Below are 64,553 nucleotides of genomic sequence, written 5' to 3'. Positions count from 1 at the left end.
AGTGGTGTAGAGACAACCTGAGAAAACCAGTGGAAAATGCTGATGTGGGTCTTTAAAACATGATCTAATACCTGTCTGCAGGTCATCGTTTTTAAATGAAAGTTTTAGTTTTATTTATATTTTCTGTCAGAATTATAATGAAAAAGTTGTAATAAATTCACTATACATGTGAAGAGACAATAACTTTATAGCATTACTTCCTCCTATGCTTTTTCTATAAACATGAAATATTTTTGTACAACCTCAAACTGTATTTTGATCATATTCTGAATGACTAGTAACCAAAGACTTGTAAAATCTTGTGCTATCTTTATGGCTACTTACACAAAAGGAGGAATCAGACTTACAGCAGCGTTGAGTATGAACAGTTCAAAGGATCAGCCCTGACTCCAGAGGATTAAAAGTCCTTTCTACAATCCCCTAAATTAAACATTTTCGCCCCATGAACAGACATGTGAACAGCATGGTCGTTTTTTCCATGATTCCCACGTCCTTGAATGCAGCATGGGGGATGTGGAAGGCTGGGCACAGCATGTACCCGGGGCTGAGATTAAATCCATGGTTTACAGTGAAGGTGTGTTTGCAGCAGCAGCAGCAGCAGCAGTGGGTGAAAAGGTGTGAGCGACATCAGGTGTGTCGCTCACTCGCAGCTTGTGATTTTATCCTGGTGAAGAAAAACTGGTTGTTGGAGAAGTTCAGAGAGACTGAAGTGAGTTTTCAGACAGTGACGAGTCCATGAGGCTGCGGTTCAGTGTATTGAGCCCTGTCTGAGATGAGAAGCCTAATGATCACTGGGATTAGGCTGTAATTTATCTGCTGAAGGCCTCAGGCTGCTGTGCTAGTTTGCAGGGGCTGGACTCATGGGTCATGAAATGATCATTACTTTTGTCTAATTTTGGATTTTGGTTGTGAAATTCTTTTTCTTTAACGTCCGTGTGTCTGTGAAAATCCTTCAAATCAAAACCAAAGAGTCTGTGAAAGAAAAATCACGTCTCACCTGAACTACTCACAACTGCAGCTCCAATGATGACAACACAAGTAGATCACTGCTGAATTCAGAAGCTGCCACAAGGTTCAGGATCTACAGGACTTTATATCAATGACACTTCTGGAACTGTGACGTGAATCCGACATTTACTCCCACTGTCCAGCAGCAGTGTGGAGGTGAGACAGGAGCCAGGGTTTGAACCTCTGATGGAGCAACCCAACTCTGACCCCAGGCAACATGGCCAATTTATTATCAGGCTCTGGAGAAAGAAGAGATGATGTGACCCTTCACATTATGAATTTATTACTCATTACTCCTTTTGAAAGTCCGAGCTCTACAGCTGCAGCTGGTTACAGATGTTACCTGTCTGTGGGCTGAAGCTGTTGCTGTTCCAGAGCAGCAGGTCTGAGTTCCCCTCTGTATTTGTTCCTTAATGTTTGTGCTTTCACTCTTGTATGTGTTTTGTCCTTTGGGGCCACCGTTGGCTCAGTAAGAACTCTCAAAAAAGATAGATGCAACAAATACAGTTAAGTTATAAAAGCAAGTTTCAGTTTTCCTTTGTAAGTTAAAAGCAATTTTTAGAGTGAAACAAAAAAAAAGGATGTAAACAAAACAAGAAATGTGACTGGGTTAAAGGTCAGAGTGAAGGAAATGAATCACTTCTCCACAAGGTGATCAAAGCATCAGAAGACTCTGCGAGCGTCCTCACCTGCGAAGGCAGAGGATCATTTTAATTCATCACGTCCTGAGTCATCAGCTGCGTCGCCACAGCAGACCGCCATGCTGCAGGCGAAGGAATCAGCCTCAGGGGAGACGACTTGAGAGCCAGGATGCAGGAAAACTAGCAGCAGCGAGGAGGGAAAGATGTTGATTTTTCTCTTTTTTACTATGCAATCACTGCTGAATTCATCCCAGAGTTAATTCTTCAGGTTTCACCACAAACATCTCTGTCTGAAAGCTTCTAGAAACATCTTCAATCATCCTCACAGTTCTGTGTCCGTATCTGATGCAGACAGTTGTTCCCTTGCCGGGTCTGCGGCCGTGTCCTCTCATGCCCGGGATCAGAGCTGCTTGAAACATTGACCAGCTGACAACACCTTAAATCAGACTGGGAGTAAAAATCCCTGAAGGGGGGGGGGGGGTGACTCTGGTGTTTGTGTATTTCTCCAGGGACATGTTTGTCCTCACAGTTGGTAATTATGGGAGAGTGTACGAGGACACAGAGGGACGATGAGGGGACCTTCAGAGATTCAGCTGATGTTCAGGGAAACACCCAGAGTCAGGAGAGAGGGAGTCGCTCGGCATGTTGGGAAATACACTGGTTCTGTTTCTTTAAGAGTTAGATGAGGAGGTTAATACAACTCTCATGCCTGTGTGGTTATCTTAGCTTAGCTTAGCATAAAGACTGGAACAGGAGGACACAGCCTGGCTCTGTCTAAAGGCAACAAAATCTGATATCACTTTCTAATAAGGCAACATGATAAGTTATAATGAATGAATTCATTAATGGACAATAAATAATATACTAATGCTTTATAGATCAGTTAATAATAATTAATAAGAGCAACTTTAGGGCTGCCAGGTCATGGCTCCAATCCTTCCAAGTCCACAATAAAATAACACCAATAAAATGCTGCACAATAATCCATCAACTCTGCACTTGTAAATGTTAATAAGCAGTTTTATGAATGGAGTTTGGTCCAGACGTCCAGCAGCTGTGCTCCAGGAGATACGTTTCAAACTGTCCATTGGAGATGGAATAAAAACACGAGCAATGTGTCTGCTGGAGGAGGATTTTCCAGAACCTGGCAATCCAATAGTTGTTCTTATGAATGGCTTGTTTGTGTTAAGTGTTTAAATGATTTATTAAATATTAATAAAAACATTAATTACAGCTTTAAACCTTTTAAAAACGGTGCCTTATTAGAAAAAGCTAACAACACGTTTTATCTCCTTTAATCCCCTTTAATCAAAAATCTGCCCTGTATTTATTATTATTAATGAACTCACTCAAAATCCTCAAGGGGAAATTTGCATGTTGCAGCAGCATAGAGGTTGTTATGATTACTGATTATTAGTAGTATGGATATTTGAATAATAAAATAAAATAAAGGAGGTGACATTGTGACATTGAATGAAGTCCAGTACTGAAACTCTGGCAGCCATGATGTGTGTACTATATAGTAGTATTGTAGTATAAGTATATACTGTAGGTCAGAATAATAAATACAGTATACATAATAACATAATAAAGTGTTATCATGTTATATATAAAGTGGTTTGACTGAGGTTTTAAGATTTCTGTGTCTTGTTTTTACTGCTGCGATCACACGAACAGCGTGTCCCCCCCAGCTTGAAGCTTATTGATGAGACTCCGTCCTCGTCTGCTGGACGGTAAAACAAGTCGATTTAAAGCTTTCACTGGCTGACGGTGAAGCACAGACCGAGCTGCAGGATCAGCCCCAGAGAATCACAGGAGTTCTCCTGCAGGAGGTGACTGGATGGCTGTTGGCTCGTTCTCATAACGACACGTTTGACTGCATTGTTTGATCAGTTCTCCTCAGGGTTAGGACTCAGAATGAGAGTCCGGTTACACGACATGTGAGACAAACACCATCTGGTCTCAGGTCCTATTTAAAAAAGTCCTAAATTCAATCTACAGATTAATTTATTTAAATATTTTTTCTTGTTATAACTTTGGTCGTCAGGAGACAGTGGTGAAGGAGCTCATCCACTCATAAGATAACAGGCCCCTGGGCATAGAGGCCCCCAGCCCCTCCTGCATGGGACCCCCAGACAGTACAGGAGTCATCTTGTGTCTCTTTGTGGTTTTTAACTGAGCTCTGTGACTTTAAACAAGAAATATTAACAGTCATTCATACAGAAGCTCTGGCCAAGGGCCCCCCAAACCACTTGGCCCCCCAGACCTGTGCCTCATAGGCCTGTTCAGTTATTCATACATTAGTCCAGGTCGTGTTAATTGATTAATTATATACATGAAGCTGAGGAGAGCGGATGAGATCAATAAATGTATGTACCTCATAAATATTTGTAGGTCTTACTGTTCGTTTTCTGTCGATGGTATTAAAAAGTCTTACATTTACTTTGGTTCTGCAGAAATCCTGTAGACAACACACACACACACACACACACACCCCATCAGAAACAGACCTGAGAGCAGTGGATTATGTTTTCCATGTAAAGTGCAGCATTAGTGAGCCCAGAGGGATTTGTGCCTCACGTTTGTCCTCACTCTCACCCACTTTGTTTAGCACCGGACAAAAAAAACCTGAACAGCTGGGACTCCTTCAATCAAGGTTACAGCAGCAATCTCCCAGAATGCTGCTAGCGCCATGAACCCCCCCCCCCGGGTGACATCCAGTGTTTTTAATCTCTCCAGGAGTCAGACTCAGGGGAGCCGGTTACTGCCCGTCAGTTTGGACCACATTCTCAGGTAAACTGACGCAGTTTCCCGCCCTGACGACAAACCCCTGAGAGATCAGGTGAAAGCTTCCTGCTCTTATGTCATCAGGATAAAATGTGGCATTTGCTGCAGCAGTGATTTGCTGTATTGTTGTCATGTTGGGGGGCTTTCTGGAAACCTGTCACACAGGAATCCAGTCCTGATTAAGAGAAACGCCTTGAATTTCACGTGGAGCTGCCTCCACGTCGAGGTCATGAAAGCTCAGTCCTCTCAGCGTAACAGTGAACTGACTGCAATATAAATCTCAATTCTGATGTTGGACATTGAGTTATAATTTCTTTATGTGTATTCTACAGTGATGACATTACCATCAGCCTCAGCTGTGTTTTTAACGTGTTTATAGTAAACAGTTGAAGTTTCTCCAGTATATTTTATATTTGTTATTATCTTACAATAATTATTAAAAGCTCAGACAGACTCTTAGTGCAGGGGAAGAGTGGACACAGACCATGTGGCAGAAGAAAGCTGTTAAAAATCAATATAACCATAATTATTAATATTTATACAGTGGCTTGTGGGATGGCATGCTGACCATCAACCACAATTTACCCAGAGGCCTTTGCTGCACTGCTTTCTCTCCCATCTCTCTACTACTAATGAAGGCATAATGAAAATACTACATATAAAGATTAAATGTACGTTTTTCCAGGTCACAACAGACAAAACGACAGCGAGATGCACTGAGCAGTAATTTATTTTATTCATATTTATGAATATAAATAAATTACCATTGAACTATGTGGTCATGCTACACTTGCTACAGTTATTTCCATAACTGATTTACAGAATCAGACTCATCTCCTGACAGAGGAAACACTGAAGCTTGATAATAACACATATTACTGGCTCTGCCCCCCCCCCCCCCCCCCCCCCCCCGGTCTGTCAGCGGTGCCAGGAAACAGTGGGATTACACAACAAGGCTGGTGAGGACCCTCCAAGCTGGTCCTCGTCTGACTGGGGCTGATGCACATGTTGTGAGTGACAAGAACAAAGGCAGGATCCAGGTGATGTGCAGAGAGCGGCCGCCCCCACACAGGCCTCAGCTCCACCTGCACACGTGCACATGAAGGAGAAGGAACTGCTCCCTGACACGGCTCCTCTCGCCTGCTTGGAGCTCGTTTTTATTTATTTCTTTTCCTCGGCACTTCCTTGACAACAGAGCTGCAGGGAGGATATTTATTTCCATCGCCGTCCACCAATCCTCTCCTGCTCGTCTTTGACCAGAACCGTCCTGTTAACTGAAGCGAGTGGTTTATAATAATCATTAAATTCTCAGAGTACAATGGTATAAATATACCAGCTTGTTCTCGTGTTATAATTTCAAGAGGAACACAGTTAAAATGATTAAATCCCTCTCTTGGCTGCAGCCTAACTCACAGGGACAACAGACAGCAGATTACCCAGCATCCTCTGGCTATAAACAGCAAATTAAACCAGTATCACACGATGAGCTCGCAGCTGCAGAGGGCCGTGATTAATTGATGTAAATCTGCATGGAAGCAGGGACGCTGCTCCTCTGCGCTCTTTGACAGAAGGGCATCTTTTTTATTGGTGTTTTATTCAGTTTGAGATATGAATTGAGTTTAAACAGTATGAAGATGTCTCCAGGAAACAGTCGAACCCTCCTCTCAGCTCATCGCCTCCTGCCTCCTGGTCTTTTATCTGCTACCAGCCAGATTAGTTAAAGTGTATAAAACCCTCTCACCTGAGGGCGGGGGGGGCTGTAGCTGCACATGTTCCCCGCTGACAGTCTCAGCTTTTTAAACTATTTAATGTTCATATTAAGTCTTGCATGTTGCAGTGACAGAGGTTTACATCTAAATGTTGAGAAAATTTAAATCAGATTTCAAAAAAACTGGCAAAAACAAACAAAACAAAAATTTCAAAAAACTATTCGGCTATCAATTTAGTATGGATATCTGGTTATCAGCAGGTGCTGAATCGACAAGTGATCTCTCCCCGTTAAACAACAAATTAAAATCGCACCTCCCCTGTTTTCAGTTCAGTCCTGAAGGTTTAATCAGTATCTTTAAAATAAGCCATTATTTGGCTTCCGTATTGTTCCGGGGTCAGATGTGGGCCAGCATCATTTTTGAGATTTTCAAGTGGGACTTGAGTGGGAAAAGGTGGGAAAAGGGTTAGTGCCATTAAATGGATGCAGAGGAAGAGCTCGCAAACTGTGAAAAGAACATTTCATCATGTTTTAGAAACATGATTTCTTATGGATTAATCTGAGGAATATAACAGTCTCCTCATCATCCCACACAGATCTGTTTTCTTTGCTTTTATTGTCAATTTTTTCACCTTAGCTAAATGTAAAAAGGTGTTTTGTTTTTTTTTTTGTTTTTTTTATAATTTCCTTTTTTTTATTTTTTGTTTTTGTTAATGCCCAAATTAATATTTTTACAAATATGTTCGAAGCATTTATCCACAGTGACAAAAAACATTAAAGCTGCATTAAAAATGTGCAGAGAAACAGGTGGATGTGAATGAGCAGAGACAGAGGGAGGCAGCTCAATCATGACTGAACATCTACCTCTCATATACTTTATAGTCATTAAATTATGTTTGTCTCCATATCTTCTGTTTAAGTTGGAAGAGTTGAATTCAATTCTTACTCTGTTCGTATAATATGTGTTTCTCAAAAGAAAAAGAGCTTTTGAAGTTTGTAAACCGTAAGAACTGAAAAAAATCCCATGGATCTGTGTAACAGCTGCTGGACACGTCTGATAGCTGCTGTGCTCCTCGTGCCACAGACGAGTATAATTCTCCGTCTTCTCCGTCTTTGCATGGCTCAGTGTGTAATTAATGAATGTGTGTGCATGAACAGGCTCATGTGATTTTCCTCCTAAACACGGAGAATCTCAGAAGTTTGGTCACGTGTGCAGAGCAGGATATTCAGGAAGCTCCTCCTGACCCGGCGGAAGCTGCTGAGTCTGACTGTGTCTGACTGTGTCTGACTGTCAACACGCCGTCACAAACGTTCTCTCCTCAGCTCCTGTCATCATGCTCAGCGACTTGCTGTTTAAACCTGACACCCAGAATCTCTTCATCTCATCTGAATCTAAAATGTTCGACAGGTTAAAGTACAAACCTTCATACAGGAGCTGTGTAGTTTGTATCTTCTCACATTAGATTCAACGATGAAACGCTGCTTTGTTAAAAAATATCCTGCAGAGTCTTCACCACTGGCAGAGCGACAGAGCCACAGTTTGTGTCTGTACTGTGTCTGTTGTGTTTGGCAGCTTGTGTGTCAGCGCTGATCGGCTCTCTGCGCTCAGTTCATAAAAGTTCTGTTCTTTGCTCATTTTTGTACATTTGGATAAAAACCTTTACGATTCAGTCAGGAGTTTACAGATTTTTTTAGTCTGGCTGTCAGGAGTTTAAAGGAGCTATTTGCTGCAGAGGTTTGCTATCGCTACATAGCTAACATTAGCATTAACACCTGTCTACATACTTACTTACTGGTTGTGAGTTCAGCGTTAAACTTCTGTAAATTCTTGCTTCTATCTTGTCTTTTCTTTTACTTAAGTTAGCATGCTAACCGACTAGCTCCCAGGACCGTGGACATACTGACGTCCGTTTGACAACAAGGAGAAGAGCATTATAATCTAGCCGAGGTGTAATTAAGACATGGACGAGAGCCTCTGCAACAGCTTTAGACAGAGAGGGCGAAGCCTGGAAATGTTCTTCAGATGTTCTTTTATACTAGTAATTTGTTTTCCCAAAGATATCGTGGTAGGAAATGTAATTACTGCCTGGATTATGTTCTGTTCTATTATGTTCTATTATATTATGCAGAGTGTGCCCCTGGGCCAAAGCCTCTGAAAGTGACTGATTATATTTCTTGCTTGAAATTTGCAGTTTAATAACAAAATGATCAGAAAGAAATGAAAAGATGATGCAAGATGACAACAAAGAGACACAGAACAACCACAAACAACAAAGAGATGGAAGTTATGATTAAGAGCGACAATATGACCTTAAAGAGATATAGAAGGACCACAAAAAACGACCACAAAGACACAAACCAACAGCAAAGAAAGGAGGACAAAAAGATGCACAACAAGCAGGAAGAGACAAAACAACAACAAAGAGACACAACATGGCCAAAAAGAGATGTACATGATGATGAAGAGACACAAAACAACCATAAAGAGACACAGAATGATTTGAAGCTGTTTTGTTTTGGGGCCGATTTTCTCATCATCCATCCAGACACGAAATCATCTCCGTGCACTTTTACAGCTCCACTTGCAGGTGGCTGCCACCTGAGGTCAGGATGCTCCATTACTGTTCGCTGAGCTCCACAGCTCACAGTCAGACGCTGAATATCTCTTCCATCTCCAAGAATCAAAGCCAAAAGATTAAAAGCCGCCGTCTGCCCTTTCTTCAAATTCTTATTTATATATTTCTATCCACACAGAGAGGGAAGCAGTACATGAAATTTCACTTTGATCAAACTTCTGAGGGATGTTTCCACAGCCACCTTTTCCAGACAGCTGTTGGAGGCGATAGATCATTTTCAGTTAATCGTTTTCTGTTAGCTTCAGGTTCATCTCGATATAAATAAAATATTTTATTATTCTTAAAAAAAACTTGATTACTTTTAAAACACTGGGTCTTTAGACAGGTTCTTCATTTCTAGCTGTTCTCCGTCGATTTCAAGTCAACTGTCACTTGCAGATTTTATTACAATTAGCCAAACATCTGCACATGGGCACTGTGGATATTGTGCCTGCATAAGAAAATTACTTCCTTTTTTCCTCAGTATGAAACATTTTCATCTTTTGGTTTTTGACAAAAAAAAAAAAGCAAGATCACATCAACACCTGCGTATTTGGCTTTTTTGCACAAATGAAATTTTGGTGTTGACCATGGCTGCTGATGACAAATCCGTTCCACACAGCAGGCGACAACCTGAGAGGACAAAAAGTCTCCGAACCACATCGCGTCTGTTCAGAGAAAGCTGAACTCTGAGAACAACTGCAGCCTTTCTCGTCCTCTTAGTAAATCTGAATGTGCCAAATGTAATTTTCTGGCATCGAACAAGAGGATTTCTGGGCAGTGAAGGTGACACTTTCCACACAGCGACCTCTCTTTGCCACGTGAGGCTGCCAGCATGCACAGCTGCCACGGCAGCGCTGACATTGTTCCTCCCGTGAAGTTCGGAAGGAACAACAGTTTAAAAGTCTATATGTTACACACTTGATCAGGGGACTGATCATCGCTCTGCAGGAGCTGCTGCCGTCCGAGCCTCGGTAAACAAACAGATGATCCATCTCTGTAAATGAAATTTAGTTATACTGGATTCATAGGGCAAGAAAAATACTGTCATTAGTTGCACTGTCAAGAATAATTCAGCCTTTTGTCTTGGTCCTGCTGCTCTACAGCTGCAGGCAGTAATTTATACACAAACATAATGGCCTCATGAAATACACCGGATGCTCTCGGAGCACCTAAACAACACAGGGAGCACATTTACATCAATTTACATCCCTAGATAAAAGGACCAACATATTCGGCACTTTTCTTTTTTTCTAGTAGATTATTCTGCATAGCAACCGATGAACTCACTGATTCAGTATGCATCATCAGTAATTCACCAGAATAAACAGACACATTTAAATATCCTCAGTCACATCTGCCTGCACATGATAATGTAATAGAGTTTAATAAATGCATCTCTTTTAATTCCCATGAATATTGCATTAGTGCATTAACCAAAAGGTGCAGTTTTGTTAGTTATTTCAATATTAATTTGAAAACAATAGACTTTTATTACAGTTTTGACTCAGAGAAAACATTTGCTATATCTGTGGTGTATTTCTGTCCTGACATTCCCCTCAGGATGAACTGTAATAACCTTGATGACTTATTTTGCTTTATCATCAGGTCAAACTTTGATTTATGAAACTGCCTGTAAAACTGAAGACGTCCCAGTCTCAGGTTTACTCTGTGTTTCGTGCTATTTAGTAAATATTAGCATTTTAACATGCTAAACTGGAGGTGACGTAATACCTGCTAAACTTCAGCATGTTAGCATTCTCATTGTTAGCATGCTAGCATGATGACTTTAGCATTTACCTTTAAGCACCACAGCACTTGCTGCAGCAACATAATGGGAACAACAGTCATTATAATCCCCCCACTAGCATTAGAGCTGCACTATTTCAAGAGTCTGAGATTTGACTGTGTTACATATGATTGTATTTTATATTGATATTTAATTTATATTATATTATCAGCAGTTTGTCAAAAAACCGCCTCCTGGAAAAGGTCTTGTGCAATTGTTTTGGTCCGAACATCAAGTGCGAATATGGTTTTCACAGCTGCCCAAACCAACCACAGGGTGGGAAAATGAACCACAGCTTGATTTAACCACGTTAAAAAGCGCAGGTGTGAAAGCACCCGAAGTCTCTCTGTTAGCTCTGTTTTGTTCTCCACCAACTCCCGAGCGAATGAACCGGCTCTCCTGCTGTGAAATGCTCCACCAACTGGTGTCGAACTGCACAGTGCACAGTGGGTTTTTGCGGGGGAGGGTTGTGAGATTGAACCACGTAGATGAGTAGAAACTCCCTGTAAAACTGCACAGAGCCGAGGGCAGCTGCAGATTCAGGTGATAAACCTCTGTAGGTTCATTACATGCGACTCCTTCCACATTATTCATTCTTTTTATCTCGTCACCTTCAGATTTATATTGCGTCACAGCTCGGTGAGATGGTGAAGGACTGTGCTGTCGACTCACTGGAGATAAGGAGTCTGGCCCTGTGAGGCTGTGGGATGACGATGGCTCTGAGCAGCCTGCTCACCAGTCCAGCCACGCAGGGACGGGAACACCCAGTGAGTCCAGACCAGCCTGGACAACAACACGTCACTGGGTCTACAGCAGAAAACAACAGGAAGGAAAAACTGAACAGAGGAGGAGAATACAAACGAGCTGCAGAGCAGAAGCATTTACTTTGAACAATTTAGAGATTGGAGCTGAATTAAAAAGCCATTTCAAAGCTTTTGCATGTTTTACACCACAAATCATGTCCTGTGATTCATATTTTAGGCTTTTTTAAAGCATGTTGAGCCATCTTTCTGGTTTCCATTTCATTTCAGCAACATACAAGCAGCTTAACTTGCACATTCAAGTAATTCATCAAAGAGAAGAGGAACTTCTGTTATTGCAGCATAAAGTTGTAATTAATACAAAAGAAAATGACATAACCACAAAACTAGCAAAGTGAATTATGTAAAAATATGCAAACATCATTTTCAGCATATGTTAAATCAAAATATATTCGTGGCAGTTATGTAAAAATAAGAAAGTAGGCTAATGGATCACAACTTGGTTTTAATTGCTCTTGCACAACAAGAGCAAACAAAGAAGAAACAGATTCATAATATCATGATCTGTAAGATTACAACAAAAACAACACTAACATGACCTAAAAACAAAATAAAATATACATTTATGTGTGAAAGACAGAGTGTACAGGGATTTCACACAACATATTGATGCGTAAATAGGACAAACATATGATTAGACAGTGACACCGTCCTCCTGGTCTCTATGGCAACCTGAGGATTTATTTCACTTGAAGCAGGTTCTAATCTCCACTAATACATCTGATTCTACTCTGAGCCAAACCCTGGATAGAAATCCACTAGAATTCCATTAAGGCAAAGTGTTGAACAACATATTGCCCCGAAACACTTATGTCAAATATCTTGTCGAATGATTTCAGGTTCATCACAACTGCCCTTTAACTACTAGACCCCATTTAACACGACTGACATCTAGAGGGAATTAGATACAAACCTGTTTTTTTGTTGGAGTTTTTTCATTTATAAGGCCTTGTTATGTAAGTTGTCAAAATATTTCACATCTGTGTTTGAATTACCAGGTTCCCTAAAATAAAATTAAATACAATTAAATTAAATTAAATCTAATTAAATAAAATAAAATAAAAAAAACTATGGGGACTATAAAATAAAGTGTTAACAAAATTTTGACTTACTTGCTGATAATTTTGACCTTTTTCTTTTTTTAAAAATTTGTTTAAATCTAATAATCTTCCAGTCACATTTTGTCTTTTTTATCTCGTATTCTGTGTCTCTTAATTTTTGTAATCAGACTTCCTTTTATTCTTATATCTGCATCTTTTTTCTCGTTTGTCCCTTATATTTCCCCTACAATCTCCATTTTTCATAAACTCATGTATATTTTGATATTTCACAATTTTGGTATTTTAGCATTCATACTTTTTTCATATCTTTTCATCCGTTTTCCTGACGGTAATGAACTTCTGTAGATCAAGGTTTCACGTCCTTTATGTAAAACACGTCTCTGCTCCTCTGAGAAGCAGATTTCCATCAGCGAGGCCGGGCTCTGCTGGAACGCTGCGTCCTCCTGGTTTCATATGCTGTGGCATCAGGGACCAGTCTGCCACCTCGTCCTGTGTCACATCCTGGCAGAGATCAGATCGCTAATCGCAGATGGAAAATGTTTCCAGAGGAAACTGGAACACAAACCTTGCAAATGTTAACAAGACAGATTGTGTTTGGAAAGTGCTCCAGAAATTAAAAACAGAACTGATTCATTTTCAGCAACAAATACCAATACAATGTAAAAATACTACAAAAAAGAGCAAAAGTCCTGCATTGAAAGTCTTATTTACGTTCAGAGGTATTATTAATATTATTATTATAATATCAGCAAAACATACTTATAGTATGAAAAGTCTTGAATGTTTTAACCACTGTATATACAGTTTGGTCCAGTGGTTTCCAACCTGGGGGTTGGGACCCTCCAAAGGGCCAGCAGGTGGGTTACAGGAGGAGGGGTAACCTGGGACAGTTCGTCAGTCTAGCTAAGGCCACTGTGTGTGAGATAATTGTAGTGCTGTAAACAACATTTCTAAAGCTGCAATGCATAATAATAGAAATTCATAAAATATAATTAAACTCACATTTTTTTGTCATCTGCATTTTAAACGTATACGAACAGTTCATGGACAGATTATGAAATAACAGGTTCCTCTCCCTTACACACCCAGACTGAGAGACACTGAATATTTTGTTGACGTTTGGTGAAGCCCGGGGGGCCCTCCAACCTATTGGGCTCCTGTTGTGGCGGTTATTTTTTATTTTTCATGGCTCACAGGCTGCTTCCATGTGTTGCTTTGAGACTGTAATTATTGTGGGTGGAGGATTCTGTCACTCAATCTGCAGAAAGACTTTACTGATCTTCCAGATCTCACACCTCTGTGAAGCAGGTTCTTCTTTCTGTCAGCCACAAAAACAAGACTTTGGACTAGAACAAATGAAGGAAACACCCTGTCATAGCTTTCCACACAGTGATACATTATTTATGAAATAAATTACTTGTGAAACTAGGAACAGACCCTCATTTTTCATTAGGTAGTGATCTTTTTAATTTTCTTTGTAAAATTTGGTATGAAGATTCTTCCTCTCTGCTCTTGAAGTCGTCCATGCTGTCCAAAAATGGACAAATATAAAATATATATATATAATTTTCTTGACCTTTTTAGCTTTAATTATTCTGGAAATATTGTTCCAGTATTGATACAACTGTAAACGATATGTTTGGTGCAGCAGTTTATCTGATCCCAGATCAGCCTGTGAACACTGACACCTACTGGACAAACACGTCCTGCATTTTCTCTGCAGATCTCCAACTGTGAAAACTTTGGTTTGGTTTTGTTGTTGATGACTTAAAATAAAAATCCTTCCTCTGTGAAATCATCAGCTGCTCATCGCTCTGTCCCGTTACCACGACAACCAGCCGACGGTGACTCAGCAGGCTGAGTCAGCAAAGGACACAAAGTTTTCAGAGACTGAACTTAGAAAAAAAAGAGAGAAGTGTGGTGACGAGCTGAGGACGAGTGTGAGTCAGAGGTGATCACACAGTGAGACTGACGCTTGGCATCAAGGCTCAAACATGATGTGATGAATGTGATCAATAACTGAGCTAAACTGAGCTTTGATGTGGCCGATGATTGGATTCACACACGGATATTTAAATTATTATGAATAAATATTTTTAATCCATCACATTTCAGAGGGAAATATTATTCACTTTACTCCACTACGTTTATTTGGAAGCCATAATTACTGTCAACACAGAACATGGTCCGGCTCAGACAGCAGCTTGTCCCTGATGTATCTGCTCAAATTAGGGTCGAATGATTTCCAGCTGGTGAGATAATGTTCGTAGTTGTGAATCAACCTCTCAGATAAATCCGCATGAGAAATTCATGCTTGTGTATCTGAGGACACGGTGCTCGTGTCACAGAGATTTGTATTTGGTTAAAAAAGAGACAGAACCAAAACTGAGTAAATGCTCAGGGGTGAGGTCAAAGACTGAGTGAGAAGAAATGCTGCACAGCTCAATTAATTAATAATTAATAAACTGTGGTCTAATGTAAAATGTCAGAGGAACTTGATATAAACTCAAATCAACTTTATTTTGAACAGAGAAACATATAAGTTAACCTCTCTTTTCTAGACCCAGTATTTATAACAAACTGTAGATATTTTCATGCTGTAATCTCATTTCCCTGCAGGCTGACAGCTCCAGAGGGCAGAACATTTTAGGGTTGAGACTTAATTCAGGTGTTTTTTCCTTCACTGCATGTGTTTATCAGTGTTAATTAAACCCCACTGGCTGATTAAACACACGTCAGCTAATGATCATCTCTTGTGAAACAGTTTTCACACCACACTATAGAGGAATACACCAGGAAAATGACAACAGTTAAGAAATAGAGGATGAAGAAGACGGAGTCTGTGATTTCAGCCAGTCTTTTGAAGCGTCCACACTTTCTCTGGTCTTTGTCTTGTCTTCCAGCTTCCTGTCGAGCCGCCTTCACTTCCTCCAGGATCAGTTTCAGCAGGTCGTGGTCACCGGACCCGTCCAGAGGAACTGGGTTCCCCTGGCCTTTCTCCTCAGCTTCAGCAGGATCTGTGGGGGGGGGGGGGACTATTGTAATAGTCAATTTAAATTTTTTTTTAAATAATACTAATGTATGGAATGACAGTGTGAAAACAACGTGAATGGCGTCTCTGGTAGCTGTTGTGTCTTCGAAGCACATGAGACAAACTGTTAGCCTGCGTTAGCTCGCACAGCTAAACAGCTGCATTCATTGTTAACATTCCCTCATCAACAATGCTGCAGCAGCGTGAGTCTGCAGGTCCCCTCGACTGGATTCACATCTGAGGCCAGGGGGGTCACTGAAGTTCACTGAACTCACTGTTGTGTTCACGACTTTTGCTGCGGACACGGAGCATTAACTAAAGAATACTCAGATGAGGCGTTCAGCCATGATTGACTGATCTTCAGGGGCCCTGAGCTTTTTGCAGAGGTGGGAAACTCTCAGTAGGTGGCACAGGTGACAACTCTCTGTCCTCTTCCTCCTTTAAGGATTGTACTTCTTGTTCTTCATAAATAATCTGGTTCTAGGTCTCAGAGTTACAAACAGAGAGGATCTTCACTTACCCTGGTGGTGACTGGCTTCCAGCTGAAGTTCCTCTTGGGTGTTAACAGAGCTTTGAGCCCTTTTATCACAGTGACCATCCAGCTCTATCAGGAAGCTCACCAGCATGGCCTCCAGGACGCTTAGCCCCACCAGGGTGAAAACGGACAGACAGAATCTGGCTGGAATAAACGTGCAGTGGTCAGTGTAATACTGCGACGCCATTAAAGACGATACTGAACATCACCACACCTAAATCTGAGCAGCGCACCGATCATTGGCAAGTTGTCTTCAGTGGAGGGCAACATGTCCTGGAGAATCAGCAGCAGGACGGAGATGGACAGGAGTATGGTGACTTTGAAGTTCATCTTTTCACCTCTGGCCTCACTGATGAAAAAAGAGGCCAGATCCAGGAGCAGGAAGTAGAACAGGGGGATGATTAAATTTATCACATAAAGCATCGGCTTCCTCATGATACTAACCTGAAAAAAGTAAAAAAAAAAAAGAGTCAAATTAATTAGAAACAAACACACGTGGAGAACGGGGGAAAGAATTGTTGTCAAATTTCATTTCATTTCCCTTTTTTTTTTTTTACCATGTAGACGAGTTTGCTTGGAGTTGTACTGTCATTGGTAGGAGTGTATTTAAAAACATCAATGGTTTTAAGTTCCCATTCTCCGTGTGTGATCATGATCCGCTCAGATATTGAAGAAAGGGTTGTGTCACTGCTTCTTGTTCCCAGTTTTAAAATATCGTCTAAATAGATAACCAAGAAAAAACAATAATCAGATTAAATATACTCCAAGGCCAAATATAAAAATCATCAGGTGAGCCTGGAGTTTACCATTGTGGTTCATGGATGAAAATGTGATCGCACATTTCTGAATATCAAAGGGGAACAGGAAGAGATTCAGCGGACAGGTGAAGGTCAGGCGCTGGTGTCCGTTTGCAAACACTGAACCTCCAGGAAACAAAGTGACGACCGGGCTGTTCTGAACGCTGCCGGTGTCGGAGGCGCTGAAGAGACCGGAGGAAATAACGTTAGACAGAAGCTTCCTTCTCTCTTTAGATTTCAGTGAAGGGATTAATGTTGGTGTTTGCACAAAGAAAAGCACATTTATTTTACCAGTTGTGGTTTTGCTCAAGAAAGAGGTGGAATGATTTATTTCACAGGCTCAATATTTAAAAGTTTCCTGGAAAGAGTCACATAGTTTGGTTCTAATTACAGGAGACTGTTCGTTGATATTAGAACAGAGCAGCAGAGAGAAGGTCGGTGGTTTGATCCCGGCTCCTCCAGCCCACGTGTTGAAGTGTCCTGGGCTCAAACTGCCCCTGACGGCTGCTCCGTCAGTGTGGGAGGGTCTGTGTGAACGTGGGGTTTATTGTAAAGCGTCTGAGACCCGACCCCTGCACCTCTGTGCAAACAGAGCTGCTTCTACTGCTGTCTACGTTCTGTGTGTGTGTGTGTGTGTGTGTGTGTGATCTCTGTGGCTTTGATTGTGTCTTTAACACTTCTCTTCTTCTACATGTTTAATGTGCTGCTCACTGTGTGTAAATGTTTTTGTAAATAATTCAGGATAGAAAATGTAAAATCGCATTTGACCGTTTGGTAGAAAAATAATCATTTAATTGTTTGATTGTGGTTCAGCTGATTAGATGTATTGGGCCCTGTGTGTAATGATTGGTACATACTCCTCCTGGATGGTTATATCTGGGATCCACAGCCTGGATCTGGGAATGGTTATCATGTAATTCCCACAAAAGTCTGATAGATTCCAGGACAGGAATTCATTTTGCCATCGCTGGGAAAAGAAAAACAATTATAAAGTTTTAAAAATGATGTTGACACAGGTTGGTGAGTGTGTGAGAATAAAGTTAAAGCCATGTTGCTGAGTTTGGGAACAGACCACTGCTGTTTGAAATAGCAACAACATGGTCTGTGTGTCCTTCATGTGTCCGTCCAGACTCTTACCATTTGGAACCAGATGTGACTGGTGACGGTCTGAGACTTCTCATCCTGCATTCACAACAAGAAGAACATGTCACTGCAGCCACTGTTCAGCCTTCATTTCCCCCAGTTTGGAGAATAACTGACCAGCGATAAAACCAGTGTTTAAAGTATTTAGTAAAAGTACCAATCTCCCAATGTAAAAATTCTGTTATAATATAATCTGTTATGTAAAAATTCTACTGGTGTAAGAGAAGCAGTGTCAGTAAATGTACTTCAAGTATCAGCAGCTGTAGTAATCATTACACAGTGTTCAGTTGCAGAGCTTCCAAAGTCCTTGTTGCAAAAGATATGAGATAACTGTGTGTTCAGGACTTCAGGAGTTCTGTATCAAATATATGTTTTAACTTCTGTGTTAAAATGTGAGCAGCTGATTTCAGCTGTTTATCAACTCAACTATCCCCACAGGTTTTAACCTAGTTTCCTGATCGGCCCCTTTTTTTCAGGACTGTGTAGACGCCTGTGACTCCGGATGAGCTTCAGTGACCTATGGTCGGTGTGACCCCAGCCTGAGCAGGTCTGCACGGTCACAGGGACCGAAGCTGCTTGTGTGGGTCTGCAGGGGCCAGTGGTGGAGGAAGTGTTCAGGTCCTTCACTCAAGTAAAAGTATCAATACCACAAAGTAAAAATACTCCATTAGAAGTATAAACCCTGCATTTAAGGAAGTGGTATCAGTTAAATTACTTTAAAATATCGAAGGTAAAAGTACTCATTCTGCAGAAAGGTATGTTATAATAAACACAGAGAATGTTGTAGCTGCTTCAACCACTTTATAAAGTTTAAACACAGTTAATTAGTTTAGTCCAGAGGCTCCCAGGATGAGGACCACAGGATAAATCTGCAGGATCAGGAGATAATGAATGGGAGAAAGAAAACAGAAAAAGTTCTGATTCACAAATATGTTTTCAGTTTTTGGACTTTTCTCTTTTCCCTCTTTAAAGGAATCTCTCTTAAAAGTTCAGAAATCTGTGGCGAGGAGCCACACGATGGACACGACCAGAAATCTGTTGTCTGTCTGTTGTAGTTTATCAACGCACATGTTATTTAATATAGAAAATAAATCTTAAAAGTAACTAATGACTAAAGCTGTTTAATGAATGTAACTGTAGCTGGGAGCAGAAACACAAAGTAGAAATAAAAGGAAATACAAGTGCATCAAGGTCGTGCTTTAGTAGAGTATTTGAGTAAATATAGTTAAAGTTAGAAAAACAAACATTTATAAAAAACATTCAAAAAAGGCACCTACCACTTGTAAAATGCCGTACAACAGCATGTCAATCTGAACGAGGGTGGACGTCGTCCAGTTCTTCACTGGTCGCATGATGCTGAGAACATCGTTCGTTGTCGTCAGGTTCAAATAATTCAGAAGACCTAAGTATGAGCAGTCTGAAGCCTGGCTGCTGGTAAAACCTGCAGGGAAGGAGGGAAAACACAGCAACTGATACAACATCTTCATTCTGACGTTTCTAGATCCCAGTTGTGTTTAATGTCATAATAAAAAACAGGATTTTAAGTTTGAATTGAACAACTCACCAATTAAAGCAAGAAGAGCGAGAGTCCTCAGAGGTGACATGGCTGTTTGCCTTCAGCTGCGTCTGAGCAAACCCGTCACACTGGAAAACACTTTTATACACAGTCGGACAATGCAACAGCTAAATGCAGAAGAAACATCAACAGATCTCATTACCTGCACTGTCAAAGTGGAACAAAGCTTCTCTTTGTCCCTGTGGTCTGCTGGTTAGGGACATAACACTAATCACCCATGCACTTTCATTGTGAAGCAGCAGCTGAAGCACAAGAGTCAACATGAGGAGATCTGAGTTTAACATCAGGCAGGAGTCAAAAGGTTTTTCAGTGCACACCATTCTCTCCAACACCTGCAGTCCAGAGAAAAACCAACAAAAAAACAGGCAGGAGATGAGCTCAGGTTTTAATTTATCATGTTAAAATGCACAAAAAAGAAGTGGACAGCTGCATGTTTCATTATCTAAATACCAAAGGTTTCCTGTGTCTACATGTTTACAACAGTCTGATTAAAAAAAAAAACGAATTTTCCTTATTATGAACAAACAATATCACAAATAAAATCAGTGAGGAAGTTAAAGACGAGGCCAAATTACATGACAACTGTGCAAACTTCATCTGCTGTGGTGAGACTGTTTCACCAACATGCTGCAGAACGACTGTTTTCACACCAGTCGTTTAATCCTGCGAACAGTTTGACAAATCGTCTTCCCTCAGGGTCCAGCTCACTCTTCATCAGCACAGAGGAAGATGTCCATGAAAGACACCACAGAGAAAGTGAGTAAGTGCTCAATGAGTTTTATTTCTAATTTTGCACAGACTTTGTTTGACAAACTGTTTACACTTCTCAGAGAAGTTAACAAGTGTTCTTCTGATTATCTCCTCTCTAATACATACATGAAGTAAGTTTAGGACACTTCACCTGTAAAAAGCAGGAGGAACCATCATTTGTTTCCAAGGGAAAGTGCAAGTTTTAGAACTGGTCCCCAGAAACGACCCTCGAGGAAAAATGAACTGTAACAACTCTTTAATTTAAAGATCAGTTTTATTATAGGACTAATAATGGGCACCGATCCCAGTTACTGCTTTGGAACTCAACAGATGTGTGCTGAAATGCTGCGGCAGCATCACAGTATCATGAAAAAAACACTGGATTTTTTTCTTTTTTTTTGCACTAAATTACTTCATTTCTTCTTTGCACATAAAATCATCTTTATGACAGTTTTTCCAGCGGCTACAGCTGGTTTCTAAGTGTCTTCTCTTGTTTTGTGACCAGATCTGAGAAATACAGTTTACAACACAACTGAGTGCATTCCTGTGCAATATCACTACAATGTTAAATGACTTTAAACTCTGTCATTTTGCAGCATAATGCAAACAAGAAATAACTGTAATAATGTGAACAGGTTAGACAGACCACAGGTAATACAGGTGCAGCCTCACTGCACACCTGTGGTTTCCAGTCAAAGCCAACCTGTGAACACCGCGGCCTCCTCGTGCAACATGGCTCAGATTCAATATCATCGCCTTGAATTAAACAACTTACGTTAAGTGTTTTTGACTTGGCACAAGGATCATCTGTGGAAACTGGTGTTTCAGTGACCGATCAAATGGTGCAAAGGACATTACATGAAGTCTGTGGATGACATCCAAGAAGAAAAACACTGAACACAAAACTGCAAGATTACAAAGGAAAGAGGCCCGATGACGTTCGGTCACATGAAACCATAATAAACGTGTTTGGATCAGATGGGTCCAACACGTATGGACAGTGAAACATGCTGGTGGAGTGAGATGACTTGAGATGAGATGAAAAGATGACTTCTACTCTCAAGACGCTCGACTGAAGAGGAATTTTCCAACATGACAATGATTCCGAACACACAACAAATATCACACCAGAGCTTTTCAAGAAGAGAAAAAGTGAAAACTATGACCTGGTCTGGTCTGTCCCCTGACTTCGATCCACTTCTGGAGTGTTTTAAAGTGGAAGGTAGAGCAACAAAACCCCTCCAGCAAAGAGCAGCTGAGACAGACCTTTACAAAATAATCATTAACAAAATAAAAGCATGGAATCTCACTGATGACAGATGTGCTGCCCTTTGTTGCAGCTGGTTCTCAAATATGGATTTTTCATTGTAATTTAATTATACAAACATTTCTGTGTTTTCAGCTCTGGCCACAAACTAAACTGTATTTAATAGACAGGTTTTGTCATTACTGAACATTTAGTGCTATTGAACTGTTTTGTTTTGCTGCAGACTGTATCAATAAATGATTTCCCATCAGGATGAATGAAGTTCTGAATCTTCCCTTGTTGTTGTGGAAAATCAATAAGAAGAAGTCTGGTCGCTCTGATGATCCCGAAGATAAAGAAAAAAAAACTTTGCTGTTAAATATAAAATGTGTAAACAAAGCAAATTGTTAAAAAATCGCTGGTCACTTTTTGTCACTGCTCCACACCTCTGCCCGTTTCACAGGTCTGAGCTGAGGACCAAATCTTTGGCACTAAAAACACCCACACACTGAAAATCAGACACAAAAGAATGTTTTTTACAATCAGCCCAACAGATGCACATTTATTTAAAAGTCCTGGATACGTGAAGGTGAATGTTTTACATGCAGAGCAGTGAGGTCTCAGGGGTACACGTCTCTGGGCAGCTGGAAGTCTTTGAAGGTGTAGAAGGAGATGTCTCCGTGGTCCACCACAGCGGTGACCACGGGGACGTCTCCGCTCTGGGAGGCCAGCAGCTTGATAGCTCGCAGGTCAGGCACGGGATCATCGAAACTGAAACACGGCAGAGAGGGAATCAAATTCAAATTCACAATCTGTAACAGTTAGTGAAGGAATCACTCAGTCGAACGACAGCTATTCTGGTTCTCAACTTCTTCTTTACGTCATTTATCTAAAGACAGATGAGACAAAAGATCCATTCATCTCCGACCACTGTCAGGTCCCTGTCACTGCAGTCAGGTGCCTGTTGTTTCCTGTAAGTGGATCTCGAGTAAACACGCCCTTGGGCAGATTGTGCGATTGCTTACCTGCACACACACATGCGGGAGTAAGGTTTCCCCGGGTTGCTCTTCTTGAAGTCAGCCACCGTATCAGGCTGGTAAACATTGAAACAAATCTTCCACTCGTCCAAGCCTTTTAACCTGAGCACACAAAGCACCAGGTCGTCAGTCTCGAGTTCAGCTCAGTTCACATAAAGTCTGAATTCACAGGTGAGTCAGAGTCTGTGTCTGTTATATGCTGATTAACACAGCTCAGGTCTCAGACTGAAATGAGTTTTGGCCTTGTGAACGGACTATCTCTGTAAGACCTTAAGGGAATTTCTTCAAATTTGGTAAAAACGTTTACCTGGACTCAAGGATGAACTCATTAGGTTTTGGATGCTAAAGGTCAAAGGTCAAGGTTACTGTGACTGCACAAAACACTTTTTTAGCCATAACTGAAACATCCACACAGCAGTTATGACAAAAAATTTTTTTATCTGACTCTGGATAAACAGGGATGTAATCAGAAACCAGTCTGAGTGGCGGAGGCAGACAAACACAAGGTGGTAATTCTACTTAATTTAATCTCCATTTCCTTTATTTATTTATTAATAAATATTATTTTGCTTTGATTTGTTCATTTATTTTCCCTTTTTTTCATTTTCTCCTTCAGCTTTACTTTCATTGCTGATCTTCTCAGTGTCTCCAGACTGACCTGGTATCAGGTTTGTGTAATAACAGGAAACAGAAGCAAGTCCTACCTGGACGCGCCCTCCAGCAAATTCGTAGATTTGACCAAACTGATTTTATCCAGCAGTTCTCCTGCAACAAAAAACAAATATCAGTGACTAGGTTTTCAAATTAGATGCAAGCGAAGTAGATTCACTTTGATGGACTTTCCAGACCAGGTCCATGTGATCTCACCCGTGGGGACTGGTTGTCTGGGGTCGTGTAAAGGAGCGACCTCTCTGTTCCACAGGTGCGCTGGTCGACCTTTCCGTCTCCCCTGCCGCCTCGCCAGGAGCTCCTGATACTCTGCCCAGTTTCTGCACCGCTGGACCTTGAAGGAACTCAGAATGTGATCCCTCATCATGTGCCTCTTTTACATTGCTTGAAAATACATTTCACAGATACAGCAAAACTTTGTGATGTTATGTTAGATTTAAGTTGTTTATTATCAGCTGCTACGGACCTCTTTGTCTTTGTTGACGTCCCACCGCCGCCTACGCTTGTCTTCTTCCCTCCTCTGCTCCTTTGAGGACATCCTCACCTCCCGCAGGTTGATTCTCTGCCTCCAGGGGGCAACATCACAGACTCCTACAGCCAGAGCCCCAGGCAGCAGAGAGGGGTCTGGAGAGGCCAGGCAGCTGGAGAGGTGCTCCTTGGAGCCCAGGTCAGGGAAGGAGATGGAGCTGAAGTCCCAGCAGGAGGAACCAGAGGTCGGGGTCTGAGCCGATCCTCTACCCGAGTCCCTGACAACATCTGTCACCCACCAGGCCCTGGCCCCGCCTTCATCTGCTGTACTTGCAGTGGCTGTCTGGACCTGTGTTGACACTGGAGAGGTTGTCAGGTGTGACTCAGGAAGCTTTGTGTCCTCCTGGCTGATGTCATCCTCCTCCATTCTCTCAGTGCTGGACTCCTCTTGTGCTTCAGTATGACTACAGCAACAACAACAAAATGTGTGCAGCCCTTTGGTTTATAGGAAGATTTGTGTGTTTTGCTCTGAATAATGATCCAAAAGTTCACATCAGTCGTTTATACTGACAGAATTTTGATAAACTCAGCTGAATCAGATCAACAATGGAGCTGCAATAAAATCTGAATTCTTCAGACCATGTGGATGGACTGTGTTAAGTTTGTACCTTTTCTACAATCAGCGGATTTCTGCATAGTTTTTGAGTTTTTTGTCTTTAATAACTGAACATATTAGTTTTTACTATGACGTTAATGTTCCATGTCGCACTGAAATCACACGCAACACAGAAAACAAAGTGAAGAGGTGTTCTGCTTTTCATTGGCATAGAGCCGCTAAAGGCAAAGCAATGTTATCACCCAACTGCTTAAACACAAAAATAATCAACAGCTTGTTCTAGAATAGAAAATAAAAGCTCTACTTTCTATTTCCTTTGTCTTTATTGGGCAGCGGCTGTACACTGACAGGCAGTGAACACAGTGGAGCCTCTGTTTACCTGCACGTTGGGGTGGGGCTGGCGCTGCGCTTCCTCTTCAGTTGCCTCCCTGCTCTGTCACGTGACTGAGGCAGGTTCAGCTGCCTCGCGTAGGACGACGGCTCCGAACTGTAAGAAGCCAAAAACACGACATCCACATTCAGCTGGTTTTCAAAGCCTGGACCTGCACAGCATAATCATCCTCAAGTCTCTAAGATCCATTTGGACCGGACTCATTTCTCCAGCCTACATGACAAAGAGCACGTCTTTACATGAGGGTACAGAGAATGGATTGATGGATGGAGCTGGTTCAAAGTGCTGGACTGACCAACACTGCTGAAAATTAACTCCTATTATGTTATGTGTCAATATCGGCCTGCATTTCTGACCAGGATGTTAAGATTCTGTTACCTGGGATCGAACCTGTGCACCACGTAGCCGAGCCTCTTCAAATGCCCGAACACCTTCGTGAGGACAAGGAGTCATTAGACCAGTTCAGCATCGTGTTCCTCTCCCAGAGCAAGTGTTGGACTAATAGTTGTACCTGATATTGCTGGAGCCTCACTGTATTTGAGGACAGAAATCTCTCATAACCGTCCTGAATGGACAACGGCAGGTCCTTGTAAAACACCTGCAGGTTTCCCTGTTCACACAGCGACACTCACAGATGTTATAAATCAATCGTTCACAGATCACAAGACTCTTTAACTGTTATTCAAATGATAACACTGAGTAAACACTAAGGATTTTGTGTCCCAGGTCAGAAACCCGCACCCTGACCAACAGGTTTTATCTGCCACTCACACACTCCATCAGGTAGAGAGCCTCTTCAGGGAGGAGGTACTGTTTGCCATTGGCAGAGAAGCCCATCGTCTGCCAAAACTTTCCCTGTTAAAAAAATAAAGAATAATTACAAGATTCATTATATTTGACAAACATTAGACAACAAGAGGTGCAGATAACATGTGGCAGAGAAGTCGTACTCACAGCTGGAGACTGCAGCTCCACAATCTGGTCACTTGGGATCCATGTGGCCCTCACTAGGTTTCCTCTGCAGTAAAATACAAAATCAGAGAACATGTCACAGGTCAGTGAGACACAACCTGACTCCTGCTGTTAACTACAAAGTGTACAATAAAGCACAAAATTACACCAGGGCACAGAAAAACCTGGAGCAGCTTTTGTTTAGGACGGTGTGTGAGTCCACCTGATGGATGCACATCCAATCTTCACACCTCATCACTGTAAGTGACTCCTCTCACATTACATGTATTTGACCCACTGTAAAAAAAAAACTAATGAGTAGTGGAGCTTTACAGACTTCCTACTCTCCATCTACAGCTACGTCACTTTCATTTTTTAAACCTAAATGGATAATTTGTCACTGTGCACATTTAGTCCCTGTATTGTTTGTAAGGTTACAGTATCATCATGTTAAAATACAGCTGCAAACAACTGACTGCTTTGAACACTCCCACTTGATGGTGCATTCAAGAGCCGAAGATTTCAGCGTTGGTTCCAAACTTTTTAAAGCAGAACTACAACCTCAGTGATTATTATTGTTTGTTTTTAGAGCTCATGGACGTTTCAGCAATTAGCTTCAGCTCTCAGATGGCAGAACATCGTTGAGTACATCACTAAGGATGGAGGGATGGATGAAGGATAGATGGATGGATGAATGGATGGATGGATACTCACAGCCTTTCCACTCTCTCCTCTGATATGAGGCTCCAGTGCTCATTCAGGCTCTGCTCAAGCCGCTGTCTTTGCTCGTCTGAGTCACTGGGGAAGAAATCCTTCTGTCCTCTGACTGGGATCTTGTGACTCCTGCAGCGGGCTGCAAACAGCTCAGATGGACTGGAATTTAAAGAAAGACGACAGTGCTCAGCTCCAGACACTTTTGATGCTTTTATCACAGGATAAAGGGAAGACCGAAACTCTAGACATGATAAATAGGTTTGTATCTATCTGCTTAGAGTCAGAGCTGTAGTGGCCACTGTTACACTTTCATTAAGACACAATCCAGCTACTGAAGAGATGAAAAGATTCTGTGCTCTTCAACTGTAAGAAATCTTGCAACAACATTAACAACAACAAAAAAACCAGTTGTGAGCAGCAAAGGTCAACAGGAGAGCAGTGAAGAAAGAGAAGACTGCTGAGGAAGATTTAGCTGACACAGGAGTGACGGTACGCCCTTCAATCAGGATATACACAGACGAGTTATCAGAAGGAAACTTGACTGCAAACACATCACTAAAGTCAACATCTGCAGTTTGCAAAGCAACATCTGGATAAGCCAGAGTTGTTTTGGAAACAAGTGCTGTGGACAGATGAAGTGAGAACTGCGCTCTTTGGTCCTGAACATCATTGAAAATCTGGGGGCAGATCTTAAACTAGCTGTGTGTTGTGTTATATCTACAGTGTGAACACATCTCAGAAGATGAGGTGAGGAAGAGCAGCGCGGGAACAGTGCAGTAACATTTGAAGAAAGGCTTCTCTACAGAGGAGTATTTACTTCTTTTCACTTCAAAAATCAACAAAATGTTTGATTTGCTCAGCGGCGTCCCAGCTTTTGCACACATCTGTATGTTCTGCATAGAAACGAAACTTCGCTCCCCAGGCAGCAAGAAGACCTCGAAGAATGTCTGTCACCAAAACTACAAGTTCTGTCACATTCTCAGCTGCTTATAAGAGCTCACCGTGTTGTGTATTTCCAGTCTGATCATGAGTCATAAGGTTGTGACTCATTGTCACAGGACGTCGCCCTTATAACAAAAACTGTCAACTGCATGATGCCTTGCTTATGGGCCAAGTCAACTGTTGAGAAGCTTTTAACAGTGCACTTACAAACCCTGCACAAAGGTGCATCCACTGCAGGCATGGATGCATTATAATTATTGCATGTATGTATGTATGTATGTATTATAATACATCCATGACTGCAGGTAGCTCATAGTTTCTGCAGTCTGCTCCCTTCTGTCCCCAGACACACCAGCAGAGGGCGACAGATGAACGTAGAGTCCCAGTCCTCCACAAACATCCAACGTTACACCTCCGGAGAAAATAAGCTCCAACTTTAGAGCTGCTTCGTGTGTTTTACACAACTATTCCAGCGGATGTTTTCCCTGCACATGTTGGTTACACTACTCCATAACTTAGTTAGTACCTGCCCCCCCATGTGCACAGGGAACAGCTCCGACCACAGCGGGAGGTGAGTAAAGAGCCGCTGAGCGAGAATGACAGAAGAGTTATTGTTGCCTGACTTTAATCCGACACTGTTTTTGTCCATTTAAGCGACAACACACCTTAATATTTCACTGAAGAACCGCCCGTCCGCGCCCGGCTTGTTTTGGTCCGCCATGTTGGCCTCCCCCCGCCGCAGCTCTCCCCTGGGTCCCGACGCCCGTCAGCTTCGGTAGTTACGCTCATGGCCAACAGGGGGCGCATGCGCACAAAGAGCTGACTGTGTTCAACAGTTATCTTTCACTGGACTGAATCAGCTGAAGGGATTGGTCCATTTACAGTAAATTCATCATCATCTATTTTAAATAAGATATTAATGGTTTTAGTCCAATTTCAAGCAGAAATTCCCAAATTCATTCGTTAAAGGACTAGTTGGTAGGATTTAGTGGCAGTTAGCAATGAGGGTTGCTAACAACTGAATACCCTTCCCCTCACCTCTCCTCACCTGGCCTTCAGTCGCATTAGTGAAGTTACTGACCAAGAGTTAAAGTCATCCAAAGTTCAGTTGAAGACACAGTACATTTTGACTACTTAGATCAGTTTGCCTGCCCTCTGAGCCCTGATAAGGCCCAGTTTTGTCCAAACAGCTAGAATCATGTGACCTCAAGTCATTACATAAGAAGGGACCCCGAGGACAGCAGATACTGTTATTTGAACATCAGTGTGTTGTAACAGGGAGGAGTCTGGGGGCTCACAACATATATAACTCTGTTGAGATTTTCTATAGCAGGACCTTCACAGCAGCATGTACGTATACAGCATCTTCCTACTTTTATGTCTTTATATAACCTTTCCCACACATAAAGACTGCTGACACTGCATATAGGTTAGTGGCAATGCATATAGAAGTAACAGTATACAGTTTTTGTTTTAACTTATCATTATGAAGTGAATGTTGATGGTACAATGTAATGGCATAGAATAATGACTACATCAGTGTTTAGACAGGCTTCCTCTGTCTGCCATCGGGCATAACATTTGCAGAAAAATGAGGGTTCAATTTACGACACAGAGTAGACAAGGACAGTGCATTTGTTTTCCCCTGTGACTATTGGGAACTATTGGTACCTTTCCCCAGGTAGAGGAAATAGCAGTCAGTGGAATAACTGGGGTAACTGTGGAAACTCTACACACTAAAGAAAAACACCCCCGTCTTTGAAGAAGGCAGAGAAAATGAAGAGGGAGAGTGATAGAAACTGAGAGGAAACAAGGGGCGGTAAAATGCTTGTGCAATGACTCAGTGGACAGAGCCATGGTCGGTCCTGGACTTACCCATTGGGACCAACTTTATGGTAGGTTGTCCCTATGGCCAGTCCAACGATGGAGAGAGCTGCAGGACTCAAGGTTCAATACAGACACTCAGTCGGCCTTATTTCTACAAAACCTGCCTACTAATAGAATCCAGTGTTTTACTCTGCCTTTATGACAGAACCAAGACCAGGGTTTCCAGTTTAAGCAGAAGAGCAAAGGCCATGTTGCTAACACTAGCACTAGTAGCCAGCAACAAATGCTTGACTGTCTATTTGATAATCTACACAAATAACATGTTTCCTGGTGGTGACCTTACTAAAATGAGCAGTGGTGAAATGCACTATATTCTTGGAGATAGCATGTAACTGTCAGATCCCTGCCGGAAACCAGATGTGCTCTACACATGTTTGAAGATGCGGCTGTTGGTCAGGGTTAGGGGTTGGCTCAGACTTAGCATTGACCCACTTGTACAAATCGAGTACTGACACAGTGGCGCAAACATTGATACCATTTGGGGGTTAGAAAAGTTGTCGCCATTTTGAAATAGCTTGTTGCTGGAAAATAAGTGGAATGAGTTCATGAATGAATTGTCTTTTTCTGCAGGTTCGACAAAATGAGACTTCAAGCCGTCCTTACTCTCTGTGCCAGCTCCATGGTGTTGGCCGGTAATGTGAACCTTTCCGTTGTGTCTTCATGTGCATTTCTGTGCACGTATACAAGTATACATTTAATTTTTAATATAAGGAGATTAGTCTGCAAATTTAAAGGTGAATGAACTGATTAGAAGTTGATGATGAATGAGCTGATGAACAGGAAATTAATCAGTAAATACTTTGTTAAAGCTGATTAATTATTACTATAATATAATACTTTTTTTCAGGCACTAAACTAAATATCTTTGGCTTTTGGACTTTTGTTTGGTCAAACACAGACATTACATTACACTTTCTTTTTTTTTTTTTTGCTGTTTTCTGATATTCTATGTTCAATACAAATACATGACCAAAAGCCTCCATCTGTAAGTTGTACATATTGTTTTAGTGAAAATAATTATATTCATCATGAGAAAATAGATTAACTCTAAAACATATCTCACATGGTGTGTTCTTACCTCTGTCAGCGTGCTCCAGTCATCTGGGATGCAAACGGGTTAATATTAAACTTAAAAGATTAGAAGTATTATAGAAGTATGTTTAAGTTGTATAAATTTGATAAATAAATGTTATTATCAAGTTTCCAAGTAAGAGTATAAAAAGATTTTTACCTTTAGAGCCCACACTTGTTGCCTGCTCTTTGTGACTCTTGATAAACCTCTTGTCTCTTAGGGAGCGTTCCTATAAGGACCTTGGTGTTTCCCACTGAGACGAGTACCAGTTTTATTGAGATGGTCCCTCTGAAGCCCCTGAACCTGAGGGCCTTCACCCTGTGCATGCGTGTGGCCACGGAGCTCAAGGGGGAGCGGGAGATCATCCTGTTTGCCTACAGGACCAGACACTATGACGAGCTGAATGTGTGGCGTGAACTGGACGGCAGGTAGACTGTCTGTGCTTTGCTGCTTTGACGTCCACTCAAAGCTCTGAATATTAGGCACATTTTTACTGACCCCTGATACGTGATCGTCACAAGAGAAATTTACATTATCACACAATAGAAGTTTACATTATCAAGGTAAAGGAAAATAACTGACACCAGGCTCCTTATTTCCTCTGATGTATTTTTATTTTTCTATTGTGAAACCCTCTGAAGCTCAGTTTTGAAAGATGTGTACCAGTGATTTTTACACCTGTGTGTTTAGGTTGTCCTTCTACCTGAGTGGAGAGGGTGTTTTCTTCGAAGTCCCTCAGCTCGGGGCCCTGGAGACCCACCTGTGTGTCACCTGGGATTCCAGCTCAGGTGCGGCTGCTCTCTTCATGAACGGGAGGAAAAGCTTGACCAAAATTTACAAGAAGGGTCACTCTGTCAACTCCGGAGGCAAAGTTCTTATCGGACAAGATCCAGACAGTTACTTGGGTGATTTTGACGCCAAACAGAGTTTTGTCGGGGAGATGTCTGACATTAATATGTGGGACTCTGTCCTCTCAGACCGCACCATCCAGGACATGTACTCAGGGAAGAGAGTGCCAAAAGGAAATGTCTTTGAGTGGGAAACCACAGAGCTTAAAGTCAATGGGGATGTAGAGGTTATTACTCATGAGCTGTAGATTTAATGCTCACACGCAAATATGCTGGAATAAATCAGGCAATGTAGCCGCATTACACCTGTATGACATTTATGAAGAAGATGATTAGTTGATCAAATGTAAGCTATTAATGATATGAACAAATTTCTTATTTGCAATAAGTGTCCTGCTGTAATTCCTTTCAGTCCAATAAAAACGCTGCCTGCTGTGGTTGAATACTGTGCATTACATGATAATGTCAAACTCAGACTGAATATACAACATTGTGCTAGGGCAGATTTTTCAATGCTTCCATTTGTTGGATCCATCAAATCATTTTTAGTTCAGGTCTTGAATTAATTATATGTTCACTGCACTGATCTCAATGTGTTTTTCATAGTATGACTCTCACAACAGTAAAGTTATCATTATCGTTGAGACCTCAAGGAAAAAAGCACATGCATAAAAATTGAAACTGGACTACCAACCAGACAAAGTGCAACTGCTCCACTGGCCTCAGAAGCTGGTCTGTGCTAATTTCATTGACAGTTAATTTGGAAATATGTCTGACTAAAGGGCAGAATTATCTAACATGCTTTATCCTGACGCTCTCCTGTCACTGTGTATGAATCTAGTTTGAAAACTATTAGGGTTTGTACTTATAAGTAAATATTCCCGACTAATGTGTTTAATCAAATTACCACAGAGCAAATCTGGAGCTCGGCAGCATTCAAAGAAAAACTGTTCATGGTTCACAGACAGGGAGAGGAACGGGGGGTTGGTAGGGGTCCAGCAGCTCTTCACCTCTGGGCCACTTGCAGGGTAATCTGGCCACGTTAGAGCAACCTTTTTTAGAAATTCAGTGACATTCAGTATTTTTAGTTTGTCAAAATAAAGCAGAATTGAGTGGAAATAAAATACAACTATACACAATTCAACACAATGCAACCATCTCTAAAAGTAATAATGTCTCAGAGTAATTATCTTGATTAATTATACTTCAAAATAATATAACTTTTAACTGCATTCACTGACTGATGTTTCTACTTGAAATGTGAAAGTATGGACTTGTAAGTGCTGCATATTAAGGCCAGAAAAACACCGGTCTCACTGTGTTTTATCATTGCATCTGATGACAGCTCTAACGTGACAAACGATAACTAACATGGACAGTAAATCCATGATGACCTGAGCAGCCTCAAAAAGTGGATGTAATGTTTTAGCCCTGTCTTGTGGAAGCTGCAGACATTCACTCTGCAGGCTATGGATACAACTCATCGCTCCCTGTATTTGGGGTGTTTTGTCTGGTTTAGGGTTATTTAATCATCAAATGGTTTTTCTTAGTTATATCTTTCACACTAACATCATGGACAAAACAGTCATTCTTACCATCTGTACTTAGACAGGTAATACAGGAATATAGAAAGCAAATGTGTGTAAGAAAAACATGTAGAAAGTCACTCCGAGGCAGCAGGCACGGACGGGGTTCGAACCCGCGATCTTCGGTTTACGAGACCGACGCCTTACCACTTGGCCACCGCGCCTGGTAATGTAAATGCTGTGACGTATAAATATTTGGATTTGGCTGGGGACCTGTTGTTGGGCGCATTTTATTGAGTTTGTCGCACTGAATAGTTCATACTTCAGTAAAGTCTTGGAGACGGTTCGCCTGTGTTAAGCTGCTGGGAAGTGAAGCCTCTAAGATCTAAATCCTCCCGGACAGAGTTCTTGTCCACCAATGTTCCAGCAGCCGGTATTTCTGATCACAAGCGCTGGTTTGTTGATCGTATTTATCGTATTTTTGACGGTCGGCGAAGTCACAAGAATTTCCAGATGTTTAAAGGAAGTTTGGCGTAGATTTGTCACCTCATACGAGCGAACGGAATCTTGATAAAGACGCACCCGGAAGCAGCGGCGCGGCTCCCGGTCGACGGGAGTCCAGCCTGCCCGTGAACATGGAGGCTGGAGCCGTACTGCGACGGTGATGTGGAAGTTGCGGGTTCATTTGTCGGATTCTTGTAAGATTGTACGGGCCTTGCCTTGTCAGGAGTAGCTAATGCTGTGAGTTATATGACTGGTGTGTGAAAAATCAGTGCTGGCTCGGTTAACATAAGGGAAGAAATAATGTTGGCTTTACAAGCTAAATCGTTAGCTTGCTAGCAGGTGATCTCGTCGATATGTTTTGTGCAAAGTACATTATTTACCTGCACAGTGATCTCCTGCAAGGAAGCTGTTCCACCCGGGTCGGTACCTACTGTATGCTGGGTTTAAACATCATACATAATAGCATTCACGTAAGCTATATTGCGTACACCAAATTACATTACAAATTATCTAAATTTAAACAAATCCGTGCCTATAGGCAGCTGTCACACTAGGTTAACACGAGTTAAGACTTATTACTTATCATTATGTGCTTTTCTTCAAGTCGGCATATCAGATAGGGTGCACAATTTCATATAGAGTCTTGTATGGAAAAAGTTTGACACCAGCTGCCTTTACTGCTCAAAGTTGGATAAGTCTGAGCAAGAAATTTCCCTAATCGTTAAAGCTACTGTTATAGGGTTGGATTATAACATTGATAATTTTATCTGCCTTTTGGTATCATGTGATGGTTTTACACAAATGTCACGGTTAAAAGGTTCAACATGAACTGTTAAAGGCCATGCTTCACATATTTAAAGAGCATTTTACATCAGTGTGAATATTTTACATATGATTTTTGCATAAGTTTGATTTCTCCCAGTGTTTTGGAAATCTAAAAAATAAATATGCTTTAGATTTCAGCCAGATCACTGCCATATGAAGCAGGTCAACAAGCCAACAAACTTTCAGTGTTTCTAAAGGACTAATGTGATTTTCTTTTTAAGTATCTCTGTTGGGTAAACATGGCTGAATTCAATTTTTGTGTGTTATCAAAAATTTAAGCATCTGTCCAATGTTACAGACACTGTGGGGTTTTTTAAGACTTGACTCTCCTGCCAACCACTGTGAAACCCAGCATTGTTCAGTGCCTCATTGAAATCTTGGTGTGTTGCTGTTGCAGTCTTTGACAGAGCCTGTCAGATCTGCAGCTGAGCCTCCCTGTCTGCCTCACCATGCCGCTGGTGGTGGATGCCGTGTGGGCACTGTGGAGCATTGGAGCTGGCATCTATGACTACTTCCACACCAGCGCCATGGAGGAGAGGATCCACACGCTGGAAAACGTCCTCTCTATCCACCAGTTTGTGATCGCAGCCCTGTCCGCAGGCCTCATCCTGCTCATGACGTATATACTATGGAGAAAACACTAAAACCTTGCTGACATGGGCTTCTCCAGCCGAGGCCAAGCACCCACTAAAAGCTGTTTTTCGTCGCAGGATATCTTTCATTACCCAGGCTAGTTTCCATCAGATGTTGACCAGAGGAACAGCTGCTCACACGTGAAGATCAAGCATGTTCAGTTACAATGGGGACGTCCCAGATGAGGTCAGGAGCACTGATGGGCAACTAAACCCAGTGAAAAAGCTCCATTAAAAACATGCGGCCTCTGAAAACCTGTCTGTACCTTTCTGGTGGTTCGAGCATCGTCTGTCTGTCTTTCTATGTGTTTTCAATGTTTAACTGGCCTGACGCAGTCTACACACCTTTTATCCACATTAACCCCAAATCATAACTGCTTCTCAAGCCAACTTTGCACTTTTTTGCCAAGCTTGAAGAACTTTAATGTCTAAAGAAACCCACTGAGAGGATGTCCTTAACTTAAACAGATGTTCAGTCATTATCGGTGACGACAGCTGTCTCTGAAGTGCGAATGTGGTTTAGAATTTAAAACCTTTGATTTGTTACAGAAGCCCAGTGCAAGCGGTTGCTTCAAGATCACAATGTAATTATCTCGTGTTTACAAAGTAGTCATGTAATTTAAATATGACATCAGTTTTTTATAGTGATTATTAATGTCTCTAAGACCATTGAGTTGTTGTTATTACCTCATTGTCTTGACATAACTCATACTGTCATCATGACCTAATAGTCACCTGTAATAGTCCTTTATAATGGTGCAGGGACACAGCACTGAGAGTGATGAGAGTCAGTTTAATGGTTGGACATGGTTTTGCACTGTTACAGTAGAGAGTCAGTATCAAAGTGGTGATTTTAAAAGAGCACACTCATGCCTTATGGCTGCTGTGGTTTGTAATTATCCTGGCTCCAGGTAGCAGACCTGGAATAACAGGATAAGCACAAAAAACACTGTTAAGAAGTTCAAACACTGGGAAACTAATTCTTCCGTCATGTGATTCATTGTTTATTTTTTCATGCTGAGGAGAAAAGATTGGAGATGTGGGATTTTTGTCTAATGTGTTTTGGAAATGCAGGTTGTGTGAGTGAGTGAGAGAGTTTAATTTGTCCATGTTTACACTTACACTCATTCTGTTTTCCTTGTGTTCTTCCTCATTAAGTGTTAAACGTGACCAGATGTACAGGTCACCTCCCTCTGTGCTGCCTGCTTTCTTTCTAAGCTTCATGTGCACCACTGTATGTTACTCTGACAAACCACTACCATGGCTACGAGTAAAGGGAATATGTTTGAATAATCCATCAGCTGTTCTTTTTCCTCCATTTGTTAGTTTACATTCTTGTTCCCTGTGATGGTTAATGGGTTGTTTTTAAATAGAATCACTTAAAAAATGTTGAACAGATAATCCTCAATGGGAAGAAAGTTGTGGCCTTTTTTTTTTTAACTTGTAAACAAGTAGTTTTAAATCTGTATATTTGCTTCCATTGTGTGATATTAGATTAAATTAATGTTAAATAGGATGAATGGAAAGTTTGTATTAAAGTGCATATGCTTGGAGGTTGTCGTCTTGTGGAGCATCAGGAGACAGAAAACCTGATTGAAAAATAAATGAATATTGCCACAGTTATGCATATTATTGGTATTAGAGGTGAATTACAAATAACAGACATTGTTATCAATCAGAAGATTGGCTATAAAAAATAATTATCTGTATAGTTGTAAGTTAAAAAAAGCTGAGCACAGCTGTACTGGTCCCACAGACAGCCTCAATTTCTTTAAAAAACGTTTTTATAAGTGTATATTTAAGCAGTAATCTTAATGGTGTGTTCATATCATGATAAAAAATGGAACATATTGTAAAAAAGTAATTAAGGTCACGGCTCCTCATTGCTCCAAATTGATAATGATTATTTTAATATTTATTATTCAGAGTCCATTTCTCTCAAATTTTGGAAAGATATTTGTGCAACATCCAATAATGAAAAAGATTTACTAACAAATGATCCCAACAAATTATTGATATCAAGCTTTTATTATAGCTGTGATGATGAAGTATGATTCCACTGCACAGAACTGATATTACTTAACCTTGACAACCACCTCTGATTGATTTGATGATCGATTACATAGATAGTTTTTTGTCCTCAAAGTTATTTTCTTAGTATTTTAAATTATTTGAATCATAGGAAAATCATGTTATCCACAACGTATCCCACTTTTGAACAAACACCATCATACACAAACACAAAGACACTGATGTTGACAGTGCTCAAAGTTCCCACACAGTCTATGACACTGAAGGAATAAGTACTAATTTTGAAAACCCGAATCTGATTGGACAGTGACAATCGAATGGCAAAGCAGAGTCCAATCAGAGGGCAGGTAGATTTTCAAGATGGATGACGGAAAATCTACACCTTTCAGGATCTGCAGGTGACAGAACCAGCACCAGAACCTCTGCTTTGTGATTGGACTGCAACTGTCCAACCGGATTCAGGTGTAAAAATCTCAGGTAGAAACGCTACTTGTTTAGGTGTCGCACACCGTGTAGGAATTTTGAGCGTTTTCTTTTAACAAATTCAGACCCCCTCAAACTTTAACTCCTCATGAAGGTTTATTTCATAGACTTGGGCACTTTGAGATTATTTGTGAGAAGGGGTGGGCGACCTGCCCAAAAGAACATATGACATTTTTCTTTTCTTTTTTCTTTTTTCTTTTAATGGTGGAATCGCAGTTTAGATCTTAATCACGATTTGCATCCTGTTTCCGCTCTGGTTTTATTCTGAAATTGCTGACCGGAAATTGGGTTTCATATCGCTCCACCGCTTTGACGCTACTTCCGGTTGATTGTTCGCTTGTTTCCTGTTTACGAACTGTTTCACAGCCAGTCGCAGTAGCCCCGCCCTCCTCTCCGCCGCTCCTCCCGGTGCTTCCGGTTCCGGTTCCGCTCAGGTAGAGAGCAGGTGCAGGTGTCACCGGGTCACGCTCACGGGACCGCTGTGACGAGCTGCAGGTGGCGGGAAAGCTGTTGAACAGCTGTTGCCTTTAGCAAGGACTGAACTTCTACACTGACAAATCTAAACATGCGCTTCAGCCTGATACTGAGTGAGCTGCTGTCCTGTGGTATCTGATCAGCGGCGGGAGTCGGGCCGAGGAGCAGGCTCGGCCTCCACGGCCTCAGTAAATATCACTGAAACACAGCCAGCACTGAGCTGTAACAGGCTCCATGCTGAGACGTGCTGAGAACATGTTTATGTGACGTTGGCAGCACAAGTTATCAAAGACTCAGACTGTTCACGTCACTTTTACTGGCTGTTCCCAAACTAGTCCATTTATATCGGTCAGTTTTCAGACTATCAAATTAGATGAGTTTTAAACAGATGATCGATCTGCTGTGGAGTCATTCTTCACTTAAAAGGAAACTTTCCAATGCTCCCAGGACTCCTGTCAACAGGACCTGCAGCGGTCGCTGTGTGCAGCCTCCTTTGGAGCAGAAGCAGCTTCCTGTGTAACTTGCACCCGACTGAGTTAATGATGATAAGTGAAATTCATTTGAAGTAAAATTTTACTCACAGTTTTATGAAGAGCTTCCTGAAATACCCTGAAGTGGAGCGTTTATTTTCTGTAGTATAATTGTGTGTTTTCATAGAGATGCCAGGGTCCACCTCAGCCCAGGGCCACACCTTACGGCCCCTGACAACCAGCAAGAAACGGTCCAATCACCAAGCAGAGTGCAGCCAGAGGGCGCGTGGTGCTGTCGCCTGCAGATCCTGAAAGGTGGAGTAGATTTTCAAGCCTGTGCCGTCATCCATCTTATATGGGCTCAAATTAGTGTCCAAATGATTCTGAGCTTGTGAAGTGATGTTCGTAAATGATTCCAAAGTTTGTGGTTGTAACTCAACCTTTGTAAAAACATCTAAAATAAATCTACATGAGAAAATCAGAGAATGAGAAAAACTGTGCTTGTGTCAGAGATGTGTATTTGTTAAAGAACGACCCTGAGAATCAAAACTATGAAGAAGTGATCAGTGTTGAGGTGAAACAAAGACGCTGGGAAGGAAGAACTGCTTTTGTCAACATCTGTGATCCAGAGAAGAAAACTGTAAAACTCTGCGCTGTGAAGTTCCCACAGTGTCCAAGGATTAAAGTCTGTACCTGTCGGTGTCTGTGTTGAGCCTCACCACTGATCATGTTCGGATTCACATAGTTGGTTTTTTTTTTTTTTTAACAAATAGAAATTTCTTTACCACAAGCACAGAGTGAGTCAGGAGTGGCCCCCTGGGGTCAGGCCCCCCTGGGGTCAGGCCCCCGGGGGTCAGGCCAGTTCGACCTGGAACATGTCTTAGTTTACAGGAGCGGTTCTGTATTGTGGTTGGCAGCTCTACTAATATGATCAGTCGTCTTCACCGTGGTTAATAACAGTACAACAGTTGCCATGGTCAAAATGCAGACACCAGGACTGTCTCCCTTTTTTATTTTGTAGTTAAAAACATATTTTAATGGTAATGTTGGTGATATTTTGATGGTATACTGGCTGCCGAACTGTCCTCAGTTTTCATTTCAGTAATCTGGTCACCCTTTCTATGAGTCGGCGTCATCAGAGCGCAGAGGTAGTTTTGGAAAAGCTGAAGAAGTGAAATGACTGAAAGGACAACACGAGAGTGGATGTAAGGTGTTTGAAGGAGGGACAGACAGCTGATGAGGTGGTGCTCAGGCTTTTGTGTGTGTGTGAGACCTTTAATGTCTCTGTAAATTTCACTTCTGGATGTTTTTTGGCCCTTGAAACAATCCAAACTTACCCACAATGCAACAGCTTCCTCTGGACACACTAAAGGCTTCGCACTACTCTCAACACCTGGAAACATGCTGAGGTGGAAAACCAGTGGAGCTCAGCTGTAAGACATCTCACTGTCCCTCAGTCAAACCCCACCTGCGGCACCGTCCCTGGCCCCCGGTGGTGTTTCCTCCTGTGACCAGCAGAGGGCAGCATTTCATTAAACACCTGAACATGATCGTCAGTGCTTCATCCTCAACCCTCATCCAGGAATGATTACTGAAAGGGTCTACCAGGCACAGGCCCAGGGGCTCAAAGGGCCAGGGGGCCCCTCCCATGGGTTTCACTTACAGAACAATGGAGAGGGGCCTTTTACATGTTTGTGCCCAGGGGCCCATTGTCTCTTGATCAGTCCATGAGACACTTTAATTGTCACAATGAAATTATGTTTGGTGCGTCTCAGAAACCAACAGTGACACAATAGAATAAAATGAAATATACTAGAGGACAAAATAAGACAAGATACATGGAAGAGAAAAGATAAAAGATAAAAAGCCAGATGACAAATTGAGATGCTGGTGTTTTAATTTTAAATGTTTATTAATGAAGGCCCTCAGAACGAGGGGCCGTCGCACAACAGTTGTGATACAGATGATATAAAGAGTTTGGAGTGTGTTAGCAGCAGGTAGGTGGCTCCCACAATCCTCTGCAGCAGGCCTGGTTTTTTTTTTCATCTGTAAAAACAGCCCCTGAGTGGTCAGTGAAGATGGAGGGGAGGTGGGGGGAGGTGGGGGGTGGGGCTCAGTCTTTGCTTTTTTTTTTATTTTTTATTTTTTACTCTTCCCAGAAAAATAATTCTCCGGCCTCCACTTGCCCTGGCTTTGACTCTCCTCTGCTGAGACTCTTCACCAGGGGGAGGTGTTCAGGGACAGTCAGATCTTTTGTTATGTGGATTCCCAGGAATTCGATGTTGTTGAAATTTTCCAGCCCCTCACCATGTGGGTGAAGAGAGGAGTGTGTGTTCATCCTTCACTTCACTCCCTCAGTGACAGTGATGATATCTGTCATATCGGTTATGATCATGTTTCTCTGACTCGTCCTCATCCACCAACAGAAGTTTGTTTCTATATCAGACAGGTTCCTGTTATTCATCCCTCTCTCTAGATTTAAACATAAGTACATTAGATTATTGTTCATTATTCCTGAAGATTCAATATTTTTTGCAGAATAATCAGTTGGGAACTTTTCATGGGACGACAAAACTACAGCATCAAAATATGTTTAAAGTACCAAAAGTAAAAGTTCTCATTATACAGAACGAGCCCTTTCTGAATATCATGTTATATTATCCATCCATCCATCTTCCTCCGTGTATCCGAGGTCGGGTCACGGTGGCAGCAGGCTGAGCAGGGAATTCCAGACGTCCCTCTCTGCAGCAACACACAGATCCTGAGGTGTTCCCAGGCCAGTTGGGATATATGATATTCAGGTAAAGGTGTACGTCTGTCTCAATGACACATGATGTCATCAGTCACCAACATCACATACCCAACAGGGTTGTTTTGCGTCTCTTTCTAGTCATTTTGTGTCTCTTTGCAGTTGCTTTATGTCTTTTAATGGTCAGTTTGTGTCTCCTTGTAGTCGTTTGGCACCTTTTTGTGGTCATGTTTCGTCTTTCTGTGGCAGTTCTGTGTGTGTGTGTGTGGTCGCGCTCTGTCCCCTGGTGTGTGGAGCGTAGAGGCTGAAGGATGAGGAAGAGTGTTTTGGTCTCTGGTTTTTATTGTTGCTGAAGGATGTAATCATGAAATCAGACTTAATGAAGGATTATACAACCAACATTTGTCAAAATACAACACAGTGTTTCATCTGGAGCTCGTCAGTATCAAACCAGATCAGATGAAAAGTGTTAAATCAATGTAAACAAACGTCAGACTGAACCAAACTGAAACATCAGTTGTCCAACTTATTAAACCATGAAACCATTAAGATACAACACATGTAATATAAGAGAAGTAAACCCAGTGTCCCAACATAAAACCCATATTTATTTGCATTGTTTCTTAATATGTTGATTATCTTAAGTTGTCTAGTCATAAAAACAGAATAAAAGACCCATCACCAGTTCCCAAAGCAACATTTTCAAAACATCTTCTGTCTAAAGCTGAAAATTCACAACATTTCCTCATGTTAGGAGAGAAAAAACTGAATCTGGCTGCAAATATGTTCAGTTCAGCTCAGTTGTTTAGAAACAGTGTTGAAACCAAAGATAAATCACATTTTGTCACATTTTAAAACCTGGAACACACAAATGTTTTTTTTGCTTGATAAATGACTTAAAGCTGCTACAGTCAATGTTTCAGATTTTTTCACCTCTTTTTTGTAGTTGTTGGGTGTCTCTTAGCTAGCTTAACATAACTGTATATTTTCCACTCATTGTGACCTGTATGAATACTACTACCTCTGAAAAACACAGACTTCTTTATGTACACAGATATAAGTAAAACTAATTTTTGGACCTGCTAGCTTGTAATGCTGCAGTGACTTCTCGTTTGCAGTACTACAGATAATTTGTAATCTACACATTATTAAAGTGTTCAATTGCTGGGACATTTGTTATGTTTTAATGGTGCAACCTCATTTAGTAAGTCCTCTGTTTGAAATGAGCTAGAAGTTACTGAGTATAACAGGGACTTTACGTTCAGACTTGGTGCTGGATTTATGAAGTGCTGCTGCGTCACAGTCCTGGTCTCTGGTAAAGAAACCTTAACTGGTGCTAGTGCTTCCTTTCATTTTAGCCTTAATATGTTTATATGTGACAATCCCTGCAGCGCCCATTCCAGCTCCCACTAGAGCTCCTCCTACAACTCCTGCTACAATTCCAATTGTGCTCCCAACAAAGTGTGAAACTGCTCCACCAAAACCAGCTCCAGCCACTGCAGAGCCAGATACAGCAAGTTTAATTTCATTTCTAAGTTTAGCCTCCTTTTCTGTGTAGTGTTTTCCTCCATTTTTCTCGACCATGTTGTTAATCTCCCTCAGAAGCTCAGTGACCTGAGACGGATCCTTGACTGTGTTGTCAATAATGTGGTATCTGTTCTTGCATTTAGAGACAAAATCATCAAGCTCCTGGTTTTCTTTAATTAACTGCTGAATGTCTGTCTTTCCATCTCCATGGGTGAACAAGATCATAGTGTATTTCAATACCTCATCGCTGAGAGTCTGCTTAAAAATCTCCACTGCGTGAGTCCAGCTTTTTGTGAGGTTCCCCCTCTGCACGAACAGGAACGCATGAGGACCAGGAGAAGCAAGTGAGAAACATTTCTTGATCTCTTCCATTATCTCCTCATTTTTTTTTTCTGCGTTACCCAGACCTGGAGTGTCGACAACAATCACATTTTGCCCATTAATCTTTCTTTTTTGTATCTGACACTTCTCTGTGTAAGAGTTGACATGCACAAGGGCCTCTGAAGTTGTTGCATTCTCTCCTCTCTCCTCCTCCTCCTCTCTCAGGATGTTGTTCATGACTGTAGTCTTCCCAGCTCCCACCAGCCCAATGAGCACAATCCTCAGGTCTGCTGGAAAATATTACAGACATAAGTAGAGGAATAACTATTATTTCAGTAACAGTAGTGATAACACAGTGTAGAAATACTCAAGTAAAAGTCCAGCATTCTAAATTTTACTGAAGTGCAAAAGTAAAGCCAGCACATATATTTGGATTTGTTCAACATCATTGTAAATGAGGGCCTTGCCCTCAATGACCCTCGAATTTAAATAATAATAGAATAAAAATAAAAATGTAAAAAAAAGTACTGGTTATGCTGAATGGCATATCTCAGAATAATATTAGTGTCTGATAATTATTGATGCATTTATGTTCATCACTTAAATGTAATATAAGACATATACTGTATGTCCCCTGTGGTGTTGCCATATGTCACTTATATTATTATTACACATATACATCCTCTGGATATATGAAGATATAAGTTTATAACATATATGACATTCCCATAGTAAAATTAGTGCATGTATTTAAAAATATCTATATGATGAATTTTCATATGGTATAACATGTTGTGACTATGTTATAGCTCTATATATGAGCAAGTTTATTAAAACAACAAACACCTACAAAGTCTAAATTCTTATGTTTTTCTTATTAATTTATTTTGTACATATGTGCTTTTATTTTATGTCTCATATATACATATAGATCTCATTTTGTACATGGTTGTAGATTTTGTTGACATAACTAACTGAGTAGTTTGTGAATTTCCCATCGAGGATCAATTAAGTCTTTGTATCATTAACCTGAACTTGCAGTGAGTAAGTAAGGTTTGTGAGCATCAACGAAGGACGTTATTAATGATTAATAAATCATTTATCTATGCTTCATAGATCAGTTATAAGGACCCACTTTAAGGTGATTGAAATGTGTCAGCATCAAGAATGAGATGACCTTGTTTAATTCATGTTTATTGAGATGATTTTCATCCCAGCATTACACTCGTCTCATTACATTAACTTTGCATGAAGAATTCTAACACTAACCCTAACCCACATTCTCTTAATTGTGCCTTAATCGGCATTGTTGTTTCAATTAGTTTTTACTGCCTCCTTCACCTATTTTATCATGTCTAATATATGTTTATCCTTGGTCCTCCTCTATTTAACATTTACATGTCCATTTGGCCACATTCCACAAACCAATGATATCAACTATCATAATTATGCAGACGACATCCCAATCTACCTCGCTCTGTCACCAAATGTCTACAGTCCCATAGATTCTCTCTGTAAGGGAATTGAACAAACGTGTCTTTCACCTAAATACAGACAAAACTGTGACACTTGTCTTTGACACAAGAAAAGCGAGGTTGAGAGTTAATGCTCATCTCCATTGTGAAAATTAAAAACCAAGTCAGAAATCTTGGTCTGTATTTTGCAGCACTGAAACAGCATGAATCAGAGGATTCCAGGCAGGACTGCAAGAAATTAACCAATTCCTTTATCACCAAGAGGTTTAATTACTGTAAAGGTCTTTCCTCGGGTCTCTCAGACATCATTCAGAAAGCTGCTGCTAGAGTCCTAACAAAGACCAAGCCAAGTGAAGACATCTCAGCAGTTCTCAGGTCTAGAGTTTATTTCTCAATGGCTTAGGATCAAAATCCATCCCTGACAGTAGTTTACCATCAGAACCCTTTCAAACTCTCAGGTCATCAGGTAGAAGGCTGCCAACTGTTCCCAAACTGCAAACTAACATGGAGAAGCAGCCTTGAGTTACTGAAACAAACTTTCAGAGAATTAGACACACCTTTACATCCAGATGAAAAACCTCGCCCTCTTCTTCCCTTCCCCTCCTTTCCTGTATTTCTCTCTCTTTTTTTTATTTTCATGTTTACAGTTGGTACACTGTTAGTTTTTGTTTAATGCATTTGAAATGCCTCTGTATGAAATGTGTAATCCAATTAACTTTCCATGATCTAAACATAAGGATTTTCTCGGTTTAGAATTCTTTTATCTGAATTTTTATTCTAAATTTCCTGATTTAGCCAACAAGCACACAGGTCAAGTTGTAGTCAGAATATACAAGTCATCAGAACAAAGAAACTGTATGGGAAGTATACACTGTTACTATATAATACAGTGAGGTCAAATATGTGTAATATAGTAAAATAGCAGATATAAAAATAGTGTTAGAGTCAGTGTGATCTGTACTGACTGTAAAAATACAATAATATTAAATCTCAAATTTTTAGAAAACTGATTGGATGTTAACTCAAAACAATATGAATGAAGGGTTTAATATTTATTTTCATCTACAAAACTCAGACAGTACCCCACCCTGAGCATTAGTACTATTTAAGAAGTGTACTCACCTTTACCAGTCATCTTTGCTTTGTAAATGCAGCTGATGTGTGATCTCTTGTCACTGTGGATGTCTTCTTCTGACTATTTTAATTTCCAACTTATCATTATATATTATAGCCTGCTGCTAGTCCCCTCCCCTGGAACACACATCACCTGTTCTCAGTCAAAATCTGACCAGTCACAGATCAGAAATAAAAAAATGTAGCTGCAACCAACAAATTATGGGGCTGAGCTAAAATACATTAAGTAGATTAGTTACATTTCCACAGATACTGATCACACAATCACACATGAACGTGCAGTTTGGAGAATCACTGTTCTCTTGAGGAATTCCACAGATAAGAAGTGAACAATGAAATGCCAGAAAATTCTGCCTTTGTGAAGCTTATCTTACCCAGTGTGCATGTATGTTTTCTATGGGTTAATGAATGATAATTTGGATTATCATTAATCTAGGTAACAGTTATTTATCCCACACCACAACACATTAGTCCACATAACATACATCCTAAAGCAAACATTAGTTCTTTAAAAGTTTCTATGAATGTCTGACTCATGGTTGTGGACTATCTTTTTGGATGAATGGATGGATGAATTTTATGCATTCTTTTTTTGGCCAAACCTGGCGCCAAATTACCCATAAGGCAACTTGATTTCAGGTTGAATTCAGGTGTGTTATGGTAATGGTGGCTAATGTAGATTGGAGCCTGTCAGTTCACCTCTCTCTAATGCCACACCCCCATTTGAGGACTTCTTCAGAGCCAACCCACACTGACTCAAGTGACATCACTTAAGGTCATTTGTCAGACTTCAAACACCTCTGGAGACACTAAAGTCTTTATTCTACTATTACCATATTCTTTATGTAACACCAGGACACTCAGAATTGAGGATTACTAATATTACTACTAATAGTACTTCATGTAATGTTACCATGGTGACATGGTTGATTTTGGACTTTTATATTGTTAGAGTTTCAGGCGAACAACGTCACTGTGTAAGCTAGCTCCTTGTCCATCATACCGCCAGACGGTTGTTCTGCCATTGTTTGCATTTGAGTTTGTCACTGAGAGGGAGTTTCTGTACAGTCCTTAAAACATTACAACTGTGGTCCTGAGATAGGGTGTATTCATGCAGAGAAAAATCTGTGAATTCAGTTGTACTGTATGAAATTGAAAGTCAATACAGACGAGTGAAGGCGAGAGCAGCGTGTTGATTCTCTTTGTTCATCTCCCCTCACTATTTCCCTTGTTTAAGGGCACAATACTATCACAGTACTGTAAGTGTTGGGCTGCAACCAGACCTCATGTCTTCACATTAAGGCTTTATGCTATGGGGGGGGGGGCTTGGGGGTTGTACCTGGAATCTGCTGGAGCCATTCTCCCAGTTTGGGAGTCACAGCCGCTAGTGTCCCAATTACCACTGGTGCCACTGTTGCCTTTACTCTCCACATCTTGTCTAGCTCCTCTTTCAGCCCGTCTCAACCACCTAAGGAGGCATCTCCTGTTTTGACCTTGGGACTTCCAGTCCATACTCAGTACACATGTTGCTGTACACTGCACCAGCCACTTGGTTATAACATTCCATGTACGCTGTTCCTGCCTGCATCTTACACCCTGTGTGCTGAACTGTCTCATCTTTGCACAGCCTGCACCTGGGGTCCGGCTGACCCCGGCCTCTATAGATCTTGTGCTGAGTGCCTGTTCTTGTGCTGCCATGATTAGTGTTTCTGTGCCGTCTTTCAGTCCAGCTTTCTCCAGCCACTGGTAGCATTTCTTGATATCAGCCACTTCTTCTATCTGTTTGTGGTACGTGCCGTGTAGGGGCTTGTCCCTCCATGATGGTTCATCCTCCTCTTCATCATTATCCTCAAGTTTCTGCTGCCTGAGGTATTCACTTAGCAGCTCATCTTTGGGGGCCATCTTCTTGATGTACTCCTGGATCTCAGTTGCTTCATCCAGGATAGTGGTCCTTACCCTCGCTAGTCCTCGGCCTCCCTCATTCCGCTCAGCGTACAGTCTCAGGGTGTTGGACTTGGGATGAAACCCTCCATACATTAAGAAGAGCTTCCTTGACCTGATTTCGGTGGCCTCTATCTCCTCCTTTGACCAGCTTATTATACCAGCAGGGTATCTGATGACTGGCAGGGCGTACGTGTTGATGGCTCGCATCTTGTTCTTCCCATTCAGCCGGCTTTTCAGGATCTGCCTTACTCTGTGTAGGTATTCAGCTGTGGCTGACTTCCTTGTGGCCTCCTCATGGTTTCCATTTGCCTGTGGGACCCCAAGGTATTTGTAGCTCTTCTGAACATCTGCAATGTTGCCTTCTGGTAGTTCAACCCCCTCGGTTCTGACCATCTTCCCTCTCTTTGATACCATCTGTACACATTTATCTAGTCCGAATGACATTCCAGTGTAGTTGCTGTAGACCCTGGTGATGTGGATCAGTGAGTCAATGTCTCGCTCATTCCTGGGATACAGCTTGATGTCATCCATGTAGAGGAGTTGACTGATGGTTGTTCCACTTCAGAACTGGTATCGGTGGCCACTCTTTGTGATGGTCTGGCTGAGGGGGTTCAGGTCTATGCAGAACAGCAGAGAGGATAGTGCATCAGCTTGGTATGTGCCACACTTGATGCTGACTTGTACAGTTGGTTTGGAATAGTTTTCCACAGCCCAATTGAGTTCTTGATGAAAGATCGTAGTGTCCTGTTGATGTTATACATTATACATATACCACACTCTGGTGGTGGCAGCAGGGTATTGTCTCTGACGCTACTTTGACTTCCAGGTGTCGTATCTGTCATTTGTTATTTTCGTGGATGTGACTGTGTCCTGTTGACAAAAGCTGGAGCTTCAAGTGGAGAGGACAGCAGCCTAATTTAGAGCTTTGTGCATTGCGGATAAACCTGGGATATTTAACTGGTGATCAGCTACAGCCAGACTGTGCAAGGAAAGTTGTCCTTGACTCAGCTTCTGCTGTTCTGAGAGGAATTATTTTACTATTGTACACATCATGCACAGACGTGTGTTGAAAGCGTTAAGAGGCAGCAGCTGCAAGAAAATGAGCAAAAATTACACTACAGGAAGAGAAAAGTGAAGACGTCCAGACAGAGCAGAAGATGGAGGAGAGAGACTTTCAGCACAAAACCATGAGACAGAGCAGACTTAGAAATAAAACAGCAAGAAAAGAATCATGAGAGCAGCCTTGGGGAGGATATACTCCTGGTTGGATGAATGTTGGGAAATGTTTGGATAAAAGTGTTCCAGTGAAAGCACCTATGAGGGTCTCTTGGGTAACTGCCTGTGGCAGCACTACTATGTTTTCATTTTAAAATTGTGTTTTAAAATGAGCATCCAAACAACTTTTTTAGCTCAAATGGTGCTAACTGGACGCTATGAAAGAGGAGATCTTGTCTGTCTGATGTTGAAACACACACCAGGCTATTGTTGTAATTCAGTTGGAGAGCTGGATTTGCCACATGGGGTGATCTTTTCCCCCTTTGCCCTCTCATCTGTGCTCACGAGCAATGTTTCTGCTGGGAGCTGAAATTTTTGACAGAAATGTCAGAGATATAGTTGTCAGCTCTATTTACTAGGAACCTACACAAGTGAAGTGGCTTTTTCAAGTGTTTGGAAATTACAGAAGTGGAAAATGAGGACACTGTTCAAATACATTAAGTCATTTAATCACCCTCAGTAAAGAAATATAGATAGAAGAATTCATCAACTATCTTTCTACACATTATGTATATCTTGAAATGCCCATGTGGCTTAATGTATGTAGACCAACCTAAGTGCAATCTGAAATTGAGAGTTGCAGAGCATAAGGCTGCAATTAGAAAATTAAACTTGGATTATGCCATTGCCAGGCACCACAAAGAGGAAAACCATGGGCCAGCCTCTTACCTCAAATTTATTGTCATTGAAAGAGTCAAACCAAAGAGGGGGTAATCTGATTGCTGGCAGCTGGAACACACTGTTTGCTCTCTAAAAATCACAGCGAAGTCATCTCAGTGAGCAGTGGCCTGATTTTCATTTTAGTTGTTCCTACAACCAACAAGCAATTGATCGCTAATATCGGCTCTGCAAAGGGGAGTTTTGCTCCTAATAATACATACATTTATACACTCATAAGAATATGATATCTCTTCTGTCTCTTCTGCTCACCGTATTTCTATGACAACACTGAGACACAGCTGTCTGACTGTCAGTGTAACTGTGGTGCTGATAATGAAGCGGTAACATTACTTCCTCTGTTAAATACAACTCAAAATGACAAAATGCTTAATTAAGTATGAATGTAACTGCTCACCTGTGTAGCTAAATACAGTCAAGTGCTGAATTGAATCATGTGATGCAACATAGATAACACACCAGAGATATATGGCAAATTTAAAAAAATTTATTTTTCCATCAAAATCAAATCAGCAATAAACCATCACCTCACCACACATGTTGATTACATTTGTTAATCTATACATGAAATAGACAGAGGCTCAGTATATTTGTAGATAATAATGAAAAGATATATGTGTAAATCAAGAATATTTGAATAATAGATTTCTCATCACAAACACATTTGCATCTGCAAAGTAATCATTTAAAGAGATTTCAGCATACAGTAAGTGTAGTTTACAATTAGTTTTCAGGATTTAGATGAACTGAAATTCAATGAATTGAGTTACCATTTATAACTGGTAATAGGGAACCTTAGACTAACTCATTAATAAGAGGTTACATGTTTCACACTTTACAGTAAGGCTTAATTTTACCAAAAGTAGGAAAAGAAAGGGTGAGCAGTTCACCAAGTAAAGGAAGGTTACCAGGTGTGTTATACCTGGAATGGCATCTGCATTTTAATCAATCAACTGTGCAGAACAATCGGATAGCATATGTCATACAACACCTGTGATCATAATGAGTGGTGACAGCATGTCTGGTAATTTGATATGATCATTTGATTTGTCATAATTTGATTTGCCAAATGAAACTTGATGACCGTTAAGATGCTGACAGTGGTTAATTGCTAGAAACTTAACAAATATCTGATAATGCAGATGGGTCCAAAAGTTGGATGATGGAGAAAACAAAGAAAGCTCAGTATCTAATGAGATGTAATAACCATGTCAGCTTTTCTCCTGAAAGAGGGCCGTCATTTATTCATACAACAATGTTGAATAAAGATCCATATATTAACTGTCCACTAATCATGAATCTGGCATAATACATTGGTTTTATGCAGCTAAGTCTTTAAGATTTTGTCTGTGAAAAAGAAGAAAATGAAAAAAAAATGACATGAAATTTATACCTTGTTATGTATGTTATGTATGTTTTTAGTACTCCAGCTACTCAGCTTCTACTGCTTATATTCACGTGGCATGCACTCATAAGCCAAGGTACACATAAAATCAATGAAATCTTTCACCACTGGAAACTTTTTCTGCAGCTCACTTGAGCCCTTTTTGTACAACTCCATGGCCTGCGGTGGAAAACTGTGACTTGACTCTTTTCGCTGAGAGCTTTGTATTTCAGCAAAGGCAGCCACAACCTTTTCTAACATTTCACTGCTGTAGCGGCCTCCTCCATTTTTATTGACCACGTCATTGATCTTCTCCAGGAGCTCTGGCACTTGATCATTCTCGGTCATGTTGTCAAAGGCTTGGTACACCACTTCCTGTTTCTTAATGAATTCACTAATACTGCGATTTTGTGAATTTTGCAAAAAGTTGACAATCTCACGCTCATCTTGACAATGGGTGAACAAGACGATGGTGTGACTTTCTGCACCTTTAAAGATTTTCTGGAAGGCTTCCAGACTGACTTTATCATCTGCATCAAACTGAGTCACGTCCACCGTGAACAGGAACACATGAGGACCAGGTTTAATCGATGAGATGAAATCTCTGATTTCTTCAATCACCGTGTCATGGTCTTTGCTGGTGTGAAACAGACCTGGACAATTGACAATGGCCAGTTTTTTTCCAGCCAGAGCTTGTCCAGTTTCATCACCAAGGTCTCTTGTCTCCTTCTGGCATGTATCTGTTGAAGAATTAAACCTGTTTTGCCCAAGGATCCTGTTTCCTGATGAACTCTTCCCAACTCCAGTCTTTCCAAAGAGCACAATCATCAGCTCTGGTTCTGGCTCTGTTGGAAGATTTTATACAGACATAATTGATATTAGTGTTGCATCAGCTATGACCACACACACACACACAGTTGGGCTGAATGTGTTTGTTTTGGGAATGTTTTTCTATTCTTCTCATGTATCTAAAATGCTACAGTGGCATGAGAAATATTCCAAGGAATTAGGAGTAATATCCACAGGATATCCTAATTCCTTGGAACAGGCACTGACTTTGGTACATGAATGAATTTTGCGAGCTCAAAATCGCCTAACTGGTCTCTCCAGTATATTTCAATGTACAGGCTGTGGTTCAGCATGGACAGGAAGTATCAGGTGGAGTGAGTTTGTAGGAGAGTTGGTATCAGCAGCAGCCCAGTCGAGTCAGGTGGAGTTTACAGGTTGACCAGACGTATATTTGCATGGAAGAAGAAAGAGATCAGACCAATGGACAACCAAAACATCCTTAGAATTGTAAAAGTTTTTCTGGCTCCATCAGGTCTGTCTTAATGAGAACCCTATGAGCTGCTTAAGACTACAGCTGGACTCAGAACTAGTTTTCTTTTCCTCCATGTTTCAGTAACTTAATGCTAAATAATGTTAGTGTCTGTTCATTAGTGACGGCTACAGTAGCATGATAATATTAGCTAACCAGCTGTTATCAATATTATGAAAGCTTTGTTCGCTCATTACTAATTAGAAACTAAAAGGATGAAGACTTTGTCCAACAGGGTTATTTTCTGATGTGCAATAAATATTGCAGCCTCACATCAGCACTAATGAGGATATAGACTTTTATTCTTGTTATTGTAGATTAGTGATCTAAATGCAGGTCATTCATGTCGTATTTTCAATATGCTGATGATGCTGCTCTCTTTATGTCTTATAAATGGACCCACAGTTGCACCTTCTCTCTTACTCCATAATATTACCTGAATGTTTTCTGATAACTTTTCCTTTGGAAAGACACATGGGTGTTAATGTGGGGGGTTATTAATCTTCTGGGTTGTAAACTATAAATGTATCTCTCAAGTGAGAATAAAATTTAAAGATTTTCTTTGTCCTGAAAAATGATTTTTTTTTTCAGCCACTTTAAGAGCATGGATTCAAAGAAATGTTGCTGCTTTCTCCTGGTTTAATATACATACAGTTACTTCATAAAATGGCAGTTCAACTAATGTTATACTAAAAGGCAAAACACATGAACTGAAATTGCAGCAGTGCAGTGGGATAATTTTACCTTTAACTGATGCCAAATAGTTTAGATTTGTCCGTTTCCTTATTATTTTTACTGCAATCATTTTTTCTTATGCAAAATTGTGTCTAGATAATCAAATCAAAAATAATCACCAGTACAGTTTAATTGTTCAATGATAAAAACTGACAAGTGGTCATGTGTGACCATGTAAATATAATAAGCTGCACTAAATACTGACTGCAAATGTTCATTTTAGTGTTTCTTAAATGTTCTTGATTTGTCTGAAAGCTAAAAAACACATTTATATATCTTTTATATATATGTTTATGTCATGTATAACACACAAGAATTACTGAGCCAGACCAGAGTTGTTAAATATTTAAAGTCATCAAGACAAGCAAAAATACCCTTGATTAACACTTTTGTTTAAATGTAATGAAATTTAAAACAATGCCAATATGACACATAAAAACAACTAAACACAAATATAAAAAATAAGATTGAATTTGTTCAACGAAGAAAACTGTCATACAACAAATACAGTCTATGAGGTACTAATTTAATCAAATAAACTTATGAGTGACTAGGTGTTCAGTAAAATACACAAGGGGCTCAAATGTGATGATTGAGAGCAGGTTTATTTTAAATATCAGTGCTGTTAATGATCTATGAAAACAGTAATAAGAGGAGAATAAAGTGTTGCTCTTCTGGTTTATCAAACATTACCCTGAATTAAATTACTGTACATGAAACATACTTACCAGGTTTGTTGGCCATTGTTGTCTTTGAAGAGCAGTTGAGATGTGATGTCTTGTAGCTGTTGATGTCTTGTTGTTGAATTCTATGTGAATTCATCTTTATATTATAAAGTCTGTGTAGCTCCCTCCCCTCAACATGTCATCTGTTACCTAGCCAGTGTGAGCCAACCAATCACAGTTCAGACACCAAAATGTAGCTGCAAGCAGCAAATCAGGGGCCAGACACAAGTGCATCAAGCACAGTACATTTTATGTTGAGTTTGACCACTAGATGACTCAATATTTTAGCTGTGAACTTTAATGTTGTGGTTGATTATTTTCTTACATATGCTATGGCATTTAATTGTCCATATGTGGAATGTAGCCAAACTAATAAAGGTAATCAGGAAGACAAACTATCTTGGAGAAAAAGAACTGAAGATGATGAATAATTCTTTGGGTTCATAGGCTATTATAGATGTTTTAATTCTGCCTTTCCAAAAGTAGCAACAACCCTCTAACGCCAATTTAGTCAGCACAGGAACTCTACCTGTCACAGATATATGTACCTGTATGACAACAGGATGGAGTAACAGGCAAAAGATATACAGGAGTATAGCACACAGGTACACAATCAGGCTGCAGGAAACAGGCCAAGTCTGAGCTCTGCCTCTCTCAGTCAACCACTTATCACACTAAACTGTGTGTGTATGTGTAGGTGACAAGATGACTGACATGATCTGGTCAGATAGTGTTGCGTGGGATCTAAGGCCCTGTTCAGACCTGGTATTAACATTCATCTTCAGTGATCTGCCTCTCCACACGTGTCTCCAGTGACCACTTGTAATCAGATCTCACTTCCCCGCTTCATATGCAAATAAACAGGTATTTGTTGTTGTTTTTAGCCAATCTGACGGAGGGGTCCATTGTCAATGCACCTCTGTATATGTGTGTGTGTGTGAGTAAGAGAGAGAGGTACAGAGGAGTTGAGTGAGTCAATGCTCTGCACACAGCTCTATAGTAATTAGACTGTGTCAGATGACGTCAGTAGAGGAGGCGGTCCTTCAGCATGGCCAGGATGTATTTGAGTTTACACTGCTAAAGGAAAGTCACCACATGTGGTCCAGATCACCTCCGAATGTGGTCTGAGGGATCGGATCTCAAAAGACTCCTGGGTGTGTTCACACCTGTATTTAGAGCTGTCCACTTGTCATCAGATCACTCAGGATGGATGTTAATAAAGGGTCTGAACAAGGCCTAAGATGGTAGACAGTACTTTGGGGGAAGTCATGTCGCATAAGAGCAAAATGGAACCAACGTTCTGGTTAAACAATGGCAGGATGGCACCAACTGGTGGTCGCCAACTCTGCGCTCACCCAATCCAACTTTTCAACACGTGTCTGATGGCAGATAATCAGGGACAGAGCAGTGCTGTGTCCTACCCTAGTGTATGTGTGTTAGTGGCAGAGGGAGGAAAAGAGGAAAAACCGACGCTTGGCAGAATCCTAAAACCTGAGCAGTGGTTATTCTGTCCACAGAAAGCGAGCATCCAGACGAGAGTCAGTGCACATGTTGTATAGTTTGTTGATGGACAAAGCAACTTACTTTCCATTCGCAGTGGCAAACACAGCAGCCCCGAGGGGGCAATGTAGCGTGGTGCACAAACTAGAAAAGCAGCAACCTTAAATATTCCTCAGAGTACACATCAAAAGGAGACTTTGACGAACACAGTGAAGTCTAAAACACACGGTACAAAACTGTCTCTGCCCAGACGTAAACTTGGATCGCCTCATTAGGTCTGTGTAAGTCTGGCAGTAAAGTCCAGCACAGGTCTTCCAATGTGGTCCTGGCAGTATTGCCCTCGTCTGATGAGAGGTTATCCGTCTCTGTGAAGAAATACTTTCTTCCTTCTGCAGGTAAATCGGAGTGCCAGGCTGTGGCGGCAGCCTCTCTCAGATGTGATAATTGTGTTCAGCTGAACACTGAGAGAAGTACCGGCTCTCCCAGCTAAGGGAGAGTCTTCAAACTCAGTGGGGAAAGTACACGTTCACCTCCTGCAGTAAATTGGCTTACAAAGAAAGCAGGATATCTCCAGCATGGTTACAATAAAAGGTCATTGTGAGTCTGCATGGCTGACATTTATAGATAAGGTGATGTCACAGCAGCATCACTGGTGTTCCCTGCATCTCTGCCAATGAGAGACATGGGTTTGGCGCTCTCCCCGATTTCTAACTCAGGTGTGGACTGCAGATCAGGCTGCAAATTGGAGTCTGTGTGAACAGCATTTGTTCATTTCTTTCCTTTGTTCAGGGATTAGAGGACAAAAGGCAGTTTTGAAGTCAGGCTTCAGTTGTTACAAGTAGGCCTGCCTACTGTAACTTGTACTTCATGTTGAGGTCCAACAAGGTCATTGCATGAGTCTTCATCTGACTAAGAATGCCCATTTTTCATTAAGCATACACCCAGATGAAGATAAACAGGGTCCCCTGAAGTCTAGCAGGTGGGGGTGGTGTCGCTGAGTCAGCAGGTGGTTGATGGAAACCTTTGGACTTTTAATTTTTTTAATGAACTTTTTAATGAGGAGGAGGTGGGTTGCGCTATAGTAGTTCGAAAAGACCACAACTGCAACGATGAACTGGCAGAGAGATTATTGGTCAGATCTGGTGACGGTGGCATTGTGAATGGAGGCATTTGACAGCATGGGAAAGTAGAGGTGATGGAGACAGGCATAGCCAACATTAACCTAAAGAGGAACAAGGCAGAAGATGAAGGAAAAGATCGTCTATACTGAACTTTTGGTGAAGCTTCCTTTATGGTATGTTATGAGTTTGTCCTTTCTTGCCTTTATAGATAAACCCCAGGTTTATGTGGATACAGCACAGCACACATAGGCCATAAAGCAGAGGTGGTTAAACTGGCTAAACTGGATAACCACCAGTTGACTGTTAAGTACAAACTTGGGCTGGTCAAAAGAAGCTGAAAACACAGCTGCTATGGCACAATAAGTCTTGTGAAGGTCTCTCTTATTACCAAGCACTCATACCAAACATCTCTAGGATAGCCAGGTCTCTCTACCAGCTCCTCTCAGCACCTCCTGGGAATACACCACCTGATAAGTTGCAGAACAAGAGATAGGTCACTAGACTTAGTAAGCGATGCCTGTTCACCTACCTTATCTGAACCATTATCACCAGAGCAGATTAGGGAAAGCCAACAGAGAGCCTCTATCATTGGTCAAGTCCTGAAGTACAAAAGCCAGAACCAACAACCTTCCAGAAAAGCTGTTAAATGGAACCTGCAGATGTAATAGTTCTACTGAGACAGTGGCAAAAACAATATCAATGATAAGCAGATCCTCTACAGAAAAGCAGGGTGCCAGCTTGCACAACCAAAAGAACATCAGCTAACGGTGTTCCAGGAGTTGCACAAAGAGATGAGACATCTGGGGGTTGAGAGGACTCTTTACTTGATTCGGGACAGATTTTATTGGGTTCGTATACACAGGGACACTGAACATTTTATGACCCAAGTTGTATGAAGTCAAAGCGACCACAGAGTGACTAGAGCTCCACTGATACCCATTGTGACTACACACCAATTTGAGCTAACTTCTATAGATGTTTGCCTTTAGAGGCCTGTAAACAGGGATTTGAGTATATTTCAGTAGTAATGGACTATTATACTCATTTTGCCAAGGCCTGTGGTACAAAAAAAAATCTGCAAAAACTGTTGTTGAGAAATTGTTGAATGATTTTGCCCTTTGGTTTGGGTTTCGTGAGAAAATCCACCATGACATGGGCAGGGAGTTTGAAAACCAGCTGATGGCACAGTTGCAGAAGTGCTATGACGTACGAGGCTCCCACAAACTACCTGCTATCACCCACATGGCAACAGGCAGGTAGAGTGATTTAATAGGACTCCACTGTCTATGCCTTGCACACTCACAAACACCCAAAAGGCTGACTGGAAGAGCTCACTACCCAAGCTGGTGCATGCATATAACTGCACTTGCAGTGAAGCCACAGGGTTTTCCCCATATTATTTGCTATATGGCCGATCCCTGTGTTTGCCAATAGACCTGGTCTTCAACCTACAGCCCAGTGAGACACAGGAAAGTTATGCAAAGTATGTACAGAACTGACAAAACATAATGCAACGAGTCTATATGATTGCCTCCAAAACTTCCAGAGGCAAAAGAGGGTATGACAAGAGTTTACAGAGCTGACCTTCAACCTGATGGATGAGTGCTTGTTCATACTCGATCAGAAAGAGGAGGTTCTGGTAAACTCTGATCTTATTGGGAAGATAAGGTTCATTTTGTTGTGAAGAGAAGGAGCAGTGTTAGTCCTGTGTATGAGGTAGTACCAGAGGGAGCACCCAAGTCAGAGAGCTGTGGCCTTAAACCCAGATGCAGAGACATTTATATCAGATCTGGGGGGCCAAGATAGAGAGCCAGAACAGGAGGCAGCAGCTGAAGACATTGTGAACATTGCACCAGGGACAGATGGTGAGGACAACACTGCCAAGCCTGGAGAAGGCATACACAAGTAACCAGGGGAATCAGTATAAGAGGAGGATGATGTAGAACTACTGCCGGCAACCAGCTACCCAAAAAGAGAGAGACGTTGACTGAGGATGCTGACCTACGGAGCTTTGGGTGAGCCAACTGTGGTGGCAGTTGGTGTTGAGAACCTACAAGTGACTATGTATGCAGCCTACAAAGGGTCACACTGTAGCACACGCTGCACATAAAAGATGAAAAGAAAACAATGAAATGGACTCTGAGAGATCAGTTGAGATGAGATGAACTGTAAGAGAGAGACTCTACTCGAGGAACGTATTGGACTTGTATTGTAAACCACAGGGAATGGCAACAAGACTAAAAGAACTGTGGCCCAAATTTGGACAGATTTAGAGTTTACTATAACTAAAGATGTATATTACAGTGAATGGACACTATTAGGGCAATACTAATTGAATACTAATTGAATTACAGGAGTAATTAATGCCATATGAAGTACCTTACAAGTAATACCATGTGAATTCAGTAAGAAAAAGCCAATATGTAAAATGGAAATACTCAGGTAACTAAATGTCTGGAGACATTTAAAATTGAGGGGGAGAGTGTGGCACAATAAGTCTTGTGAAGGTAGTAACTTTGTGGATGTATTGTGAATTAGAGTAGTTTTTTATGTTTCCTGTTATGTATGTGATTATGAGGAGAAATTGTGTTCATTATAGTTCATGGTATTTAAAACTTCAGGACGCATGTTATTCTTTACCAGCGTTATAATTAGGCCGGAGTGGCATTCGTTCGCCAGCAGGTGTCAGTATAACTACGTGAGCAAGTCAGACAATGAGAGTCTGTGTGTAGAAGGTGGACGCAGGTAACGCTGTGTAGCAACTGTGAACCTAAAGTGATATTCTTGCACTTTGCAGGTAAACTGGTTATGTTAAAAGTTTAGCTAGTTAGCAGCTAATGTTAAATTCATGACCGCCATAGCTACAGTCAGAGTGCCGGCCTCCATCCGCGTCTCCATTGCAACAGTTAGCTCAAGGAACTACTTGGTGCCAGACCCCCCCGGCCTGTTTGATGGCCATGTGTGGCCCATGTATTTGAAACACAAGAACATTCAATCCAATTCAATTCAATTCAATTCAATTCAATTTTATTTGTATAGCGCCAAATCATAATCTACATTATCTCAAGGCTCTTTACAGGGTCAGGTCAAGACCTTATTTTGTTACAGAGAAAAACCCAACAGTTCCCACAAAGAGCAGCACTTGGCGACAGGGGGGAGGAAAAACTCCCTTTAACAGGAAGAAACCTCCAGAACCAGGCTCAGGGTGGGGGGGTCTGCCTCGACCGGTTGGGTTTAGGAGAAGATAAAAAAAGGGGGGAGTGGGGGAGGAGAGAGGAGAGAAGACAGAGAGAGAGAGACCAGGAACAGCTGTGTAGGTAATGGTGTTATCAATAATGATGACAGGTAACAGTGGTTAATAGTAAAGATGAGTCGTGGTGGATCTGGATCCTGCTGCTCCCGAGGCAGAGAGACCTGCAGAGTGAGGACAGAGAGAGGGAGAGAGAGGAGAAGCACAAACTAGGGGAGAGAAAAAATACAAAGTTAATGGCATGAGGTCATCGAGAGAGAGAGAGGGAGAGAGAGAGAGAGAGAGCGCCCAGTGCATCATGGGAATCCCCCAGCAGTCTAGCTCTATAGCAGCATAACTAAGGGATGGGTCAGGACATACCCGAGCCAGCCCTAACTATAAGCTTTACTAAACAGGACAGTTTTAAGCCTGATCTTAAAGGTAGAGAGGGTGTCTGCCTCCCGAACCCACACTGGGAGCTGGTTCCACAGGAGAGGAGCCTGATAGCTGAAGGCTCTGCCCCCCATTCTGCTCTTACAGACTCTGACTGAGTAACTGACTATATGAATTTTTAGGAAGAAATATGGTGTTATGTTGAAGGAGAATTATATGTAAATGTGTGTATGTAATTAAATGAGATGTATTAACCCTCTCAAGATTTTGAGATCTTTTTGAGATGTTTGTTTTTGCACATCTATGGTATTTTGGTATTGTTTAGTGCGAGCAAGTCAGACTATGACAAAAGTTTTTACACCCAAAGAGCTTAAATCAAAGCTGGCATGTGTAGGATGTGAAGTATTTTGTCAGTGGAAATGGTGCTTTTTGTTACTTGAAAGTCTAACCTAGAAGAATTAAAGAGGATATTCATGTGTAGGTAACAACAGATGTTTTATTCTTACTTTTGTCTGCAGTACTAACAACCCTCAGTGCCACACAAGTCTGCACAGTGTTTGTTTCTTTGCTTTAATACAACACGTCTTACATCAATATTTTTACATATATCGGTGCAGTATGTTCAGACCTGGTATTAACAAGCGTCCTGAGTGATCTGATCACCAGTGGTCAGCTCTGACTGCATCTGTTCACACCTGCTTTAAAATGCGTCTCCACACGTGTTGTGATCAGATCTCACTTCCCTGCTTCATATGCAATTAAACAGATATGAAGTGTTGTTTTTAGCCAATCTGATGGACGGGTCCATTGTCAATGTGCTTCTGTGTATATGAGTAAGTGTGAGAGAGAGAGTGAGAGAGAGAGAGAGCAGTAATGAGGGGTTCAGTAAATCAATGTTCTGCACACAGCTCTACAGTGAAATAAGGGTTTAACCATTAGAAATAGTAAAATATTTTCACTGCATTATAAAAGTGTAATTAGCCTGTGTCAGAGGACATCAGTAGAGTAGGTGGTCCTCCAATAGCAGATCTGAACAGGGCCAATGTGACTATGAAACATTCATTTGATCAGAAAAACAAGGGTTTGTTTTGCACTGTTTTATCTTCCTGTCAGTCATTCATCACTGCTGATTAGATTCTTGGAACAGACTTGGTCCCTGTTCCTCAGAACAGAGTCATCACCACTGTCATAAATCCTCCTTGTGTTGGAACGTGTAATCAGAGCGTTTCAGTTGCTGCCAAAACTGAGATTCCTAAGAATAGGGAGGATGTTTTTTCTACCTCAGTACTGTGGATGTTGTCAAGTACATTTTCTCTCTGTAACTTATTTGGTTGTGGTAATCACATAATACAATTTATTTCTTCGTATAGCGAATTGTTATTTGTTTTTTCTGCTGTTGTTCTTATTAATGTCTGTCTGTTGGTGATGTTTTGATGATTTTAATCAGCTGATAAAGGCCTGAGGCTGCTCTGCTCTTGCTCTTTACCCTTTTAAAGGTGTTATGTCCTGATCTGCGAGTGCTGACCACTTTTTATTTCTTCTGCACTCATGATGAAACAACTCAAAACTCTGTTTGGTTTTTTCCCACCTTTTACCAGAGGTGCGTGCAGACTGTGCAGCCCCCAACGATGACAGTGTCAGTGTTAGTCAGTGACAATGTCTCTCTGAGATTCTTGTGTTTTATTTTTCTGTACTGGGCTGTTTCGTCCCCCAACATTCAGTAAACAGTTAATGAAGAGGGAAATAAAAAATCCCTGAGTTTGCTAGTTTGATGGCTGTAAGTCCATAAGTTTGTTAGCTAGGTGTTTGGTGGACCATGGTCACTTTAAGGTGTCAGTAGTAGCGCACCTCCACTAATTTCAGAGGCAGCCTGAGTGATTTTGTTGTGGAGTCAGGTCTGTGCACAAGAGGCATGTTAGGTGATGTTGTTTTGTGCCAAACTATATTCAGACGTTTATCTCCAGCTAATATGAGGCTCCTGCAGGTTGAGTTATAAATATCAAGTGCAAAATTCAGCCTTTGTGTTGCCATCTCACCAAGCTGCAACTCAATTAAGAAACAATGAAATGGCCATAACTTTGGAAGGTGCATCTGTGCACTTAATTGTTCTAATTTCGATGTCTGAAGCATCATATTAGCTTTTGATAGACTTGTAAATACTTTTTTGAACAAAGTGAGGCCTCTAGATTTTGTCAAATTCAAAGCACATGAAGGAATGTCTCCTGTAAAGATGAGAAACAATCACAGCAACAAAAAGCTTCAAGTTTCAATGTCCATACCTGACCCGACTGCAAAAACTGTAAATCTACTCTTTATTTTGCTTCTATCACTAGTCTTTAAAATCAGCAGAAGAAAAGGAGGAGAAACACTTTATCTTCATCAGAGGGTTTTTACAGAAAGCAGGACTGGGGTATTTATTGACATATATAATGTCGTAGAAAAATGTCCTGAGCTTGTGTTAACCACAGACTCTATAGGCATCAATACAAGTCTGGTTGGAGTTTGAAAAAACTGTCTCCTGAAGAAGGAGGTGGGATTGGATAGATAGATAGATAGATAGATAGATAGATAGATAGATAGATAGATAGATAGATAGATAGATAGATAGATAGATAGATAGATGGATGGATGGATGGATGGATGGATGGATGGATGGATAGAATCTATATAAAGGAAGACAAGTACAGCAAATACCCAACCTGATTATAAATGTTTACGTGAATGTGAGTCTGAAATAGACAAGATACTTTATAAATGATCTGTCAGAAACTTCTCAGACAGAAATCAGCAGCTCATCATTTAAACTGCTGAGATGTGATCTGTAAAGTGATGCTTGTGCTTTTATTTCTTCTCATTTTGATTATTGTGACGCTCTTAACCTGTTTGGATCAAACCGTTTGGACGAACTGCTCCAAACTGTCTAAAATGCAGCTGCTCAACGTGAGCTCACAGGATTTTAAAATACTGGTTCCAACCTTTGCAGCCTTGCCTGATCAAACATGTCAGTAAATTAATACTTTCAGCACCCAGCCTGTGGAACACTCTTTCTTTACCATCGGCAGTTCCTGTGAAATCCCTACGAAGCAGCTGAAGTGGTTGAAGCCCTTTTTATTTCATTGCTCTTTATTTGCCTTTTCCTTTGTTTGTGTCTGGAACTTTTGCACTTTGTGATTTTGCATCTGTGAAAGATGTGTATACAAATTCACTTTACTTAGTTTTTATTTCAGCAGTTCAGAGCAGGTTTTTTTTCCATCTCATGAGCCCTATGAATCCAATCAGTGGAACATCGAGCTCTTTTCTTTGAGAAGCAGACCACCTATTAGCCCGTCAGAGAGACATACGTCCAGCTCATGGGTCAGATAATGTGGTGGAAAGCTGATATACACATATACACATAGACTAATGTATGTCAGTGTGTATAGGTTATGTGAGGGACCTGGGGTGTGGTGTTCTGGCTGTTGTGAATTTCTGATAAATGACAACAACATGTTGTGACTGGAAAACTGCTAAGATTCCCAGAAGAGTAAAGTTAATGAAGCCAGGAGAAAGATTGAACAGAGATATGGTGTCGCTCCCACGTTGTGATGGTGGGGGATATGGAAATACTGCCAAGGACCAGTCTGATCCTGGTTTGGTCAGGTTATAAAAGCGTGGACCTCTGACCGGAAGATAGTTTTTCATATTTGGCTGATAAAGAAGTGAGTCAGTTTGGCAATAAAACCTGTCTGCTGCTGAATGCTGTCTCTGTTTCGTTTTAGAGTCTGTTCTTCAAATTAGAAGTTTTCAACAATAATCATTCCAGAGAATCAACTCACTGGACACCAGGAAAAATGGGAGTAAACAACCAAAATCAGTTTAGTAACAATGAGACTTTATCTCTGGTGTGAGCCCTGGACTCTCTGTCTAATGAATGCATACCATATAAACCAGAGTTCCCCCTCCCTCCCTCTTCAGATAACACAATTATAAATCACAAGCCAAATCATGAAACCAGCATTTTACTCCTTTCAAACCTGTGTAATAATATAAATGATAATATGAATAAAATATATAATAATATAAAATAAACTATCCAACTAAAATGGCTGAAGGTGCTGTCTGCCATGTAGCCAGACTGTCTGCATCCTCCATAAACTGTAACACAATAAACATTACCAATGGTGTTTTAATCTTTATTAGAATCAAATTACTGCTGTAAATTTTTTTATCATCAGTGTAAAGAACCATTTACTTTGTGGTTTGGTCAATTATCCACTTGTATTTTAGTGAAGGTTTTGAAAAATCTACTAATATGAAATTCATGTTTGTATTGTTTTAATCCTTGTGCGTCCTTTTAAAAAACTTAAACCGAGCTCCTTAGAGGACAGAAATGTTCCTGAGGATGCACAAGAGTTCATGTTTTCATGGGTCATGGGTCCAAGAGGGATGTGGGATTTTTGTAAGTGAACTCCAGATTAAACAAGTCAAAAGTTCTACAGAAAATTACTTCTCCAGTTGGAGACACAGGGAGAGGACGGGGACCACCCCTGAGATATGCACTACCCCAGGGAAATAAAAGTACAGGGATCTTTTGCACATATATATATATATATATATATATATATATATTATATATATTTATATATATATAAATCCAGGATAAATAGAGGACACTTCGCTCTCTAAATGCAGGTCAACTTGTGGTTCCCAGAGTTTGTAAGAGTAGAATGGGGGGCAGAGCCTTCAGCTATCAGGCTCCTCTCCTGTGGAACCAGCTCCCAGTGTGGGTTCGGGAGGCAGACCCCCTCTCTACCTTTAAGATCAGGCTTAAAACTGTCTTGTTTAGTAAAGCTTATAGTTAGGGCTGGCTCGGGTATGTCCTGACCCATCCCTTAGTTATGCTGCTATAGAGCCAGACTGCTGGGGGATTCCCATGATTCACTGGGCTCTTTCTCTCTCCCTCTCTCTCTCTCTTTTCTCCTCTCTCCTCCCCCACCCCCTCTTTCTCCTCCTAAACC

General features: G+C 41.1%; 4 protein-coding genes, 2 long non-coding RNA genes and 1 other non-coding gene across 12 annotated transcripts; 3 read left to right on the top strand and 4 right to left on the bottom strand.

Annotated features, from left to right (window-relative positions):
• Window positions 1-14,931: 14,931 nt before the first annotated feature.
• On the bottom strand, window positions 14,932-20,117 carry LOC139609904 (5-hydroxytryptamine receptor 3A-like). 2 transcript variants are annotated; one of them, XM_071464963.1, is made up of 9 exons: window positions 19,501-20,117; window positions 19,214-19,377; window positions 17,931-17,975; window positions 17,651-17,760; window positions 16,803-16,975; window positions 16,554-16,714; window positions 16,230-16,440; window positions 15,982-16,140; window positions 14,932-15,447 (listed from the first exon to the last, which is right to left on the bottom strand). In XM_071464963.1, the coding sequence occupies exons 1-9, from the start codon at window positions 19,538-19,540 to the stop codon at window positions 15,170-15,172; spliced, it is 1,341 nt and encodes a 446-aa protein (XP_071321064.1). In that variant the 5' UTR covers window positions 19,541-20,117; the 3' UTR covers window positions 14,932-15,169. The 2 variants fall into 2 exon arrangements, with proteins under 2 accessions (XP_071321064.1, XP_071321054.1); XM_071464953.1 differs by having other exon boundaries at window positions 19,214-20,117.
• A 156-nt stretch (window positions 20,118-20,273) lies between these two features.
• Window positions 20,274-28,155, bottom strand: tsen54 (TSEN54 tRNA splicing endonuclease subunit). 2 transcript variants are annotated; one of them, XM_071464942.1, is made up of 13 exons: window positions 27,962-28,155; window positions 26,355-26,513; window positions 25,644-25,707; window positions 25,461-25,544; window positions 25,201-25,299; window positions 25,068-25,120; window positions 24,678-24,785; window positions 23,681-24,146; window positions 23,413-23,548; window positions 23,250-23,310; window positions 22,534-22,647; window positions 22,111-22,279; window positions 20,274-22,016 (listed from the first exon to the last, which is right to left on the bottom strand). In XM_071464942.1, the coding sequence occupies exons 1-12, from the start codon at window positions 28,015-28,017 to the stop codon at window positions 22,129-22,131; spliced, it is 1,551 nt and encodes a 516-aa protein (XP_071321043.1). In that variant the 5' UTR covers window positions 28,018-28,155; the 3' UTR covers window positions 20,274-22,016; window positions 22,111-22,128. The 2 variants fall into 2 exon arrangements, with proteins under 2 accessions (XP_071321043.1, XP_071321038.1); XM_071464937.1 differs by having other exon boundaries at window positions 20,274-22,279; window positions 27,962-28,148.
• LOC139609914 (C-reactive protein-like) lies at window positions 27,696-31,546 on the top strand. Of its 4 annotated transcripts, none has more exons than XM_071464976.1 (4): window positions 27,696-27,867; window positions 29,754-29,815; window positions 30,476-30,683; window positions 30,946-31,546. In XM_071464976.1, the coding sequence occupies exons 1-4, from the start codon at window positions 27,773-27,775 to the stop codon at window positions 31,349-31,351; spliced, it is 771 nt and encodes a 256-aa protein (XP_071321077.1). In that variant the 5' UTR covers window positions 27,696-27,772; the 3' UTR covers window positions 31,352-31,546. The 4 variants fall into 4 exon arrangements, with proteins under 4 accessions (XP_071321077.1, XP_071321084.1, XP_071321088.1 ...); XM_071464983.1 differs by lacking the exon at window positions 27,696-27,867 and adding an exon at window positions 28,001-28,071; XM_071464987.1 differs by lacking the exon at window positions 27,696-27,867 and adding an exon at window positions 28,520-28,646.
• A 1,235-nt stretch (window positions 31,547-32,781) lies between these two features.
• trnat-cgu (transfer RNA threonine (anticodon CGU)) lies at window positions 32,782-32,853 on the bottom strand. Its single transcript has one exon. It is a non-coding gene; the product is annotated as a tRNA-Thr (tRNA).
• A 237-nt stretch (window positions 32,854-33,090) lies between these two features.
• Window positions 33,091-36,209, top strand: LOC139609889 (uncharacterized). Its single transcript, XR_011685393.1, has 2 exons — window positions 33,091-33,370; window positions 34,356-36,209. It is a non-coding gene; the product is annotated as an uncharacterized lncRNA (long non-coding RNA).
• A 900-nt stretch (window positions 36,210-37,109) lies between these two features.
• Window positions 37,110-42,351, top strand: LOC139609885 (uncharacterized). Its single transcript, XR_011685391.1, has 3 exons — window positions 37,110-38,363; window positions 40,741-40,849; window positions 42,189-42,351. It is a non-coding gene; the product is annotated as an uncharacterized lncRNA (long non-coding RNA).
• A 7,271-nt stretch (window positions 42,352-49,622) lies between these two features.
• Window positions 49,623-53,523, bottom strand: LOC139609881 (GTPase IMAP family member 5-like). Its single transcript, XM_071464906.1, has 2 exons — window positions 53,317-53,523; window positions 49,623-51,380 (listed from the first exon to the last, which is right to left on the bottom strand). The coding sequence occupies exons 1-2, from the start codon at window positions 53,408-53,410 to the stop codon at window positions 50,593-50,595; spliced, it is 882 nt and encodes a 293-aa protein (XP_071321007.1). The 5' UTR covers window positions 53,411-53,523; the 3' UTR covers window positions 49,623-50,592.
• Between the last annotated feature and the right edge of the window lie 11,030 nt (window positions 53,524-64,553).

The sequence above is a fragment of the Trachinotus anak genome, unplaced genomic scaffold, assembly GCF_046630095.1.
Source record: "Trachinotus anak isolate AG129_WGS33_773 ecotype Australia unplaced genomic scaffold, CSIRO_AGI_Tana_v1 ptg000003l, whole genome shotgun sequence".
Classification (NCBI taxonomy): Eukaryota; Metazoa; Chordata; class Actinopteri; order Carangiformes; family Carangidae; genus Trachinotus; species Trachinotus anak.
Note: the sequence above shows the minus strand (reverse complement) of the source record. Positions and strands in the feature narration are given on the sequence as shown.

Coding starts and splice junctions, on each gene's coding strand:
- LOC139609904 (XM_071464953.1), bottom strand. CDS start 19,423: ATGAAGATGTTGTATCAGTTGCTGTGTTTTCCCTCCTTCCCTGCAGGT. Junction 16,715..16,802: donor TTCATCCATGAACCACAATG/GTAAACTCCAGG, acceptor TTATCTATTTAG/ACGATATTTTAAAACTGGGA. Junction 16,141..16,229: donor AGACAACTTGCCAATGATCG/GTGCGCTGCTCA, acceptor CGTTTATTCCAG/CCAGATTCTGTCTGTCCGTT.
- LOC139609914 (XM_071464976.1), top strand. CDS start 27,773: ATGTTTTCCCTGCACATGTTGGTTACACTACTCCATAACTTAGTTAGT. Junction 29,816..30,475: donor CAGCTCCATGGTGTTGGCCG/GTAATGTGAACC, acceptor CTTGTCTCTTAG/GGAGCGTTCCTATAAGGACC. Junction 30,684..30,945: donor TGGCGTGAACTGGACGGCAG/GTAGACTGTCTG, acceptor CTGTGTGTTTAG/GTTGTCCTTCTACCTGAGTG.
- tsen54 (XM_071464942.1), bottom strand. CDS start 28,017: ATGGCGGACCAAAACAAGCCGGGCGCGGACGGGCGGTTCTTCAGTGAA. Junction 25,708..26,354: donor GAGGAGAGAGTGGAAAGGCT/GTGAGTATCCAT, acceptor ATTTTACTGCAG/AGGAAACCTAGTGAGGGCCA. Junction 25,300..25,460: donor CTCTCTACCTGATGGAGTGT/GTGAGTGGCAGA, acceptor CTGTGTGAACAG/GGAAACCTGCAGGTGTTTTA.
- LOC139609881 (XM_071464906.1), bottom strand. CDS start 53,410: ATGAATTCACATAGAATTCAACAACAAGACATCAACAGCTACAAGACA. Junction 51,381..53,316: donor AACAATGGCCAACAAACCTG/GTAAGTATGTTT, acceptor ATCTTCCAACAG/AGCCAGAACCAGAGCTGATG.